The sequence below is a fragment of the Caloenas nicobarica genome, chromosome 3 (assembly GCF_036013445.1).
Source record: "Caloenas nicobarica isolate bCalNic1 chromosome 3, bCalNic1.hap1, whole genome shotgun sequence".
Taxonomy (NCBI): Eukaryota; Metazoa; Chordata; class Aves; order Columbiformes; family Columbidae; genus Caloenas; species Caloenas nicobarica.
Genome location: NC_088247.1, coordinates 54,623,595 through 54,695,683, shown reverse-complemented (window position 1 = coordinate 54,695,683; position 72,089 = coordinate 54,623,595). Strand labels below are relative to the sequence as shown.

The 72,089-nt window shown below is 40.8% G+C and overlaps 2 protein-coding genes across 2 annotated transcripts; both read right to left on the bottom strand.

Moving 5' to 3' along the window:
- Positions 1 to 45,455: 45,455 nt before the first annotated feature.
- SMPDL3A (sphingomyelin phosphodiesterase acid like 3A) lies at positions 45,456 to 58,468 on the bottom strand. Its single transcript, XM_065631326.1, has 8 exons — positions 58,243 to 58,468; positions 56,504 to 56,717; positions 54,867 to 55,011; positions 51,721 to 51,817; positions 50,497 to 50,675; positions 49,195 to 49,375; positions 47,140 to 47,264; positions 45,456 to 46,059 (listed from the first exon to the last, which is right to left on the bottom strand). The coding sequence occupies exons 1-8, from the start codon at positions 58,346 to 58,348 to the stop codon at positions 45,748 to 45,750; spliced, it is 1,359 nt and encodes a 452-aa protein (XP_065487398.1). The 5' UTR covers positions 58,349 to 58,468; the 3' UTR covers positions 45,456 to 45,747.
- Positions 58,469 to 61,394: 2,926 nt separating this feature from the next.
- On the bottom strand, positions 61,395 to 64,875 carry FABP7 (fatty acid binding protein 7). The gene is made up of 4 exons (XM_065631576.1): positions 64,745 to 64,875; positions 63,916 to 64,088; positions 63,192 to 63,293; positions 61,395 to 61,702 (listed from the first exon to the last, which is right to left on the bottom strand). Exons 1-4 carry the CDS (start codon positions 64,815 to 64,817, stop codon positions 61,652 to 61,654), a joined length of 399 nt encoding a protein of 132 aa, XP_065487648.1. The 5' UTR covers positions 64,818 to 64,875; the 3' UTR covers positions 61,395 to 61,651.
- Between the last annotated feature and the right edge of the window lie 7,214 nt (positions 64,876 to 72,089).

Below are 72,089 nucleotides of genomic sequence, written 5' to 3'. Positions count from 1 at the left end.
ATCTTTGCCTTAAGATAATATTACTTCCCATAAGTTCTCTTTCCTAAAGAGAAATACAACATTCGCTGTTCCAGTCTTGTCCTGAAAATTGAAGGGATAATCCTCAGGGGTTATTTCACCTAAGTAAACTTTAGTTAAATCTTTCAGTGAAAGTGTATCTCGTAGCTCTGTCAGAAGAGATGTAGTCAAATATATTAACAACTCCAGTATAGAACCTCCACAAAACCAAATATGAACAGGGAAGAAAGTCAGACAGTAATCAGCAATTCCACAGGATTCAGGGAAATAAAGACATTCTCTAACCCACTCCAAAATCTCATTATGTCAGGAAATCTCAGAAGATATTCAAATGTCATTATGAGTGAGACAGCTTGCTGAAATCTACAGATCATGTTCTCTCAGACACGGGTTTTATTCTTGTTCATGTGATTCTAAGAGGGAAGTGTAATTTCTACCTATGATTATTCTCGCATTGCCCAGAGACACTATTTTAGTGAGCACAATATTGAAGACATTCTTTACATAGTACTGAGAGAGCACACTTTCATTAGTTCAATCTTATTTCCCTATAGATTGCCCTCGGTCTGAATCCATCTCTCCACCCAGTGAGACCTAATATTCCAGCTATTGCAACAATGTCTAGAATTACATGACGATGACCCCACACTCTTACAGTAACCTGGTTCATTCTTTCCTATCTTCTCCTGCTCATCTGAATGGATATTTTTCTCCAGAGGAAATTAAACTTGAACATTAACTTTCCTGAAGGCAACTGCTTTTTTATACATTTTTAACTGATCACAAGGGTTGTTTTATTACTTACACATTCCAAGTATGTAATCATTGTCCCCCTCTGAGAGTCATAGCTACTGTTTCAAAGGGAAAATCAAATATTTGCAGAGACACCAGTGCTTCCCCTTCTCTCCCCAGTCTTCTTTCTATCAAGGAAAAGATACAAGCAGGTACTCCAGGCACTTTAAAGTCAAAGGAACTTGGGTTCTTAGATCAGTTGGATGCTTCTAAAAAGCCATGTCTTAGAGAGCGGAGCACACAACTGGAGACAATCACATGCCATGGTCATGGCCCTCAACCTGAAAGTTCAAAGCCCAGAACTCCATAGTTTTATGGACCATAGGTACTCCTGGTTCAGATGTTGCTTCTACCTTGCCACTTCCCTCTCCAAATCTATAACATGCCCATGGCACTACTGAAGCCTTCAGAGATGCTCTGTGAAGTACCAGTCACTGAATTAAGCTCTTGATCTATAAAATACCTCATAAATTGTATGATGCAGTATGATATGGTTGAGCGCCAGCTCTAGGACTCTTACCACACAGCTGTAAGACATCGGGACACACAGTTGTCCCAGGCCTCCACGCCTTTGTACAGACCAACCAATGTTCCTGCCTGTCAGAACAGACACTTCCACTGTGGCCTTCTGAGAGCTGGAAACCTCAGCCAAATTCCCAGCACTAGCTTGTTGCACTCCAACCATAGCTTGTTCGCTTCACAAATACCCTTTCCATGGATACTGCCTGCTTACAGTTTGACTCTTTAGAAAGCATAAACACAAGTTTTTATCAGGTCTTGCACAGCCTCCACTGGCCTTTGGTTTCTGGAAACATAGAATTGTTTAGGTTGGAAAATGGACGGTTTCTTTGTTCATTTGTCTTACCAGTTGCTTGTGATTATTCCCAACCATGACCCTATTCATCAACAAGCTTTATAGTAGCTTTCTTCTCTCCCACTACTTAATCCAGGTATGCATCTCTTGCCTCTTTACCTGATCTGATGTGCCAGCACATGACAAGGGTAAGTAAATTCGATTTCATATTGTTGCATCCCTCTCTGGTGTTCGCTGGGATAGAGTTACTTTTCTTCCTAGCAGCTGGTATAGTGCTGTATTTTGGATTCAGAGTGAGAATAATGTTGATAATACACTGATGTTTTGGTTATTGCTAAGTAATTAAGGATTTTTCAACTTCTGATGTCGTGTCAGGTACACAAGAATCTGCGAGGAGGCCCAGACAGGACAGCTGACCCAAACTGCCCAAAGGGATATTCCATACCATGTGACATCATGCTCAGTATATATTTTGGGGGAAGATGGCTGGGGGAACCACTAGTCAGGGACAGGCTGAGCATTGACCAGTGGGTGCTAAGCAATTGCATTGTGCATCACTTGCTTTACATATTCTTTTATTATCATTATTATTGTTACTGTTGTTGTATTAGTATTATTATTATTAATATTATTTCCCTTTCTGTACTATTAAACTGTTCTTATCTTAACCCACAAGGTTAAACATTTTTTTCCTGACTCTCCCATTCCACCGGGTGTGGGAGGGGTGAGTGAACATCTATGTGTGGTGTTTAGATGCCTGACAGGTTAAACCACAACAGTCCCGCATTGGGCTGCCTGCAACAGGACACCTTTCTACATACAGATTGCCTCTGATGATTGTGCCCTATTGTAGTTAATGGCAAAACCCACTCCAAGTACAACACAGTCAGCCTAAGGGAAAATCACACCTATTTAGAAAATAAACAGATGGGATTTGTTGAGAAAAGACCAAAAAAAAAAAAAAAAAAAAAAAAGGGAATACTGTTGCTGTAATGTTTTGTACCCTTTATAATGCTTGTTAAATGCCTCAAGACTTCTAGAGTCTTTGACATTATTGGAGAAGACGGCAGGAAAAAATAATGTGTTGCTTAGAAATACCAATGTTTTCTTTACCTTTATAAATAGACCTTCAGTATCTTTTGACACAAGGAAGCATAATTTGCTTGGTTCCACACATCACAATATTTCATGCCTCCTGTTAAGCTTTGATCTGCATGAAAACACACTACATAAGCAAGCTAAGAAGATAAAGATAGTTAACAATCAATATTATTTTATACTCCATCATTTTAATTTGAAGAATTGTCAAAGTTTGAGAATAGTTTTTTTTAATATTGTATAAGCAATAATATAACCAAAACACATGGCACCAGAAGTTATTATGCATGCATGACTAGGAAACACAGTAAAACATGTTCTGCTCTTTAGACAGATAGCATGGGGTTCAATTTACTTCAGTCAATCAGAAATTAAACGTCTTGCCCAGGATAGCAGTCTAACCACTGAAAAAAAAAAAAAAAAAAGGAGAGAGAGGCCTCTCTGGGACAATTCACCCACTCCATCCTGAGATGGATGTCTAAGGTATGTAGGAGAGACCATCTTCTGGAGAATGTTCTCTCTCTTGCTGCCTTTCCTTCTGACAAGGAGCCCAGACAGCAACCTTAGGTCAGATACTGGCCTTTTAGATCAGCTAGCATTAGGTGAAATTAATCCCCCTTCCACAAGGTCTCAACTTTCCCGGGGTTTTCACATTGCTCCCTGTGACAGTCATTGTGCATATAAGTACAATATGAAGGCCAAATGGAAACATCTTTTTCTGTGATATTCCTCCCAGAAATTGACTTGGATTTCCATCAGAGTCAGTGGAAAGAGGCCACTGACTCTGAATATAGTCCTATTCATTGCTCAGCTCCCCCAAGAGCAGCAGCCTCAGGCTCTGAACCTTACCACTGCACATCTGTCCAGGTTCACTTCATGTCCTTTGCCTTCCATGACTATCAAAATAGCTGTCAGGATCTTCCTCTCCAGGTTAGGAATATTGCATACTGCCTCAAGAGAAGCCAAACACAAATATTCTAAAATCAAAATATTTGTTGATTCTTTTAGATATGAGAATAGTAATGATTTTTTTCCTTGCAAGTGCATTTTTGATCACCACAGAAAAAAATATGGTACTCGTAAATATGAACAAGTAAGTTCCCTCTACTTGACAAAATCTACTTCTCCATATCTCAGAAAAGGGGAGCTGATTGAGCTGCCTTTATAGCAGCAAAATTAATAATGCTTCTCTGACATTGCAGCCAAATTAGAATACGTTCAGCAAAAGTGGATCTGTCCAGCCTTGCTTGAGGTAAAGCTGGACCCTGAAAACGATGTTCAGGCTTTAAGTGCTAGTCCTTAAGCTTGAGGAGGTCCTAGGAAAGATAAGCGTCCTTTATTAGAAGCACATGCTTTTTGTCACAGCTAGTGCTTGTTAGTACTGCAAGTTGTTAAATGAGGCCCTCTGAGCTTGAGGGTGATTCAGCCTGGCCAGCCTGCAGGTCAGTATGCTGGCAGCATGTTCTGTTTTGAATTCTGCAGATTTCAGTGAAAACTTAACACATCCAACAGCCTGGCTTTGAAAGCAGTGCTCCAAGGTATTTCCCCTTGGCCCTTTCAGTCTGATCCAGTACATTCACCAACATTTGCTCTTACAGTAATTTTGTGTTTCATTTGTAAAGACAGTCACTTTGCTCTGTCACTGATTTTTGTTCGTCATCATCAGCCTGGCTGAAGTTCTGAGCTTCTCGAAGACATTCAACATTTAAATGCAAAGGTCAATGGAAAAAGCAGGGCCCTCAGACTGGCAGTGGCTTAACCATTCTTGTAGGCTTTCGTAGTCACCACTTGCAAAGCAGAGCCTGAAAATGAACAATGAAGATGCTTTGCGGACAGATCTGGAAAAAAATAATTTAAAAAAAATCTTGATATATTCTAAATACACAAAAAATGTACCATTGCAAGAAAAAGCGCAGAACAAGATACTTGTAAGTAAATTTAAAAACAAGTTATGGAGGCTGTAACTGGTAGATTAGTGGAAGCAGTTTTTGACCTTGTCAATCCAAATCAGAGATGACAAATAGGTTACACTTTTAAGGGACTGGCTGTGAAGATGAATAGTGTAAATCTGATACACAAGAAGTAGTACAGCACATGGTTTTGTCTAGAGCAAAAATTAAATACACAAAATATTGTGGTGATATGGTGGATAGTTGTTTCCTTCCACCTCATTTATTGGTGGATATTCTATCGTATGGAAAAGAATTTTCAAGAACTTAAAGAATAACAGACAAGTTAAAAAGTTAAGACATTCATGGATATGGCATACACAAATGTATCACAATATCACTTGTATTTCAGCATTTCTTGTAGTTTCAGTAACATGCAAAACAGTAATTAGAAGGCTGCTTCATTGTTTTTACTTCTACCGTATAAAAATACAAGTGATTTTTAAATGGAAATTACAAATTAATATTTGGCCTTTTTCTTTTATCACGAAGTCCACAAATCCTGAAAATGATGAATGCCGAAAGTAATATACTACAAAAGGAAAACATTTTCCTGCAGTATTTGAACTTTCTTTTTTCACAATGCTGCGTATGAACCAGGAGAGTTTGGAATTGCTCCTGTAGAGAAAACAGAGAAATAGCTTATGAATCATTTCTTTAATCTAGAAAAAGCTTCGTGTTCATCCGTGTCTTAATTCAGCATTCCAAATCAAAATCATTACACTGAAGACATTCAGATCTGTGGACATAAATTTCCTTCTAAAACAAATATTAAACCTGGAAATGATGGCATTGATGCTGCACTTGTCTTTTTTCCCACTAGGACAGATAGAGGGAGAAAGCACGGAATTTAAGAGCATATCAAATTACAGTGGATCTCTTTGTCTGAATCCAATGACATATTATGAAAAAAACCATGTCTTCCATTTGTAATTTGATTACAGGAAAACAGAGACCTGGAGAAAGCAGTGTGTTAGAAGGGATAGCTGATACTCTGCAACTAAAAGCTTGGTGGACTGATATTTTTTTAGGTTACAAATGCCTCTTTTAGACTTTTTTTCATTAAAAAATGGAATCCAAAATATTTAGACAAAGTCTATATTTATAATGTATTTCATGAATGTTAGTGTGCATTTCTATTAGGAAAAGTAGCTTCTACAAATTACTCAGTCACTTGTTAATAATTTTGAAAATGTTACACACAGTGTCCACTGTAATGCTATCAATGTAAGTGCATTATTTTGTCTGCGTGAGTGATTCTATATAACATGATTTTTTTGAAAATCATAAATTATATTTAGGATTTCATTTGAAATGTGCTTTTCCTGAACAATTTTATATATTATTATCTTAGGCAGTGTTTTGTTTTTACTTAGGGAAGCCTTTCTCACATATCTGTGGTTTTGCAGCTCACAAAGATAACAATGGGAGATGTTCTTTTACATACATAAGGATCAAAATACAGGTATTTTCTGGAAAGCCTCTGCAAGATTATAAAGTGAAATGAGCGCTGTGAGATGTTCAGGTTGCATCCCTCTTTTGCATTTCCTAAAGAACAATGAGTGTTTGACATCTTCTTATCCTTATTTTATCCAGCCATAGAGCTTCAGTTAAATTATAGTTTGAGATGTTAGCATTAATATGTTAATTGCTTGAACATCAGTTTTTAAATATACTATGACAGCTACTGAATAGCACAAACTATGCATGTATATTAATGCACTTTTTCTCAGATTCCTGTATTCTTCTAATGTTGTCAATATCTTTGAACAAGAAAAGGTTTATTTTTAGAGAGAACAGGTTCTTCTACAGGTTCTGCTTGTTTAGGAAGATATTGATATAATGGAACTTGAAGTCCTTTCAGTTTCAAAGAGGCTTTATCAGAGAGATTTTAGAAATCGTATTTGCTGCTCCACAGGTTAAAGATATATTCATTACAAAATAAACGTCTATGCACTTATTGACAAAGCTCTTGGCAAACTCAGGCAACCTGTACATGGGTTTAATCGAACTTTGCTTTTATACTTGCACTGAATAGCTGCTAACCTATCAATGCTCTGTGTATTCTACACCATATGTTGGTATTTTTTGTGGACACTTTACCAAAGCATTGTTGCGGTTAACTGCCTTCTCTTGTCCTCATTGTCATCTTCCTCTCTGTGAACATACTACTTCTCTCCATCTCTTGCACTCATATAAATCCTCCACTGTTCTCTTCCGCTTTCTGATATTATAACTGCTGATGAATGCAGGAAGCTGTTTCACACAGAGAAGGAATATAGAAAATAAGAATTCTTGCCCATCCAGAAATCCCGTGGCTTTCACCCTTGGATGAAGGCAAGAATTACCCTTTTGAAACCCACCATCTCCATGTAACCTTAGCTTTGGAGGAAGAAAGAAAAACTTTTTTCCTTGTACTTCATGGGAGAGAAGAAAGAGAGTTCTCTCTCTCTGCTGCACATGTACAGATATTAGACTAGGACAGAGGATAACCTGTTTTCAACATCTAGTGCTCAAAGTAAGAGACTGGGACAAAACAACCACACCAATACAAATAATACGGTTTACTACAACTATGTAGGTAAGAGATCCTGGGTCACACTATAGAATTATGGACATGTAATCTCTGCTCAGCAGTAGTCAAAAAAATCCACAAAAAGCATTAGATTTCATGACAGCCTCACGTCTTGAGTAGTGAGTGCACCCTGGCTAAAACCTCTTAAAAATACATAGTTGACTTGAAGAAGGGGACAAAGAAAGGCAACAAAGATAACAAGATGTGTGGGATGGTAGGGGAAGAGTCTGAGAGAAGAGACCACATAGACCATGACTATACAGCTTGGAAAACAGGCAAGTGAAATAAAGCCTAAATTCAAGGTCTGTGCAACTGGAAAGACAATTATTGTATCTTTCAACATAACAGCCAAGAACACACAATCTACTGATTAGACAGGAGTTGCACTCCATGCATAACTAAACTGGGAAAATCACTCCCAATGTCAAAATTATTGATGAGCTTAAAAGTAGATTACTAATGGAGGGCTAATTTGATTTGTAGTTGTTAAACATAATGGCCTTAAGAAAGCCTTGAGAAAACCCTATGCCACAAACTGCTGGGAAGCAGGGGAAGACCAAGAGAAGGAACACTGTGCATTTGCCCAGCACCACAGCATTTGCTTCACGGCATTGAAGGAAACAGGATTTGCAGCTGGATAGAGCTTTGATCTAAAGGAGCAGGACAAATATCACACTCCTACGATAACCCATTACTGACGAAGTGCTTCTGCTGAGGCTTGTTTAAATTCAAAAGGGTATGTAAAGCAGCCACCTGCTTCCCTTTTCACCATAATGGTTCTGGTGACAATTGGAAGACTCAAAATGAGCCAGATTATGTTTCATGCCTTTCCCCAGAGGCCCTTTCTTTGCCGTGCAATAGTACTCTGCAGCCTATTATGATGTTCCCATCTGTCTTTGTCACCGTGCAGCCAAGCTATATGTATTTAGCTCCTTAACCTTTCCTCATGAATTAATTTCTTTAACTCGGTAATCAAGACTGTCTGACAGGGACAGAAAGTAAATCTTGCATTTGGAAATAGGGCTTCAGACAGCAACTCCTGCAACAAGAGATGTAGAAATTCTCTAGGTCCCTTATACTACCTTTGTTTGGATAAAACAGCTTGAAAATCCTAAAAGCAAATTGCAGGATTAAGATGTGTTTTGTTCTTTCCTGATGGGTTTTGAAAAAACATCTACCCATCCGTCCATTCCTCCATCCTCCTGTCCCTTCTTCCTTCCTCTGTGCCTTCCTTCCTTCATCTCTCTCCTCCCTCACCCCTCCTTGTTTGTGCTATGGCTAATCTATGGCTTTGAGATCTTTCAGGAGCACTCTAGAGGTTCATGCCCTAATTGGCAAATGTGGTGAGGCAGAAACTGCAAACCTTTGGTTATTCAAAAGAAACTACCTATGTTCAAATGTCTTTATCAAAACAGTTTTTCACAGTTTTCTTGACTATTCCATTGAAGTTGTATTTTAGTACTGATTTCTGAATGAAATCAGTTAAAAAAATATATTTCACTTGAAGTAATGTAAATCAACCTCTGCCCCATCTTTGGAAAAGTTGTTCTGGTCAGTGAAATGGATTTTTTCTTGCTGATTCAAACTAGACTTTCACAGCTGCTGAGACAGAGAATTTCCATGGAACATAGCCCACACAAACTGCGTTTTGTGATGAAGAAGAACCTCTACATACTGCATTGTCAGCATTTGAAGTGCGTTCACAAGCATCTTTGATAGCTCTCATTTTCATGCTCTGTAGATTACTGACTGTTTAATGATAAAGAATTAGAAACAGTATCAATTGTTTTGTTCAAGCTATGGAGGTGCCGATTATTATACCATATACTTTTTTAGAAAGGGATGCATACTGTATACCTGGTATTATATTTTGCCAGTTAATTTTGTCTTTTTAATTCATTGATTAAATTATCTTACATTATCCAAGGAAGTTTTCAGTTGCAGAAAACCACAAATCCTTATCTGAACCTATTTCCCATATATTTTAGGAAGCTAAAATGAAACAAAAACTTTTTAATTGGGAAGAACATACTGTTACTAACTTTGATATTGGCTTTGATCTAACCAAAAGTATATTTGGGTTATTCAAATTAATGTTCACTCAGTGAATGTGTACAGTCTAGTCAGTTATAAGCGTTATCCGATACAGGCTCTTGTTTAGCACTGTGCTGCCTAAAAATATGAGTCACAGTTTTCAAGAAAATTGTTTAAAGCCACAGACTTCTCCTGCAAACAAACTAACAAGTATCTGTCATTTCCTGGTAGTGACAGTAGTCATTAATGAAGAATTAATTAAGCTAACTAGATAACTGTTATAGTTGCTTCTAACTTTGCCGAGTTTTAACTGTCCACATTCACTTGCTTAGTGCTTGTCTGCTTGAAGGTTAGTCTTATAAAACTTCAATTAAAAAACCTCACCCTATTCAGTTCCAAAAACAAAAAATAAGGAAAAATTTATCTGGAGCAGTTAATTGGGTTTGAAGAAAGACCTCTTCACAGCTGCCTCTCCATGGACTGTTTGCCTACGTTATGTTCATGATTGTCTCAACAGCCTTTTGTTTCAAAATAGCTGTAGGTGCCCCAGAGAACAGGGTAACTGAGCCTCCCTAGCCCAAACAGTTAATGTCAAAGTGGGAGACTAATGTAACAAGACTCAGCATGAGACTTTATGGAAGAAGTGATATTCTCTCTCAGGTTGCACTTGCTTATCTTCTCAAACCAACATGCTCACAGGCAGCAGGTTACATGTGTCCAAGCTGTCTCTCCAGAATTTCTTGTGTGCAACCCTGAGGCCAAGGGATAACAGTTGCTGAGTCCTCGCTGTATCTTCTGCATTCCTCTTGCACAGCAATGACAGGTTGTTATTTCTGCAGGCCTTTTAAGTCTCCCTTTAGGAGCCAAGAAATCTTTCAACTCGGAACATTGCTTACTTCATCCTCCTTAAATCTTAGACAAAGTTTCCAGGTACCACCTTTGGTTGCTTCTTCTGGGTATCTTTGTGGCTACCATCTGCCTTTTGGTTTAGAAGAGAAGAGCACGTGCGATGTGACCTACAGCTTATGTGAAAAACTTGTTCACTGAACAAGTTCAGCTGAAAATCATTACAGAAACATCTCAGCAGAATGAAGACTAAACAGCATAAGCTCGTGTGGGATCTTCTCAGTTTATATAAATTGATCATCACATTACTAGGACTGAGGGATTTTAAAGAAAAGCTTACAAGGTACCCTGCAAAGTTTCTTACCCCCAAGCAGGACAGGTATGCAAGAGACTTCATGCCTTGTTTTACTGTCTCTCAGAAGTTCACACTCAGAAAGAGACAAGAGACAATGAACTGATTACGTTAAAGACAAAATTTTAAAAAGTTTATCTCAACAGGAAACCATCTTTATTTATGGACTCTCTCACCTCCTTTAAAATAGAAATAATCCACAAATCTTAAGGATTTGATCCCACCTCATCTAGATTTCTCATTTTTTGGAACAGGCAAAATTTCCAGCATTCTGAAACGAAAGAATCTTTTATTCTTAAACCTTTTATTCTCTGAAGAAATCAAAGGGGTGTCTTGAATCACCAAGACACAAAATCCCTTTCAGTGCTGGAATTGGTTGGGTTTGGGGCTATGAAAACTGGCCTTTCTCTACAACATGCTATGCTGAAGAGAAATTTAGCATCTGCACATAAATCAATGCTGATGCTGCTGGTCTGTACTGCCTCCCTCTCTTCTAATAGCATGATCACTGCCATAATCTTGGCAATCTTACTTGGATATTACTGGCATAATTAGTTCTTCTTTAATGCACACAATGTAGGAAGGAAGCATATTGTGGACAGGGTTGATTTAGTTTAATGCAGCCTTCCTGGACTGTATTTTCTATCCATTTCATGTGACATAAAATGCTCAATAGCTGAAAATCCCTTTATTTTAATATTAGGAAATATTATCCTTGGTAATAGGTAAGTCTGATGCGAAAAAAATACAGTTATATGAAGGCCGGGAGTGAAAGAGTAATATCTTCTTGATGATAAAACCAAAATTTAAAGAGTAAGAAACTTTGATGACATTTTGTGCATAACACAGGAGGGGAAAAATGTATATCATACTCCAGTATGCAAGGGAGTAAGAGGAATTATAATAAATATGGTTTTATAAAATAACATGTTACTAATTCAACTTGTGACAAATTACAGCTTTAAAAAATCTTTTAATATTCTGCCACACTTGCATTATTTAAACTTTACCTTTGCCACTGAGCAAACAATACTGTAGTAATGGACACATAAATCTTTTTTCAGAATTATTTCAAGACACAAGGATTGGAAAAATCATTAAATATTTGATGACAAGCGCAATATCTGCCTGATTTAGAAGCAGATCTATTCCCAAGAAAATACAGAGAGAATGATAAAAAGGAGATCAATAAAATTCTGCTTATAAGTATCATGTGAAGGAAATAAAATGAAGATACAGTAGATGCAATTGATTCACAAATGAAACTGCATATGGGGTAAAATTTGTTTGTTTCCCTCATATTTTTGTTCCACTGAAAGAACAAAACCAAAACAAATTCATTAAAAATATTCTAACATAAAATTTTTACTCCGCTAAAGTCAAAGGGCATTTTATCACTACCTTCAGCTGGGATGGATCATCAGTTATGCTTAGCTCTTGCTATAACTGGATCTTTATCTCTGTGGATGTAAAAAATTTTCACACAATATAATTCATCTACTGATCTCTCAACAGTTTTCAATCGCTTAACCCATGTTCAGAATAGAAAGTACTGTAGCATATTTCACCTCCTTTGCAGTGGCATAGCTGCAGACAATAAAGTTGTACTGTAGATAAGATGAAGGCATGTCTGTTCTTGTTTCATCTTATGCTACTGATGTACCTGAAATTAAAATTATTTTAGTCAAGACATGCATGTTCTCTGCTAACATTAAGCCTTACACATTATTTATTCCACTTGCAGTGACAGTAAGACATGAGGTAGGAAAGCAAAGTGCCACTGAGCAAATTAGACCTGGGAAAGACTCAGAAGTTGCTTTATGCTTCTATGGTAAACCCAGACTACTCATCTCTCTCATACATCAAGGCCCCAAGATATAATTTTTGGAGTGATGCTGGTTTGTAGTTTTGATTTGGTTTGGGATTTTGTTGTTGTTGTTTTTTAGCTTTTTTTTGCATAAGGAAACATGCTTGTAGTACATGGCTTGACATGCTACACAATAATTAACCTAGGAAATGTTTCAGTTGTGTATTTTCTTCCTCTCTGCTTCCATTTCTCTTTATCTATAATAACTGACTTTTCTTCACCACAGTATCTGAGCATCTTCTTATGAATAACCAGAAACACAAAATAAATTTGTCTCCTACCTCTTAAAAATAGCAAGATTGTCTTCTTTCTTAAGTATCAAGCAATTCAATTTCACTTTCAACTTCAGAGCAATTTCATTTGGCTGCTTTGGTTCTCAGATAATTCATAATTGACTTGGAAAAAAATCAAACTCAGCTTGGATCTAATCCATATCACAAGAAACAAAATCACAGCTGACACTCTTGTTAGCACAGTCAGCAGAGAAACCCAGAGTCTGCTCCTATAAACGTTACTCAAGCAGAACTCCTATTCTGAAGAATTTGTTGTTAAGAATTTAGCTAGCATGAGGACACTAGATACTGAGGCATCCCTGCCTTGAACGAGACCCTGTTTGTTCCCAAAATTGCACCAGTTTAACCAAAAGAGTGCTTTTTAAACAATTTTTCTTCAATGCTTATCTAGGAGCTGGGGTCTTTTTGGTGAAGCATTACTTCTTTTACTTAGAAATAAACAGAAATTAAATACTTGAAATAGCCTACTTTCCATCCAAGTAAGAATATTCACAGTAGCTCTTGCACTGATTTTAATTCAGTTGCAAACAAAAGCAACCCACTTAGGTAAACTAAAGCAGGACCACTTCCTCAGTAGAAAGGTTAATTCTGCCAGGAAAAGGTTGATGCTCAGCCTTGTATCTAATCAAGGCGCTGATAAGCTCTCGTTAGTTTTACTTAACCTGTAGGACAAACTGGAAAGCCACAGTTTGTGGCATGCCCAGCTGATAAATGGTTTGCTTTCCTTCTCCTGGCTGGTGCCTGGGTCTGCTGTGCAGTTATACAAGCTCAGCTACATCAGATGTCATGGGAGCATATGCACAGCACCAGTTGGTGCTAATGCAGTGGGCTTAAGCTCCTTATCTCCCTTCAATCCCTAACCTTAAATCCATGCTGCATTTTTTTATCAATCATGTTCACCCCTTTTAAAAAACAGAATAAAAAGCTTTTTTTTTTTTTTCAGTAATAGTTCTTCTTTACTGCCCTCCTCTTTGGTTTTAGTACTGTGTTCCTTAATTGCTGTCTTTTGTTGAAAGTTTCCAGACTTCATCATGCCAGTAAATAAATTATTTTCATTCATAACTCCAAATAGTCTGTTCATAGCTGTCAATAGTTAATGTATTCATTTGAATTCTGAAAGGGCCCCAGACTGCAAAACCTAATTAACATTTATTAGGCAGCAGAAAATTGTATGGAAGAAAGCATTTCTCTCTGGCATGTATAATGTATACTTGTTCATTCTGCCTTTCCTTTTTCTCTGTTGTTTACCTATATTTGAGTGGATTTGTCATGACTTCTTTTTCTTTAGACATGGCACATACAGACCCCTTATTCCCCTGCAGATGCCACTGAGTAGACATCCTGCTGAAAGCCATGAGTATACTTGCGGCATGGATCTCAAAGTTCAGTGTCAGCAGACATGAAGCGCCATGGCCCAAGCTGCATTCCCATACTGCTCCTGCTGGTCTTGCAGCAATTTGTCAGAGGGGCTCATTTAGGAGACCAAATTTAGTAGTGCAAGTTAAGATCTCATTTAGCAGAAGCAGCCATTCTCCGGTGGTCAAGACCATTTGAAACTGTGTTAATTCCATTCTGGGGGGCACCACCCTGTCTCATTGCAACAGGGATTTTTTTTTTCTCCTCTAGCAGTGAACAGTAAACAACCTAACATCCTATTCCAAACGTTGGAGATATACAAGTTAAGTGCACTGCATCCCATGGTGTAAATGCATCCATCACAGATCTACATGCCCCCTAATATTCAGCTGGGACCTATCCCATCTGCACAGTTCCTCTGCTTGAGCCCTGGCAGCTGGAAACTTGTCCACCCCCCACACCCACTCTGCTCAATCTAATCCTAATAGACAAATTCTCTTTGTATTCAATATGGGAATGATGCAGACAGGCCTTCAATAATTTGGCACTAATTTAATAGCATCTCTCTTTGTTGGAGGCGCCTGGAATTTCTGTTGTGATAAAAGCTTTCCCAGACTGAACTTTGTTCTCCTGCCAGGTTTTTTTTTTTGTTTGGTTTTCCTTTTTGAGAGTGGCTTAGCCAGAAGAATTAATATGTACACACACCTACTCTGCTCTTCCACAGGCAGAATTTACCCGCATAAGTGTGAGAAAATTCACTGATCTCTATTCTGTTTCCAGCACCTGTACCACCTTGTCTGAAAGCTGTGGTGGCACAGCCTATAGGAGAACCTGCTCACTGTCATCAGGGGTTTTTTTTAAAAAAAGACAAAATAAAGCATTTAGAAAATTAAAGAGAGGTTTCCTTTTTACAGCATGGTCTGGTAAAATGGTTTTGCAAGACATAATCCTCCAAGTGCAAAACATAAGTAACTGCTTTCCTAGGTCCAAGCCCTGGAAACCGATCTGGTGTTACCTACAGAGGTTTGTTCCAGACACTGTGGTGGGCAGATAATTAGACAGGAGTCCAGTAAATTGAGGTAGGGAACCTACAAATACTTTATGAAGAAATTAAGCTCTTTCTGTGAGTTTCAAAGCTGAATGTGGTATGCACAAGAGAAAGCAAACATTTTTACTGAAGTGAGTTAGTGCCTTTGTCCATTGGAATATGATAATTATGATATATTTTTAATTCTGGAATAAGAACCTGTATTAACAAAGGAATTTATCTATTATTTAAATATTTCATCATCTTCTCTTGCTTAAGCTGGAAGTTCACAACCCATTAGACAGCAAACCGCAGCTGAAAAGTCCTTACTTGCTTTTCAGTGAGACTGATCATGGAATTGTCATAAATCTCTGAAATGCAGTTCTACTTTCTTACGAACCTTGTTCCTATAGCACAATTATGATTTAGGTTTTCATTTGTACATAAAAATATACATTTAACAAAAATGCTTGCATCTGAATTTTGTCCTTCATTGGTCTAATCCCAGAACGGTTCTGTTTGTAAGTGTTTAGAAATTAACTGCTTGCCTATTTTTAAGATGCAAGATTAAAGAAACTACTATTTTTATCAACATAATTTTTTTTTTCAGATGCTTTGTTCTAAAATAATATAATAAAAACCCAAATGTTATAGGCCATTTTTGTTACTGATTTTATTACTGCTATGTAGCGGAAGGTTTCCGTTCAGAAAGATAACTTAAAAACAAATATAAAACCCAATCAAACAGACAAACGATTCTCATGATGCATCTTATCCCCCTAAGGCCTGAATTATCAGTCTACACACCACAGGGCTGGCCATCAGGCGCACCCTGTCTCTGTGGGGCTGTTGTGACAGGTGCAACTGAGGTAAATTGTTGATTTAATTTGTAATCTTGAGCACCCTTTTCTTAATAATCCCTATGTATACCATGAGCAGAAAGGCACTCTCTCAGAGAAATGTGGCAATACCCTAGAAACAAAAGTTCAGTGTATGAAGCATTGAGGAGTCAACAAAAACTTATTTTAAAATTAATTCAATTTTTATGCAGGTGTTTGCAATAACAATTTCTATATTTTCTCAAAGACCTAAATTTTAGTGGCACACTTCATAGAGAAAATAGTATCAAATGGATTCCAGGAGGGAGGATAAGGTACAGAGAAAAAAGATTCTGAAGCAGAATGGAAATCTAGTACTTGGGAAAACTCTGGGCAAACTGATTAAAACTGGTATTAATTTTACCTACTTTGTAAGGCACCAGCCAAACTAGTTGTGTAGACTCCATGTGTGTGGAAAGAATACTCAGAGGGCAATTCATCTCAATTAATTTTCATAACTATCTTAGACTGGGATGAAACAAATGTGCTCGGAAGGTATCCTTTCTTTCCACTAACTACAACGGGAACTTAAGCACCTGGTTCAGACCAGACATTTACCTCTTAGACAGCAAAGTTAGATGAGATGCAAAGTGAAAATGGGAGCAACATCAACAGCTGATAAATAAAAGAGAGGTGAACTGCAATGGGCCTTTGGGGTAACAGGAAAGAATATGAAAGATGGGAAATAATATAATTAGTTAACCAAGTGAGTCCACACTAAAGGATTTGAAGAGCAGGACAAAATGATTTTGCAGCAACCAGGTAAATCTGGTCGCACTTTCATATGGTATAGAAGAAAATAGAAAAGGTGGCTAGGGGAAAGGTTTGCAATAGTCAGTGCAAAAGTTGCTTAATGCATGAATACAAGAGTCTCCTGTAGGGATACAAAAGAATAGCCAATCTTTGGGATATTGTGAAAATACAAAGGGTATTAACTACAGTTTCTTCGAAAGATGAGAAAAGCACTGAAGGTGAAAATAGGTTGTATTTTTTCTGTAGTGGAGATAAAAGATATGAGATGCAAAATGCAGTAAGAAAAGATATTTTTTCTTTTTGAACTGGATCTAGATCTCACAATGAGAAATAGTCTACCGCATGTTAGTATGGATTTTCTCTGGTTGCCTATTGTGGCAGAATTGCTGACTGAGATACTAGAAACATTTAAGTGGGAAATCTTTATTCATACACTATCAAAGGGAATCTATTTTATTGATGGAATAAATCAAATTGACATGATCAAATAAAGAAACCTGCTCCCTGATTATGCATTATAACACCTAGTCTTAACAGACTGACTACACATTTAATACTATCAGTATGTAATATAACAATAAATATTACATAATCCAGACTAAGAAAGAGCAGAAGATTTGACTCAAGTGAATCTTAATTATGAACTGATAAATATCAAGTGACTGCAGTGGCTTCCAAGGCTGGCTCATGTGGATGTTTTGGGAAATTATGCTAAAGTACTATAAAAGCCTGCGGTGATCATCAATACCCTGTGTTATTTGAAACCAATGACAGGGTAATTCAAGGCACTATCAAAGCAAATTGCTGGGTTTTGACTCTTATTTAACTAAAATTTTTTTGTGTTTTTCTTGCCCATCCTCTCAGCTCAAAATCCAAGCTGTACTTCTTGTGTTTCTCTAGGAATTCATCTAGGATTCCTATTTTTCTCTGGGATGTTTTGACTGTATTTTAACCATAAATATTATGAATCCTTTCCTGTCAACTTTTGATTTACCAAGCATTTGGCCAAGTCAATGAACAGATTAAGCTCACTACAGAATACCAGATGGCTTTATGGTTTTGTGTCCTCTCCTGGGCAAGTCCTGCTGTCATCTCTGAGCATCTGCACAGAGCCACGAGGGATGTGTGCACATTTCATTCATTCAGGGGGTCACTCATCATTAATATTCGGAGGAAGAAAGGAGGTGTCAGACAAGAGAATTGGTTCTGGCTTCTGTTAGCACATTGACATGTCAATCATTTACCCTAGAGGCTGCCAGGCCCGATTTAGAACAAAAGTAACTGCTGGGCTGAGCACATCACAAAAGGAGATGAGATTTCTTTGTGTTAACCAGTCCCTTCACAGGGTAGAAACGTAATTAGAGTCTTCCTCACAACCAATAACATATGAAACCCAGTGATTAGCGGGACCTACTTTGAGATAAGATCGCTGACCTCAGTCACATTATGATTCTGTTGCAATCGTAGAGTGTTCTTAAAATGAAATTGTTTTTAAAGCACCTCGCTTAGGAAAGTGGTCCAATCCAGCACAGTGGCAGCTTGAATATGTTAAGTTCCCTGCAATTTCTTACATGACAGCGTTGATCATTCATAAAAGGTACTGTTGTTTTCCAAATTAATATAGTCACCTTTAAAAGAAAAAAAAAAACAAAAACACAGTAGAAAACAAATTAATCCTGCAGTCGTTTGATCTCGGTGCAATTTACCAGCAGCTGCATGTGCGATGGCCTCTTAGTGCACCCTGCTGGGCTCCCTACAGAACTCCTCCTGCTCCCACCGGGGGGGAAAAGGTGGTTACGGGGGCAAAGCCCAAATGGGCTCAGCTGCTCAGGCTAGAAAATGGGAAATCCTGCCCCATAGACCTTTCAGTCTTGACCTGCAACATTCTGATCATTTTTGGCACCTTGAGTTAATCTGAAACAAATGTAAGCATCGGCAATAAGAGCATTTGCTATCACAGTCCATATCTGTTCACCATCAAGGGACAGAAGTTTCATTTTGCTCTGGTAGGCAGCTTCTCTTATCTGCCATGATAACAGCAGATTCAAACCTCTCAGACCACGATCTGAGTGTTATAAACTAGCTTATTCTCTGACATAAGATGAACCAACATCCAGGCTGCAAATATTCTGAAGAAGGTTAAATATTTATTCTATTGATCAGCTCCATCTCTGTGTGTAAAAACTTCTACCACTCAGTGATAATCAAAGAAACATTTTCTCAGGACAAGCCACATGTAAACCAGTGAATCTCTATTAGAATCAATAGACAGACAACTTTCTACATCAGCTGAAAAACTGGTCTATTTAGTTTTAATGTAAAGTTGTCAAATATGTTTTCTTACATTATGCTTGCAGTTATCTGCTGTATACTAGATGTGACACAAGCAATCCACCCTGAATTTCTGTTCTGAAGGAACAGGAAGGTTGGAAACCTTTCACCTCCAGCATTTCTCATAACAGATAGTAGTTGTTTCATATATTTAATTTCTTTCCTCAAGAAAAGAAAAAAGGATTTCAATATCTTTAATTCATTTACCTCCTTTAGCCCCACTGTCTACATCTGACCGCATCATGAAAGATGTATTCTTACTGTAGCCTGATTTTATAATAAAGTTTTGTGGCCAGCTAAATTTAATCCAAAGTATGAACCATATATCTCGGTTTCAGATCCTGCAGAAAAACACATAACATCTTCAGCCAAAGGCTGTAGCTAAACTGCAGGAGTAAGAAACAACGACAGTGGGAAATAATAAACCACTTCTCTTTTAGGTCTCACAGGTATATATTACTAATGCTGTTTAGTGATAAATTTATTTGAACAGCTGCAACTTTTGGGCAGGTGAGAGGAAAGCTAGATCTCCCTTGTCACATAGTCATCCTGGGTACAAGGAGTGAAATGCCACAAAATATTTAGCTTTGGCTGTAATTTATACTGCTACTTTATTGATACAGTTATTTTAGTATTCAAGTACCTAAAGACTGATTTTACAGCAGACTAGACCAACTATTCTGCATCTCATAATTCTGGCACCATGCCCACAAAAAGACAACTACAAAGACAGCAGTTTGATGAACTTTTAAGATGTGTTGTGCTCACTAGCATAAAATCGTTTCCCATTTGTTCTCTCAGAGACTAAATAGGCAACACTGGCATTTTTACATGCCTTAGTGAATGTTACTATTAGGGAAATCATATTGTTCCAATTAATAATACCACCTTCAAATAACACGTTCTTGCCTATTCTAGGCAGGGCTGTAAGTTTGTTGAAAGGATACAGCACACAAACTCTGGCCTAAATATCTGGCAACATCAGTGGAGCATATGTCATGGCTAAAGAGACACAGAGGAGCTTTTGTGCTCTCTCACAAATGGCCAGAAGTTGCTGTGTGTCAGTCCAGCATCCTTTCTGAAGTTGACTCCTCTTAATTGAGAGGCTAAGCAACTGATGTTCACCTTTTTTTTAAAGGTACTTCTTCAGCAAAATCCTGATCCTTCAGTATTTCTGACAAAAATATTGTGCAAAGAATCTATGTACAGCTCGAGTCATTCTTGAGCCCAATTTCCCCACCACCTGTCACAACATGAAGAAACAGAAGTAAGTACAGTACAGTTCTGGTTAAGTGCCATCGCTGATAACGTAATCTATTTGCATGATAAGTAACTCCAAGTGCAGTTATGTCAATATATGTCAAAACTATGCTACAAATACATGCATATTTAGATGGCAGATCAGAGAGGAAGAGCAGACTGGTGGTAACCTGTCAGGAAAGACAGCTTCAATTGTTTGCTCAACAGAGATTTTGTGTGTTCCCATTTGTCCTCTTCAGTTCCCCATCTCTAAAACTGGGATGACTGTATTTTTTACACATCACATAGATGCGTGAAGTCCTTAAACAATATTAATAGTATTACTATAAATATTTTTGATAAATTGATTTTTGGGGATTGCAATTGAAATTGTTTTTCCACAAGGAATGCTGTTGTTTCAGTATAAAACACTCCAATTTTCAACATGCTTATAGTATTTTGATTAGCAGAATTGTATTTTATTGCCCTTGTCTCCATCAGCATGATCTTCTCACTAAGATACAACTGGTCCCTCTGTAATTCATCTCCATACAATACATTTTTATAAATAATTTTTTAAAGTTCAGAGACAAATAGTTTGAGAAGGCCGTCTGCTTTCATTTGCATCATTCTCCGTGTGCTCTCTGCTCTGAAGTATGTTATGTTTAGCAGCTGCCTAAATACTAATCCCAAAACTGAATTGTCTCTGTCACTTTATAGGAGGATGAGAACTCTTTTTGTTTTGAAACATTCTATCTGTTGCAACACAGGAGAGCTGCAGATACACACAAAGTGTGGGGATGAGCTTGCATTATTGTTCATTCAAAGGTTTAGGGAGCTACTTTCATACGTAAAGAAACTGCATGTGCAAAGTGTATCAGAGTACTGAAATAAGCAAGATCTCTGAGTCGAATTTTAAAGAATGGAATATTACCTAAGGCTGTCACTTCTGCAGACTGACTTGATTTGCCTTTTCCTTCAGTGGCTTCTGCGACACGTTGTGTGAGACTCCACACAGAAGCTTCCTTCCACTTCTGATGGTGTCCCCCAAGAGAGGATCCATCGGTAAGGACAGCGTATTTCCTTTCATGTAGGGGGGCCTCTTGGCACAAGTTACTTCCTTGGACAGGGCTCCAAAACCTCTGTTTTCTGGCCAATCCACGATCTATTCCAGGACTTCTGGGTAGCTGTTGTTCTCCATCTGGTCCTGTTGCATGATCAACACCAGACATTTACTCCGCACATGTGTAGTTGAGATACTCTCTTTGAACATCCAGTGCATCACAGGCGATTGCAACTCTAAGAGGAACTGTGTTCCTACCATCTACTTCCAAAGCAGCTCAAACCCCCTCATCTGCTGCTAATATGTCCTTTTTAGACAGATGTATTTTGTATGACATTCCTATGAAATATAATTTAATTTATAGACCATTCATAATTAAATCACAGAATCACAGAATGTTAGGGATTAGAAGGGACCTCAAAAGATCATCTAGTCCAATCCCACTGCCAGAGTAGGAATATCTAGATGAGGTTACACAGGAAGGTGTCCGGGCGGGTTTTGAATGTCTCCAGAAAAGGAGAATCCACAACCTCCCTGGGCAGCCTGTTCCAGTGCTCTGTCACCCTCACTGAGAAGAAGTTTCTTCTCAAATTTAAGTGGAACCTCTTGTGTTCCAGTTTGAACCCATTACCCCTTGCCTTACCGTTGGTTGTCACCGAGAAGAGCCTGGCTCCATCCTCGTGACGCTCACCGTTTATATATTTATAAACATTAATGAGGTCACCCCTCAGTCTCCTCCAAGCTAAAGAAACCCAGCTCCCTCAGCCTTTCCTCATAAGGGAGATGCTCCACTCCCTTCATCATCTTTGTGGCCCTGCGCTGGACTCTCTCCAGCAGTTCCCTGTCCTTCTGGAACTGAGGGGCCCAGAACTGGACACAATATTCCAGATGAGGTCTCACCAGGGCAGAGTAGAGGGGGAGGAGAACCTCTCTCGACCTGCTAACCACCCCCCTTCTAATACACCCCAGGATGCCATTGGCCTTCTTGGCCACAAGGGCACAGTGCTGGCTCATGGTCATCCTGCTGTCCACCAGGACCCCCAGGTCCCTTTCCCCTACACTGCTCTCTAATAGGTCATTCCCCAACTTATACTGGAACCTGGGGTTGTTCCTACCCAGATGCAAGACTCTACACTTGCCCTTGTTATATTTCATTAAATTTTTCCCCACCCAACTCTCCAGCCTGTCCAAGTCTCACTGGATGGCAGCACAGCCCTCTGGCGTGTCAGCCACTCCTCCCAGCTTGGTGTCATCAGCAAACTTGCTGACAGTGCACTCTATTCCTTCATCGAAGTCATTGATGAATATATTGAACAATACTGGCCCCAGTACTGACCCTTGAGGCACTCCTCTAGATACAGGCCTCCAACTAGACTCCGCCCCATTGACCACGACTCTCTGGCCTCTTTCCTTCAGCCAGTTCCCAGTCCACCTCACTACCCGATCGTCCAGACCACAGTTCCTCAGTTTAGCAGCGAGGATGCTGTGGAAGACTGTGTCAAATGCTATACTGAAGTCAAGCTAGACCACATCCACCACTCTGCCATTATCTATCCACCTCGTTATGTATTCATAAAAGGCTATGAGTTTGGTCAAGCATGACTTCCCCTTGGTGAAGCCATGTTGACTGCCCCTAATGACCCTCTTATCCTTGATATGCCTTGAGATGGCACCAAGGATAAGGTGTTCCATCACTTTCCCAGGGATGGAGGTGAGGCTGACTGCTCTATAGTTACATGAGTCCTCTTTCTTGCCCTTTTTGAAGACTGGAGTGACATTTGCTTTCCTCCCGTCCTCAGGCACCTCTCCCATTTCCCAAGACTTGGCAAAGATGATGGAGAGTGGTCCAGCAATGACCTCAGCCAGCTCCCTCAACAGCCGCGGGTGCATCCCATCTGGACCCGTGGATTTATGGATGTCCAGGTTGCTTAATTGCTCCCTAACCCAGTCCTCATCAACTAAGGCAAACTCCTCCATTGCCCTGCCTTCCTCTGGGGCCTCAGGGGTACGGGGCTCCTCAGGACAGCCTCCGGCAGAGTAGACAGAGACAAAGAAGGTATTCAGTAATTCTGCCTTCTCTGTATCTTCTGTCACCAGGGCACCCACCCCATTCATCAGAGGGCCTATATTACCTCTGGTGTTAGTTTTATCTGCCATGTATTTGAAAAAGCTCTTTCTGTTGTCCTTGACCCCTCTTGCCAGGTTTAATTCTAAGGATGCCTTAGTTTTCCTAGTTGCCTCCCTACATCCTCTGACAACAGCCTTATATTCTTCCCAAGTGGCCAGCCCCTCCTTCCATGATCTGTAAACTCTCCTCTTCCACTTGAGTTTGCCCAGCAGTTCCCTGTTTAACCACGCAGGTCTCCTGGCTCCCTTCCTTGACTTCCTACATGTTGGGATGCTCTGATCTTGAGCTTGGTAGAAGCAGTCCCTGGATGCTAACCAACTATCTTGGGCCCCTTTACCTTCAAGCAGCCTTGCTCATGGGATTTCCCCCCAGCAATTGTTTGAAAAGGCCAAAGTTGGCCCTGCTGAAGTCCAGGGTTGCAATTCTGCTTGCTATTCTGTTCCTGCCACACGAGATCCTGAACTCCACCATTTCATGGTCGCTGCAACCAAGGCAGCCCTCCACCTTTACTGCTTCAGCCAGACCCCCCTTGTTAGTGAGGATGAGACCCAGCAGCGCACCTCTCCTAGTCAGCTCCTCCACCTTTTGCATCAGAAAGTTATCGTGAATATATGTTAAATGTAATGAAAATACATTTGAAATATATGTAGTGGAATTGTGCTAGTTTATGTGTGTAATAAATAGATATCTTTTCACAAGTAATTCTTACCCGTCATTAACATTTGCAGCTTGGAGGAAAATTAATCTCTCATAACTGTCATGAAGTTGGGCTGGTTTTACCTCAGTAATGCCACTTCTAATGCAGCATTAACATAATATAGAAATATGTTCAGCTTCTTTCTCAAACTAGAAGAATTAGTGGTCCTAAAACAAAAAAGCAATTATATTTAATCTAACATGTAGCTAGCTAAGACACAATCTGAAGTGAAATTTAGTTTTATAAACTGTTGGGTCAGTGAATTAGATGACTCATTGCAATGGTATTTTCTTATTATATGATTGATATTGAGTTTCAGTAAATTATTTTTTGCAGTGTGTTTAATTTTCATTTTGAAACCTTTAATTACTATATCATTCACAGCATGCTAGATATAAAATACAGCTTTTAGCTTTTGAGAAAAAATCAATCCCTCTAGTATGGGACTTTAAATAATTAAGAATAAATACTTTGGAGGTGGAGAATTCTGTGCATTTCACTGAGTGAAATATACTGCAATTCAAAGTCTCCAACATAGCCCTATGTGCTTGAACTCTTTTTTTAATCTATATTTATTTTTTTCAAGATACTATTAGTTAATAACCAAGAACAAACAGCAGTGTCATCTGAGAAAGTAAAGAGCTCTCTTTCCTAGGAAAGGAAAGGCTGAAACAAAGTTAGTGGCATTAGGCTCTGTGCTTTTGTGAGGAAGAGCAGCTGAGCAACCCCAAGAGCTGGCAGTTTCAGCTGATGTGAACCACAGACGTCGCAAGTGATGAGTGGGTAATAGACGAAATCTGAGGGCAAGCCTCGATCTGAATGTCATCAGAGATCTTTGGGCGCTTCTGCCTTGGGAAGGCAGATTGGGTTTTCCCAAGCACAGAGTTCAAAAATAATGCCTGTTTTCTAGGAAAGCAAAAATCTGGGCAAAGCAGAGAAATTTAGCAACTGATAGGGCCTCACCCTTTCACAGCCACTGCTGGAATATCATTAAATTAGATTTGTTTAAGAGCCTTGCTTCAGGCTGCAACCCAACAAGTCAAAAGCATTTCTTGCCAGAAAATAAAATAGAACTGTATTTCGCCAATATAAAACAACTACAATTTGAAAACTTGTTCATGCTAAAAATTCAAAGAGATTGTAGAAGTGAGATAACCTGTGTAAGAACCCTACAGTTGGAAACATGCCTGCTCCCAGCAGAACTGAGGAGTCTAATTTGTAAATCGTAACAGCACGATATTTACACACTTAGAAATCTACAGGATTTTCTACACCGCTTTAGAATACATCACAGTCATCTTTGGGGACATTTTGGTTAATCTTTCCTACTTTCAGCTGGAATCAGAAAGGATAATAGTGGTGATTCTGTTTTCTGTGTGCTGAGTATCTAGCGAGGAACAGACAATGGACTCGTTTGCTGTTTGCCACCCACTTAACATGTGGTATAGAAACTCACTCCAGTGCAGTAAGGAACACTCTAATACTATGCAATTCATAATATTTCATTATAGATGCAGCATTATAACAGATCTCTCTCTTTCAAAGAAAAGACAACATTACCTCTTTCTGACCTGAGAAGGTAGCCAAGAGTCTGGGGTCTTGTAAGTCATTTCAAATGGAGGTATTCTGGCAGAGTCCAGCATATTTTAGATACAAATTAGTTTACTACAAAAAGTGGTTTTAGTCACCTTTCCTGAAGGGAAGAGAAATGGTTAAATGGCAAGGGCAGGTTTCTCAGCACATAGGTCAACAACCCTTTCTGAACAAGACTTAGACCAATAATTCTCTCTCCATTTTCACCCATGCCTGTTTCTAATTGCCTCTTGTAGAGTTTTCTCTCAGCTATTTCAGTCGTTCTGCATCCCACAGATCTGAAAAAACATCATAAAGGAAAACCCATTCACGCTGTGTCTTTATTTTAGGTGAAAACTCTTTTCATTTCAGCTCTCTGAATACCTGCAGAAGCATGATCATTTCATGCCTTCGTCCCTCACAATGACCTATTGTTAAACCTAGAAGCTTTTAATGACATTTAGCCAACTATAGCAACATCTTGTTTTTGAACACTTAGCAGCAGCTACAAAATTTCTCATCGCTGCAAATAGCAGCCATAATAAGGAGTGGTTGAGGGAACTGGGGCTGTTTAGCCTGAAGAGAAGGAGGCTGAGGGGAGACCTTATCGCTGTCTGCAACTACCTGAAAGGAGGTTGTAGCCTGGAGGGTGTTGGTCTCTTCTCCCAAGTAGCAAGAGATAGGACAAGAGGAAATGGCCTCAAGTTGCACCAGGGGAGGTTCAGGTTGGATATTAGGAAAAAATTCTTCATGGAAAAGGTTGTCAGGCACTGGAACAGGCTGCCCAGGGAAGTGGTGGAGTCACCATCCCTGAAGGGGTTTAAAAAACGTATAGACGAGGTTCTTAGGGACATGGTTTAGTGCTAGAGTCAGGTTTTGGTTGGACTCAATGATCCTGAGGGTCTCTTCCAACCAAAATGATTCTATGGTTCTATAATATGTCCCTGTGTCCCAACATTTATCTTCAGTAAAAGGCAGATAAAGATAAATTATCCTGGTCTTTGGAGATTAAGAAATGACAGCATAATAGTCCTCATATGTTTTGGTGCTTCAGCTTCACGGTGATGTGGTGATAAAAAAGGAATGGACTCAGAGTGGCCACGGGTAGACAGCAGGACCAGGCAATGCGGGTGCTGGAAGAAGGCAAGCTCACTAGTAGTGATGTCTCTGGAAATCCTGTCAATGGCTGAATGTTATAAAATATACAAGAAATAACAGTATTGATTCATGCTTAGCAAAACTTTGAAACATGATGTGACTGTTTTTCACAGTGCATTGTTGGAATACTGTTTTCTTTGTTCTGTAATATAGTAAAATAACAATAATTTTTAAAAACACATGCTTTTCCTAATCAGCCTTATCTGAGACGGGAACCCACTGTTTCTTCTAGTTTTGAACTATGGGCAAACATCTGTCTAGATGTCTTGTGAGTATGTCTGCAGTGCATGTGAATATCTTCAAGCCTTAATCTTAAAGGGAACTCTGCACAGATTCACATGTAGTCAAGGCCAAAATATAAACTAGCTCCTGGTGGCTGGGTGTTCTGACAAATGCTGCAGATCTTCACTTAAGGCTTGGCACAGTCAATCCAAATACTTGGAAACAGAACATTTTCAAATCACTGCTTCAAAACATTAACTTCCAGTAGCCAATAAACAAGCTATGCATTTTCGTTGGGGGTTTTCTGTTTGTTTGTTTGTTTGTTTTAACCAAGATACATAATGTTGCAAAAATATTTTGAAATGTAAGATAAAATCCATGAGGGATTTTGAAGTAATGTTTATAATTGATTTGGATAAGCTCAGCTTTTAGGATTACTTTCTGCTTCTTTTTAGAATAACTGGATTATCTAAAGGATGAAGAAATCTTTGACCTATTTATTCTAGTTACTGTCTTTCTTTCTTCCATTTACTTGTCTTTAAAGCGTATTAAGACAAGCTAACCCATATAAATGTCTTGCAGGATTCAAGATCCAATTTTAGTCATGTAAAAAGTACCTGTGTACCAAAGGAAGACAGATGGACAGATTCTTATTTTAGAACATGTTGCATGGCAGAAGGAACCCAGTGGAAAGAAACACTTAAATTTCTCTCTACCCCAGAAAATTACAATCCCAGAATTATCCCAGAAAACTATAATGAAATAAGAAGGGACAAAAAAAAATATCTCATATCAGCTTTTGTTATAATGCTCATCAAATCTATGAACAAATCATCAAAGAGAAAAGAAAGACTGGGATTTGGCAGCTTCATTTATCAGTGAATTCCATTCCTGTAGGGAGGACGTGACAGGCAGATGAGAGAGTGGCACATGGGGAAATTGTTCTTTACTGGGAAGGAAATGAGATGGACTCTGTGTAAGTAAATATTATCGAAGCTCTTGTCCAAGGATGTGAAGTGATAATCATTTTGCAACCAAAGACTAGAGCTAGTTCAGATAATCACTCCCAAAAGTCTAAGGAAATCTGAAAATCTTCACTGTGTATCAGACCTTCTTGCCCTTGTATGGCACTGGCACTGCAGTGGCACACAAGGAGGCTACAGGGACACAGTCCCAGGGTGGACAGGCAGTGGAGATGGTGCCCTGGCTGTCCACAGTGCCAGTGAAGCCACCCTAAAGTGCCGATGAGGGGGGTCTCGTGCATCTGCAAACACAATAGCTCCTTCATCCTCCTGTATCTTGCCTCCATCACCCTTACTTCCTTCATTCTTTGATCAATGCACAACATGCACAGCACGTTCAATGCTAAATGACCCAGATGGAAGAATTTCTGACTGGCCTGGAGAGTGGTGAGCTTAACTGTTAACTTAAACTTTTTTTTCCGCTTGCCATTCTCTGACATATTTTCCTGAGAAGTCACTATCATTATGAGCACTGGGGAAAAATACCCAAAAAAAGAAAGGCGGCGCGTGCACTCTCCTTTAGTACTCTTCAATTTCTCTTCTTCCAAATGAATTAAATGCCCTGTTCCCCACTTCTGAATCAAATATATTGAATTTGGAAATAAACCAGCCAACAGCAATATTTCATTTCAGGAATAAAATCACGATTTTATTTTCTTAACCACGGATGAATAGTTTCCCTACCAGACGTAGGCATTTCCAAACTGGGACATGGGAGGGCACTAAAGAGTTACACATGGATGTGAAAGCTGAAGGAATGCTTTGTCCAGCATGTAAATTGGCTCTAAAATTATTTCAGGCTCATCATGTACACTTCTTGAATGAAAAAGAAGCTTCGCTACAGCCTGTTTTAGTTGAGTGAACCACTTCATTAATCTTTGGGAAAATATGCTGAAGCCAAGCCTTGCTTTTGTGTTTTATCATCTTTCAGCCAAATAAGGAAAAATACATCCTTGTTAACAGTTTTCTAAGAGAATGGTGGTCTCAGAGAGAAGTAGAGACATGGTGTGTACCAGACTGTAGTATGTTTAGGCATTACTTTTTTTTGTCTCTAGTTCAGTCAAATTAAATTTTAGTGTAAAAAAATACATTTCTAAGGTCCTTGCTCTAACTGGGCTAATACCATTAAAGAACTGACACGCTTAGATAACAGATTGTAACCCTCTTTGCACTACCAAGAAATCTCCTGCAAGGTTATTTGCAAATTTACTACACCTGATGAGGACTTGGTTCCTTATGGGAAGCAACGATTCATCTTCATGTGCAAAGCAAGTGTGTTTTGTCAACAGAAAGGAACACACATCTATTTACATAATTAATTACCATCAAACTCACAGTAGCCTAAGAAGCTGAGACAATTCTTCCTATTTTCTGCCTGTCAGAGTATACTATCACAACTGAGAACATGCACTGAGGTCCTTCTTTGTGAAAGCACATTTGAATGAAGACTTTGTTTTAATTATAGCAACTTTTCTTTGAAGTAGTGGATAATTCTGTAACCATGGTAACATTTGTAATGATGCAGGCTATATTCGGATCTCATGCATTAGTAGAAAAAAAAATATTGCTGCAGAGATCAGCAAGGCTTTATGAATAGATATTCAATGGATGTACAAAGTTCCATATTTCTCTGGAAACCTTTTACGATGTCTTTCACACCACACAATATGTAACAAAGATGGAGTTAACCTGGCTGTGTTGGTCAATCACAGGATAGTTATGAGGCAATGGTATGCAGTGCCTGCTAGTTTTAGGCCACATGAGGAAAAACAATTCTAACAGAGATGGAGAGGTCTGCATGCCACTTTAAAGGCCACTGGTACAGTTCTGGTCCGCCATCCTGGTCAGTGCTGGTCAAAAAGATTAGATAACAGTGGAGCAGATCAGAGGAAGTCTGAAACACTTGAGCTCCTGAATGTCTTGTATGTAATGAACACTTACATACTCCATTCTTGAGCCTGATCTTGATGTGCATTCAACTCTTCTCCACATTGTAGTTTTCTCTAAAAGGAGACCCATGTGCATAGGTGTTCTGGGTTTGGCTGGGACAGAGTTAATTTTCTTCCTAGTAGCTGGTACAGTGCTGTGTTTTGGATTTAGGATGAGAATAATGTTGATAGCACATGGATGTTTTAGTTGTTGCTGAGCAGTTCTTACACTAAGTCAAGGACTTTTCAGCTTCTCATACTACCCTGCCAGAGAGGAGACTGGGGATGCACAAGAAGCTGGGAGGAGGCACAGCCAGGCTAGCTGACAAAGGGATACTCCATACCATATGGCATCATGCTCAGCATATAAAACTGGGGGAAGTTGGTTGAAGGGGCAGCAGCCCCTGCTAGGGACTAGCTGGGCATTGGTCAGTGGGTGGTGAAGCAATTGCATTGTGCATCACTTGTTTTGTATATTCTTGTATCACTATTATTATTATTATTACTATTACTATTTCCCTTTTCTGTCCTATTAAACTGTCTTTATCTCAATCTATGAGTTTTACTTTTTTTCCAATTCTATCCCCCGTCCCATTGAGGGGATGAGTGAGCAAACAGTTGCATGGTGTTTTGCTACCTGCCAGGTTAAACCGCAAGAATAGGCTAGACAAGAACCGCATTAAATGGTGCTTCAGGAAGAGGTTAGCTTTTGGGATTTTTTGCCTTTTCTCTTCTCCAAGAGAAGCCTGGGAAGGAATGATTGCCCCTATAAATACAGTAGAAGGCTAAATATTGGAAACGGGAAAGGCTAATTTAACTTATTCAACAATGCTGTCACAAAAACATACGGTAAAAGAGGGATGATTAAAAAAATGTGGCTGCAAATTAGAAGAGAGTTTCTGATAATTCTCAGACGTGTGCAGCATGAGATCTCAATACTCAAATAAATGCTTACATTGTCACTGTCACTAGCACAACTGCATCACAGCCAAAAGAGATACCCTAGGGTAGATGGGGCTCCTCCTAGCCACCCAGATGACATCATCCTTATTGACATTTTAGAAGGAATATCACATGCAGCAGAAATGGAGCAAGGGAAGAAAGTGAGGCATGGAGGAGCATGCCTGCCTGGCGAGTCCTAGAAGACCTCAGCCTGTGCAAAGGTGTGATGTGGCACAGTCCAGCAGCACAAGCCTTCCAAGCACTCACTGCCCTACAGCCAAGCTCTGCTCTGGTTTTCAGAGGAGTACAAGGTTGCTGCCTACCTTCATGGTACAGACAGGCAAGTCTCCTGATCCCTCACAAAACTTGTTTCTCTCCATGATTGCGGTTTCCCATGACAACCATGTTTCTCCATGGGAACACTATGCCTGGCTGCCAAGAGATGGATGTTTGTGACTGCAGAAATTTCGCAGGAGCTGGACTTGCCCCTGGCAGGTGGAAATGGTCCGAGTGCTCACGGTGTGCAAAGTATATATGAAGCCTTCACTTTCCCCAGCCCATTTTTCCACTTTTGAAAGAAGCAACAACCAAGACTCATTGCAAAGAGGAAAATTAAACTTCTTTTGAATTTCAAAACAGAACAAACAAGCTATCACTTTCTCTTGAGATAACATCAGCAGCTTGCAAAAACAAGGACAAGCTGTGTGTATGTACCCATCTTGAATTTGTGGGTGGAACAGAAAACTGGAACCACAAATGCACACTCTGCATTACAAGAGAACTGGCTGCTGTGCTACTATACTGACACAGGCTCCCCAGACCAGTTGTAGGGACATCGCCCTGAGAAACAGGAACGAGGGATGCGCTCTGGCTCCTTGGTTTTCCCAGGAGCTGCCACGGGTCCTGCGGAGGAGCAGCTCCCCGGCGCGGTGGGGGACTGCGGGGTGTTTCCTCACCGCGCCACGCTGCCCTCGCCCACTCATCCCAATTACACACCCCGCTTTTGTGCCTCCCGGCTTGCGGGGGTCAGAGAGCCCTGTGAGTTTGGTGGTTTTGTTCCCTTCATTACCATGCAGACAATATTCGGCTGTTCTCAAGGAAGGTCTGGGATCCCTGCTCTTTTCCCAGGCTTTCTTCTTGCCCTTGAAAAGAGGAAAAACAACGAGCAGCCTGTTTGGCTCCGTCTGGCCGAGCTGTGGGCTGAGGGTGATGTAACGCCGAGCCCGGCGGTGACTGGCTGCAGCCAAACTGGTCATGCTCTGTCCAGGCATGGCGCGGCCCTCGCTGCCGCCCGCCTCACACCTCGGCCCCGCCGCCGCACAAAGGCTCCGAGCGGGAGCATTCAAGGGCGAACAAAGCACCAGCCAAGCGTGAAGCTTGAGGGGATCTCCCCCTCGGCACAGAGGTGGCTCCCAGCCCTCACCCCAGTGCCTGCCCGGAGCTCTCGTGCTCCCCGTCTCACCGGGGGGGCACCCGCCTGGGCCCGCAGAGACGACGATGATGCTGATGGTGACTATTAGCTGGTGGAACACGGGTTTGTGAAATTGGGACTGGTGAGAGAAATAAGCAGAGAAGGAAGAAAACTAAATTGGTTTTGTTTCAGAGGATAGAGGGACAGGTCTCAACTGATGTAAATCAGCACAGTCTCGTTGCCTTCAGTGGCAGATATATTAAAATAAATATCAGCACAAAAGTTGGTCCATGATGTCAGATTACTGAAGGGACTTTAACATTACAACTGTTGCACAGTTCCTCGTTGGACAGTTAGTAAGCTAAATGCCTACTATTTAAACAGAAACATTTATTCAGTGGGTTTTGTCATCTTTTGACATTTCATTTTGCCTAAAAATACTCACTATTCTCAAACGCAAAAAAAAAAAAAGAAAATCCTTAGTCAAAATTTGGTGACTGCTTACGATTGACTTTTCAGTTTTAATTTTGGAAATGAGTTATATTCTTATAACTAATAGATTGCCACAGAAAGACAATAGTTCTCACGCTTGTTGTGTGATCTCACCAGACACCTGACATAGAAAGGTCTTATTAAATATTTGAGGTTCCTTCACAGTAGAGGGTAGTAAATACAGGATTTGTGTTTGTTAACTAGCTTTACATTTTCAGTGTTCATTCTGCCTTCAATCAGCCCATCAAAGACTGACTCCTGGGGTGACACATCCGAACACTTTGTTGCTCACAATAGTTGCAGCCTCTTGACAGATTCAGGGGGAATGAAAAGCGACAGAAATTTGCAGCTCATTTTCAGAGGGGCAAGATGCTGAAAGCATATAACCAGACTTTTCCAAGAAAATACTAGACTTTAAGTGAAAGGAGAGAAGGAGTGGAAAGGATTAAGCACTCCATGTTATCTGAAACATCTCTCACCTTAAAACTGGATCGACTTCCAAAGTACTGGTCAACTTACCTTTCAGATGCAACTTCCCAAGACATGGTGTCATTTAAACTTGCATAAGAGGTGTCTGTCAGCATGCAGTATTATCCTTTTAAATGCCTTCCAGAGTCTGGAGTTTGAAACATGCTGTATTTAAATTCAGTCTAATTAAAGGTTGGAAATTAATTCATTAATTGTTAATTATAATGGAAATAAGTGCCCAGATACTTGATCTGCATGCCTTTATACTCACTAAAACATAGAGTGAAAGTACAAATAAACAGTAAAGCCCTACTAAGTAAACCCATGCTTATCACCCAGCAACACAGATACTCATTTAAAAAAACCTTCCCCTCAAGTTTTTCATCAGCCCTTTTAAAAGTGCTTCCAAATACATTTGTAATCTTATTCCTATTTCAGGCCATTTCCCAAGAGTACACAGCTGTTGTCTGTTTCTGCAGCTCAGAGACACAAAGTGCATGCACATGAAGTGTAATGAACATTTTCCTTCAGGAGAACAGAAGTTGCTTTCTGGGTAGTTCAGCCTAGCTGGAGAGTTCCATGAGCCTGCCACTGTATGATTTTACACAAAATGGAGCTGGGAAAAGGAAGGTTTAGGGTTGATTTTTTATTGAAAGGAAACAAAAAAAACCCCAAACACCTAGAAGATTGGTAAGTCTTCCCCCAAACAGTTTTCTTTGCTAATGAATTTGTCTTCATCATTAGGCTTTTTTATTTTCCTTTAATAACAAGCTGTGATTCTTTAATAACAAGCTGTGATTCTGTGAATTATTGAAGAATCTTGACAAAGCAGTGGATGTGGTCTACCTTGACTTCAGTAAAGCATTTGACACAGTCTCCCGCAGCATCCTTACTGCTAAACTGAGGAAGTGTGGTCTGGACAATCGGGTGGTGAGGTGGCTGTCACTTGGCTGAAGGAAAGAGGCCAGAGAGTCGTGGTCAATGGGGCAGAGTCTGGTTGGAGGCCTGTATCTAGTGGAGTGCCTCAAAGGTCTGTACTGGGGCCAGTATTATTCAATATATTCATCAATGACTTCGATGAGGGAATAGAGTGCACTGTCAGCAAGTTTGCTGATGACACCAAACTGGGAGGAGTGGCTGACACGCCAGAAGGCTGTGCTGCCATCCAGCGAGACCTGGACAGGCTGGAGAGTTGGGCGGGGAAAAATTTAATTAAATATAATGGGGGAAAGTGTAGAGTCTTGCACCTGGGTAGGAACAACCCCAAGTTCCAGTATAAGTTGGGGAAAGGGATCTGGGGGTCCTGGTGGACAGCAGGATGACCATGAGCCAGCACTGTGCCCTTGTGGCCAAGAAGGCCAATGGCATCCTGGGGTGGATTAGAAGGGGGGTGGTTAGCAGGTCGAGAGAGGTTCTCCTTCCCCTCTACTCTGCCCTGGTGAGATCTCATCTGGAATATTGTGTCCAGTTCTGGGCCCCTCAGTTCCAGAAGGACAGGGAACTGCTGGAGACAGTCCAGCACAGGGCCACAAAGATGATGAAGGGAATGGAACATCTCCCTTATGAGGAAAGGCTGAGGGAGCTGGGTCTCTTTAGCTTGGAGAAGACTGAGGGGTGACCTCATTAATGTTTATAAATATATAAATGGTGAGTGTCATGAGGATGGAGCCAGGCTCTTTTCAGTGGCAACCAATGGTAAGACAAGGGGTAATGGGTTCAAGCTGGAACACAAGAGGTTCCACTTAAACTTGAGAAGAAATTTCTTCATGGTGAGGGTAACAGAGCACTGGAACAGGCTGCCCAGGGAGGTTGTGGATTCTCCTTCTCTGGAGACATTCAAAACCCACCTGGACACCTTCCTCTGTAGCCTCATCTGGGTGTTCCTGCTCCAGCGGGGGGATTGGACTAGATGATCTTTTGAGGTCCCTTCCAATCCCTGACATTCTGTGATTCTGTGAAGACCTCTCTTAGTCCTTTTAATCTCAGGGCTTTGCTCTTCACTGCTGCTAGCTGGAAAAGACTACAACTAGCATAAGGTATTACCTGCAGCCCTATGCTGTCAGGATTCTCATTGAGATTTAGCAAGTCACGCTTCAGCTTGATTTTACCTCACTGCCAGAAACTCCTTGCCAAAACCACTGTCCAGCCATGAAATACCCGAAAACTTAACAACAGTGACTTCTTCACGGCTTGAACCTCTAGTCCTGTTCTGGGGGTTATCCAAAGCAATGGCATCTAATATATGTATTCCTTCATCCCCAGTTTTTCACCAGGTCCCGTATTTACTAAGTCAAGAATTGCTTGAGCTATGTTTTTTAAAATTAAACACTTCAAGCAACATACAAAAACTATGTCCAGAGAGGAGGAAGATGAAGCCTGTGCGCTGCCACATGGCCTTTGTTTTTATCTACTTTGTACAATACAATTGTCTTCTGCATTGTAACAATATTTCCTATACAAAAAATACCCAGTTTTGATTCTGATAGTGACTGAAGAGCAGCAGAGCAAACAGAAGATCTTGAGAACAGACTACATTCAAAGAAACCACAAAAGACTTAAATAGGGCACTATGTCACTTGTGAATCCTGGTTTGCCCTGGTAAAAATGTAAAGACTGTTAAAAAAAAAAAAAAAAAAAAGGAGAAAAAGTAGAACCTTCTTAGGGCTCCAGAGAAAAAAAGAGGGCATATATCTGTACTTGTATGAATATGTATTTGGTCGGTTTTGACAACAGTGGTTTCTATTGCCAGGGAATAAACATTTCCAGTTCCAGAGGGGAAACCTTCACACTTCAGAAAGGCAGAAGGAAGAAGAGGCTTTTCATTCTGCTGCGAGATGCTGGGTTTTGTGCTTGTTTTGTGTGTGGGGACCCAAGCTTTCATGCTGATGGGGAAGTAAAATAGTTCTTTATGGAGTATTTTATAAAAGACTATCAATCATTCCAGTATGAGTCTGAAGCGGAAGGGGAGGTCATGCACAAGAAAGGTTGTGCTTTAAGCCACACAAGGAATGGAGACTTGACTGTGGGAAAGGAGATTCGCATTCATGCAGACCCTGAACTTGGCCTTACAGAGCATGTAAGCGCTGCTTGTGCCTGCAGCATCCTCTCACTGAGCTCTACCACCTATAAAACAAATCCTGTAATGAAAGCAGATCACCTCATAATGCAGTCCTGGAAGAGGCTGATTCATCTAATATCTCTTGCTTACAAATGTACTGCAGGGTTACCATAGTTCAGGCAGCCTCATTAAAAGCAGTGCAAAACACGCAGAGCCTGAATGGAGATGAAATAAAAGCCCTATAGATGGCTGTTACACATAATCCATTTGTTACTATGCTTCAGGCAAACAAAGGAGCACATTGTTTATAGAGCTGCTTTCTGCCAGCAGCAGGACAAATTCTTGTATGACTAGTGAATATTTTACAACATTCAACAAAACTAAGAGTGTGCCTTCTTCATAACACCAGTAATTCATAACAGGGAGAGGAATGAAGGCAGAACAGAGAGAGCAACAGTAAAAAAGAGAGATCAGGTAATTAGTAACAGCTATACAGGGAAACTGAAATTCTTACTGATTCTAAGCACCCAGAGACATGCAATGGAAAAAGAAGGATTTTCTTCATGATTTTACATGCATTGCATATAGTACATATAAAGTTTAGAAGCTATTCTAACCACTAAATTCAAGTGGTTTATAATTTTGCATACCAGCGAATGATAATGCCTCATTAAGTTTGGACAGACAAAAATAAGAGGATATTCTTAAACAGAAATTGGCCAGACACCGAAAACCACAAGGGCAGGCACTGAATGAAGCAAGGAATATAACAAGTATAGGACCTGTCCAGTTACACAAAGAAGAAGTTTAAAATAAAATTGCTATTTCTAGTTCTACATTTGCCATTTAAAGGCTTTTTTTCACCCTAAAAAATGAACGGATAACATAGTTTGCAGTCTACGTATTACTTGTGTTCTCAAAGCCTGGTTCAAATGATGTAGAGGCAGACTTCATCCTGACCTCACTGGAGTTGCATTGAATTCTAAGCTTGTCAAGCTATATGTCCACCTAGCCAACTAGGACAAGTTAATTCACATTTTTACTATACCTTGCTTTCTTTTCCAGGAACTATGTCTTCAAGAGTACGCTCTCATCGCTCATATATGTGAACAAAACAAAATTCCTGAAGTCAGGTTTCTAAAAAGACACTAAACACTCCTTATGTTGGCATAAACTGAGAAAAGTTTTTTATAACTAAATAAAGGACATGCATGGAAATTTTTCTTCAAGCTGAACGTGTGATGCACTACACAGAGCTAAACCCTTTGCAGTTTAAGGATAGGACACTGGTTTGTCACCCTATCTACACACATACAAAGTGTTAGAAAAATGTACCACCTGAAAAGAAACCTAAGAAGAGGGGGTTCAGAGACAAAGTCAAAAAAAAAAAACCGAAACCCTATGGTGAGGTTTTGTTTAGCAGCAGTGTAATAACAGCAGCTGAAGCAAGAGATTTTCACCTCTCCTGGGCATGACATGACTTACTCCAGCTTAGAGGTGAAGGGACAGGGTTTCTCTCAAATAGCCTCAGCTCTGCTTTGGGAGGGAAAGCAAAGCAAAGAGACTCTGAATGCAGTTAGGGTACTCAAAGGAAATCAGTATATCTGCAAAGGAAATGGCACAGTGTGAGGCCCTGACTACTCATGTTATCTTTGTCGCAAAAGAGAGAGGTGGCAGAAAAACGTGGCCTGGTGCAAAACAGAGCTAGGGCAGATATGCAAATTTCTGTGGGAAAACTTATCCTCCGAGGCATTGAGAAGCACTGACATATTTTCACATAAATCATTAGGTAAGACAGGATCCTATTTTCCATCCAAACAGCGCTCCAGAAGACAAGGGCAGCTGAGGGCCACCCCTCTTCCATGCACAGCCAACCACTTTTGCGTCTACCCAGCTGATCACACAGCAATTGTTTTTCTGTACAATTATATGAAAGTAGCAAATATGATTCAGGTATAGAAATACTTTCTGTTCCAAGGCTTTTATTGTTTATGTATCTGGAGTAAGTACCGACAATCAGGATAGAGGACGAGCCACATTCAGATTTCCTAACTATTCGTTTTTCAGGACTCTCAGTTCCCAAAATTATTTGAGGCACCGTTTCTGACACAAGCGGCTGATATATTCAAGAACACAAGCTCCAGCAGGCTGGATTTCTGCTCTAGCTGGGAGGTCTTACGGACTTGCAGTGAGCAAGTGGGAACTTTTTGACGGTTTTGATGGGTCAAAGCTTAATTACCAGCATATTCTGAACCATGGACTCCACTGTAAACTTGATTTGAACTGATACCCTCCAAAAAAAGAAAAAAAAAAAAGAGGTCATAGCTGGCATTTAGCAATTACATAAAAGAGGAAATACGATTTGGTAACAGGGAAAAACATGATCCTTCTGAGGGGTAACTTAAAAACCCTGAGTAGAGACATGGGCTGAGGAGAGCGGTGGTGGCTGCTGAGAGTGGGGAGCTTGTGTGGCTGCAAGGAGCAGAGGCAGCGTGGAGCAACCGCAGGTCTCCAGCACCAGTGCCCACACTCAATGGAAAACCAGCTGGATGGACACCCAAACTAGCCCACAGGACATGTTCTGCTCTCCCCGGCTGCCCCACCACCAGCCTCCGACCCGCTCCCAGGCAAACTCCCCTTCCCCTGCTCCTCCTTCCCCTGACGGGACTGAAGGGAAAACTCCTGTCTCCTGGCAATAGGAACCCATCTGTGCATCCCTAGAGCCTCACACACGACAAATAACACACTCCCCTTCCCCCGTGGGTCTCTCTGAGGGGACTGCTTCATCCATACAAATATTCAGCAACAGTTTTCAGCAGAAAATTCCCAGAATCACATTGGATGGGACTGTGGGCTGGGGGCAATGTAAGTGATTAATGGGTCCTCTGCAGAACAAAACCTCCTCAGCTCTGTCACAAGATAGTTGCTATGGTATTCCGACACCGCTTAGCAGAAATTTGCTTTGGCCAGGGGGATTGGAGGAAGGGAGAAACACAAAATATACTATAGAAAAGTCCTTCATTGTACACTGGCAATTATTCTAAGCAAAATCCTGTGCCTGTCTAGAATTTCAAGCTCTGTATAAATACTTTCAATTAGATTTTAAAAAAAAAAAAAAAAAGGCTTTCACTTTCTTATTTCTTAAGAACAGACAGCTTGAAACACGTCTTGTCAGCTATCAACAAAGTCTGTAAGAAATGTTGGAAGGTTTCAGCTAGGTTGATGTAAAAACAACATCAAATATCCCCTCCTGTGAGACTAAGTTAAATGTCCTTTGCAGTGACTCAATTAAGGCTATGTAAAATGCACACTTCATTGCAATCAGCTGCAACAACATCAGAATCTTTTAGAGGGATACTTTACCAAAGTCTTAAGTTTCAACTGGTTTAAAAATGTTCTGTGGCAGATAGCAGTTTTCATAGGTGTAAAATATTCCAATATATGAGACAAGTTCTACCTGAAATGTCCAACAAAATACAAACGAGAAAGTGGCCAGTGGCTTTTCACAGTGTCTAAAAATGGATAATTCCCATATTATAAGGCATTAAAAAGCCAGGGCAGCACGCAAACATTGTAAGATACCTTATGTATCTGGAAGAAGAGTCTTTCTGCATGTATTTTGAGCAACACAACTACCAGCTTTTATCATCACTCCCACGATGCTGGGTTCAATGCTCATACAAGAGCCTAAAGGAACTGCCATCCTTTAACGGCCTCAGGCATTTCTAAATTGTCTTGTAAACTTCAGAATCTGCAAGATGCAGAGTGCCCCAGCCTCCCTAGAAATACTGCAGAAGGGTTGTCCATCTATAGTCCACAAACATCAAACCAGAAGGCCTGGGAGCACAGTTCATTTGGATTTGTACACCTAAGTCTGTCTGTATGTATTTACATGCCATAAATCAACACTATACAGGCAAATATCCAGGGTAGATTTGAAGGGGGAGAGAGGATGCTCGTGTTATCACACCACTCTGGGCTAGAGGGGGAATTATTTCAGGAAAAGCACGGTACTGATAAAGCTCCTCTACTGCCGCAACCCGAGTCTGCTTGTTCAGTTCCAGGTGGGAATGCATCAAGTCACACAGAAATATTTTTTAGTTATTTTTGAAAACCCATTCCTGAATCTCAGGTAGGCTTATTCATTACTTTATTAATGAATTCATCACTTTACTAATTTCAGTGCTCCAAAGTCAGTTTTTACCAACTGATCTTCTGGCCTATATGAACTATCAAAAGCCATACATTATACAGTACAAAAAGAGCTGCTACAGTGTATCCATTGGCATGTACCATGTTGGACAGGCAAAGTGTCCAATAAACTTCATAGCATGTGGGAAAAGTTCTTGAGAATGGCTTAACAGTTTTCAGTGGAAAATGCTGTGTCAATACCAGAATTTTTTATATAAATGTAACAGTTCCGATCAGAATTTTAATTTAGAATTTTTTTCAGTTCCAGGGAAGAAGGAGAAAGCCTAGTCAACACCATGACAGATGAACAGCAAGTGCTTGAAGGGGAAAGTGGCAGGCTCAGGTGTAGATCCCCAGTTCGTTTATCTCCCTGCCTAATACCTCAGCAAGGTCTTGGTTCTATTCCAGTGGGAAATATTGAGATCTCAGGATGCTTTTGAGGATGGGAAGAACTTTTTTTTTGCCCAGCTCCACACTTGAAACTCCTCCACCTCAATTATCCATGATGTCTGAGTGGTTGCTTTAAAATCCAACAAATAGTTTACAGGGTATGAGAACAGCGTGTCCAGTTTTCTTACCCAACACAAACTGGAAGACTTGATGGAGGAATATTTCTGTAATTACCTGTAACACATTTGACAGGTAGATTCAGATCACAACTTGATAGAAATGCAGATAATAGAAGGCATTTTCCAGACAGTCTTTCAATATAGCTTTACCACTGAAGGCAACATAAGTTGCACTTGAAGAGCTATAATTTGGCCACATCTGTAAGCACATCAGTGCTCTTCTCACTGCTTCACTAAGTGCTTAGGACTGGGTTTTGCCACATTTCCAGTGGGTTTGTTTTCAACATTTTTGGTTTTAAGTGATTCCCTTGTTACGATTTCAGTCATCCGCCTACTGCATGTTCCATCCTACTTGTGACCACTCTCCTGATACCTGCTTTCATAAGAATCGATGTACCGTGTTCAGTAGCACACTGGCAATGTTCATTCAGTACAGTGCTTTTGCCATTCCCACAACCATTGGAAACTAATTAAGCATATGTAGATGGCTAACATTTTCAGTTATTTTTCCTCTGTATGTTTGCTATTAATTTCTACAGCTGTGATATTTCACGCACAGTATGAAAAAAAAAACATTCATTGTACACTAGGCTTCTTTGTAGGCCAGCAAATAACAAACTGGTGGAATTCTGAGGTAGGATGTTCCTCTAGCAAAACAAGAAAGTTGTGGCTGACAGATGACAAGTGAATTATCTAAAACACTAGTTTCTTGTTGAAAGCTGTAGTGGTAAGCACCTAAAAGCTAATCTTCAGCTTTCGGAAAATAAGGAAGGAAAGCAACTAGTCTCATTTAGACAGTTACAGTCCCCTTCTTCATTGAAATTGTCATAATTCCTCTTGACTGGGCACAAGAGAGACTTCCAAGAAGTTTTATTCTTAGACTGATGTGACGACTCACCTTCTTGAGACTGGTGTTTCCACAGAGGCAACTTACATGACAGTGTTAAACTAGATACTTATCCTTGAAGATGCTATGTGCTCATCATTTGTCCGTTCCGGAAATGGACCACAAGGGACTACATGTACTTAGTTACCTATTTCTGTCTTTAGACAACTTAAATTCAACACTTGAATTTTACTAACAATATGTTCAGTCACTGGCCATCTCCTCCAGTCATTTCAATTTCTTCAGGCTGGCAAGTGACAAACAATAGAAATGATAAGATCACATCCCGATACTACTGAGTGCCCCAAACTAAAGCAATTAACATAGGCCTTTGGGCACACCTTCACCTGAGTTTGGATGGGGAGCACACCTCTGAACAGAGTTTACTGATCACCCCCACTTAATGTGCTTTTATTCATGTTGCAGAGTGCTCTTGGACAATGCTCTTTCAGATGCAACGCAGTTGGCAGCTGCATTTCAAGAGTACATCTAACATCCTCCAATTGCTAATGAAATGTGCAGCGGTCACATCAGTTCCTCAGCACCAACTCTCCTGTTAAAGAAGGCACCCCTATTAGGCTGCAGTGCCTGTTCATGTAGACATAAGCTCAGACAGTTAACTCCGGGAGAGAATTAAAGCACAGAAACTAACTGGAAGGAGACACCAGCCTGCTTAAGGACAGATCTTTGGCTTCCATCACATCCCTTTTCTGCTGGCTAGCTGAGCTAGACTCTGAAGATTCCTTCCATAGGCTCCAGTCATTCCCTGGATGTGGGCTGAGACCTGCATCTACCACAGGGTTCACGGTCCATCAGGTGACATGACCTCTAAGAGCCAGTCACCATTTAATACCCAGAGAAGATGTGCTACATGGCAGTACTGCTATGAAGAAGTAGGAGTACTTCCTCTGAAAACTACTTACCTTCAAAAACTGGAAGTTAAATCCTAAAGTATTTGAGAAATTACTCTCCTTGTTTATTTTTCACAAGTTTAATTGTAGATAAATTAAAAGCTTTTTACCCCACTAGGGGGTATAATTTGTCTTTCTGTCAAATGTGGCCTTAAAAATATTCCCCCTAATCCTTCATGCAAAATGGGGCCACAAAATATCACGCAAAAAGTGAAACGGGAATCTGGTTTACTGGAGTCAGCAACTTCATCATGTCATGCCTCTGTGGCATTTTCTACGATTCTTTACAAAAAGCTTCTGCCAGGGAAGAATAACTTACCATTAGAACATTCCTGGATAAATGAAGAAATGAAGATACATGAAGTTGGAACCTGAAATAAAAATATTATGGTCTCCTTCTACTTCTCCTTACACCCAGGTGCCATCTAAACTGTTCATGTGATTTACCTCGTTTTTTTACAGTGTAAGATTCCTAGAAGCCTTCTCCTTGGTTTATGTCTGTGTTACAAGATCATGCAGTCAAATACATTCCTGGATCTTTCTTGGCCAGCTAGGCTTGCATTTGCATGAGTATAGTCACATAGAGAAGAAGCAGAGAATGCCAGCCTGCACAACCAGGTGCATCTTGGAGGATATACCCCGGGCAAATGTAACCCTGGTGGACATATCTCTCTGGCTAAAATAAACAAACAAAAAAACCTCCTTGGCTGATGCCATCCAACTCCTGGCTTCAACTGAAGTTCAGATTAAAAAACAGTATGTCTGGATCATAGTTTGCTATTTAGACATTTGTAGGCATTTATTTGTTCATGCTCAATAAATAATATCTACTGACACACACACACACACAAAGAAATCTAGGAAGCAAGATGCCCAACAACTCCTCAGCAGCATATGACTTTTCCTAGGGTTCTGCAGCTACCAATCTGCTCTGTGCTTCAGCTTTCCCTAAAGTTCAGCAATAAAGAAGTCCTTAATGGAAAAATACAACCAGATAATTTTTATAGAGTTTCCATGATGTCTCGTAGGTATTAAATTTACACAGAAGTCACAGAACTCACAGGAACAAGCCAGTATGAGGAAAGAGACAGTTGTTCAAAGCACTAGACTGATCTGAACAAAACCCATCTGGTAAATTGTAGGAAGAACAGCAATCCGATCAGCTGCAATTGCCCTTATGCTATCCGCCCACAACTTTCCTTGCTTGCCCTTGGAGAACAGATACTGGTAACACAGGGATTTTGTAATGAACAAACCCATGAGAAAACGAATGAAGAAACACATCCAACACAGAGAGAGTCATCAGCTTTCAGAGCTGAAACTTCCTGGTACATCCTCACAGTCACAGTCTGCACAGAACTCACTTGAACTCAGGTTATTTACATATCCAGATACATTCAAGATTAGCCAGAGCAGATAGCTCTGAAGAGTTTACGTGCCCACCATACCCTCTCCAAGCTCAGAATTCAAAATACAGGACTGCCTACTGTGCATTATTAATGGCATTTCTAAGCATTACTGCCACTAGAGGATTTGTTTCTGAATGCAAATTCAGCAGACCAACTATTTCCTCTGTGGATGACTGATGCATGACAAATCTAAGGCATCTGCCTCTACAGTTGTGAATACTACAGACTTAGAAGTTTGTCAGGAAATATTCTGCTAAGTATTTCAACCTTGAGTGAAAACAAAACCAGAAAATTCTTCAACAGCTACAGTAAAGGCTTTAGTCTCACAAAAATAAACAGTTAGCAATCGGATTTGTCTCATAACCACTTCTACAGCTCCAGTTACCCTGGAATAATATTATCTAGCGAAGGGTCTGTATGGCAATACATTGACCACAGGTTCCAAAAGTATAGCTCTTGATGTGACAGAAAAATGGGTAAAGGTCCTTCTTGGTTATACACACTAGATAAAAGCCCTACTTATATATTCTCATCTTGTGCACACATTTAACCACAAGAAGAATAAAAAGAGGTCTGTGCAATTGTAAATTCATACCTGTGATAATCTTCAGATTAAGTATTAGACTGCTCTGTGAAAAAAGAAACGTGAGAAACGACACGACAAGTCTATGTTTACCTGTGCTGCACGGAGAACATACATGATATGTCTAGTGATGTTGATCAATTTAAACCTGATTTATGGCCTGCTGCAAAATCTTACACCAGAAGACTGCTTGATAGCAGTACCAATGTACATAGCCCTATCATAAGAAAAAAACACTTTGTGCTGGGCAAACACACGCTTTTGAAAAAAATGCATTTAGTATTTACAGGATGGACGTTTGTGTTCCATTAAGTTACTTTTATGCTGTTGTTAGAAAATGCCCCTCAACAGAGGTGGCTTTAAGGGTTAAGAAGGAAACTTGGCACAGGGAGGTGCCCAATACTGGCATCGCATCAACAACGTAACTGCACTGCAGTCTCCACAAATGCGGGTTTTGCAGATTTCAGTTTGCAAATTGTGACAGCAGATGGTTGAAGCCTGCCCCCATACAAACCCCTGCCTGAAATGGCATTGCCTATGCTTACACACCCTGAGAAAAGAGATTTGGATTTCCAAAGAACACCTGAAACAATAGCAAAGTATCTGGCCACTATTACACAGCAAATAATTTTTTATTTAGATGTGGAAGGAAAATGTGTTTACAAGAAGAAAGATCTAGGGAGATTTATTGCACCCTTGAAATTCAGAAAAGTCCCACAGGCTCCCTCTCAGCATGTCCCTGCTTGAGGCAAAGGATGAGCAGGTTCTTTAAATCACAGGCTAAAGTCACTATCAGCATAAATTGCATGGAGATTTCATCTCCATGTTGCTTCCCGATTGATACAATCTGTGTATGAGGAGTAATCCAAATATTGGATGGCACATATCTGGCTGGTCTTGCACCCCTCTTCACAGACAAGGGTTTTGTCATAACTCACAATGAAGTTACTGTAATACCGCTCAAACAGTGTGCTGTGTGGCAGAGACAACTGCTTGGCCATTTCATATAGGCTTTCTGGCTTCAAGTCTTCAATGCCGTAAGCTTTAGTCAAGATGTATTCTAATTTCCAGTTCGATTCATTTTTCTTGTTGGCGTCTCTGAGGTCCAAGTAAAACTGCCAAAGATCCTACAGTTAAAAAAAAAAAAAAACAGGAAACAAAAAATAGGCATGGCTGTATTGCTTTCTTCCCTGCTTCATTAAGTCTCTAGAGTGATCTATTGATTAGGAAGCTGTCACTCCTCATTATTCACAACTGAATAGAAGGTCACGTCCCACCCCAAGAGCTGGGCTTACACGCAAAGCTGGTACTTGCAGTGTGGTAATGGGGGCGGGGGGATTGCGAGGAGAACAAAAAGGAGCCGCAAAAGGCAGCAGTGGCAGTGTTAGGGGTCTTTCCTGTCCCAACTGGAAACCAACCTCCACCATGCTCATGTCTGCTTTAGGAATGGGGCAAAAGGGTGAGAACCAGAAGTTTCTTTTCTGCCAGCACTGCTTGAGGGGTGGAATGGACAGAAAAATAATGGCCCAGGGAGAATTTAAGGGAAAGGGAGAAACGGAGATGCAGGAGTGAAATGTGCAGAAGAAAGGAGCAGCCTGTATTAGCACAGGTCTCCAGAAAGAAACCAGTCAAGCTGCAGGATGTGTTGTCACTGAACTCAGCGAGGTCAAGAATTTACCCTGAATTACAGAGAGAATATCCGAGTCATTCAGAGCCAAAATAACTATACATGATTTAATTGATCTCCAAAAATCAAGTGAGACTACAGAATATTCTACTTTTTTGCTTCTAAATTTATCTTTAAAAAGTATAAACTCTATATAGGAAGGTGCATGATTACAAAAGACATCACAGGGTTAAAAGCGATTCACTAGCAAACATTGGTATGTAAACAAGGCCAGGATTTAGGTGAATCTTTTTCACTGTTGCAGAGCTCCCTGTAAATAGTTCAGGATTCTGCCCAGAAAATTTCTGACTCTTTGATTCTATGATGTAAGAATATTTCATAGAGAACAGGAAGTATTGGGTAGTCCTGCAGGCAGAGAAAGACTGACCAAGGTTTCCTTTCCTTTGCCCAAGAAGAAAAATAGAGAGTAAGCACCGAAGTTCCACCAATGGACATAATACTAAAAAGACCGACATCTTGCTGTAATTTTTAATGACATTATATTTGAAGTCTTAAACAATGCTTCAAAATCTTTTCTTACCAGCAAGCTATAATCAAGAAGATCGTATTGATACAATCTGACACCAGGGTTATTGGACTCCAGTTGCCACACATTCTTCACTGGGGTTACAGCAGGTGCCACAAACAAGGAATTTACTGGCTTTTCTGCAGGAAGAGGGAAGGTGAGGAAACTGTTCCCTTCTAATCACTTCTTTCTCAAACAAATGTTTTTGTAGAGAACCAACACGCAAGAACCAGAGCAACTGGCTTAAGTACATTAGCACTTTTTTTCCTGGATTAACTATATCACTGTGTTTCACTGGATAGACCAAAATCTGTGTAAAATACCACAGTACACATTCCAGTGTACACCATTTAAATTTGTCTATACTAGAGGCTTCCCACCAATTCGACTAGCTGTGCAAAATGGTCTTGCCTATAAGTGAGGTCTCCGTATTTTGCGAATTTCTACTGAAGAAATGTTCAAAACGTTTAGTTGCTGTCTCCATGCTATACTTCACATGTTGTTGGGTTTTTTTTCCTTTCTGTATTTATGATGTTATTGGAAACACCAGGGTATCATCGCCTGACCCTGAGTTCACTCATCTTGACTAGCCCAGCCCCTAATATGTGAAAATAGAACTTTACAGCAACCAAAACATGAGGATGTACACAGGCTTTAACTAGACAAGATAGTATATTGAGAGGTTCTCTGTGGAACAAAAAAAGAAGCCCTAACTATTCCTTTCTCTGACAACATCACAGCAGTGAGATCACAAGGTCAGTCTCCAAATATGAGCAGAAGCTTTGAAAGCTTGGAAATCCACAGATTCTTCTGGAGAAGATAAAACTGAGCTCTGTATCTCAGTACACTGCTGTTGGCTACAGTGTTACATTTATCTTGAATTCTCTGGAATTTTGTCAAGAGGAAAATGGCATGAATAGAAGACAGCCTAAAACGGTACAGATAAACATAAACTGTATTTAGTTACATGCAAGTTCACTGTTTAAATTTTGTCAAAAGTTGAAAAATTATTAAAATAATTTGCAAATAGTTACTTGCACATGCAAACTGTAATGACAGGGCACCAAGATCAGTCTGTCCTCAGTGAAATTTGCAGTAGAGATGCTGGTTTCATGTGCAAATGGGCAAAGGTACAAAAATTCATAGGTATAAGACTACCTTGAACACCATTTAAAAAAAATATAAAAACAACCCAGTTCTTTCACTAGGGCTGGATTCCTTTTTACTGGAGATTAATTCCATGATAAAGCCATGTAAGAAGGTAAATTATTTAGAATACTGTTACCCCAGTCTGCATTTTGTGTATTGCTTTTATGAGTTCATAAAAAAACACAGAGAGCCAATTAATACTTGAGTATTTTACTTAAACCAAAGCAACACACCTCGCACTGTTCTATGGTACAGACACAAATATTTAACCAGCTACTTGTTAAGAGTTCTTCTGTTAGAGGAGTTCTCCATACGGCCATGCCCATGCTTAACACTAAGGGATTTCAAAGCAATAAACAGAAGTTTCAAACCTGGGTGCTTTTCTTGAAGGGAAATTAGCTGATCTGAGATGCAACAGGCAGAGACTTTTTTTTTTCCCCTGCCTCCTGCTTACCCTTATCTTAATTAACTTTGAAGCAGCAGGGAACTCAGCAGAGAGGCACAGTAATGATGCAGGAAACACAAGAACATAGAGCATGTCTAGCTGGCCTGAGAACATTCCCTTTGACACATTACACAATAGCAACTGGCCAGTATAATTTGCCCATGTCACTGAGGGAGCAGACAGGAAAGACTAGAAATTCTTGTCTAGCCATAAGCATTCATTTTAAAAAAGTAAGAAGCTTGGAGAATCTCTTCTGACTTCAACAGAAAAGGACAGTCTGCCTTGCAAGGTTCTCTTTGGGGAAAAATTGGGAGTGTGTGAGGCTTGAACTCCTGTAGATAAGATAAATAGCAGTATTTCCCACTTTCCGTTTTCAATTATTTGTAACAGAGGCTGACCAGTAAGAACATGCAAGGAAGTATTAATTTGCTTTTAATCAAGAAGAAAAAGATGAAGGATTCAAGTAGCATCATTACCTTCTTCATCCAGCAGGACCATGATACTATCTCTATGTGTATGTCCAAAAAACTGCCCCGCAATAACACTACTGTATTTGCGAAAAATCTTTACCAGTCTCTCATTGTAATGCTCCCTGATAGCTGTAGTATTCCTTGCATACGGCAAGTATCCTATTGGTACATGTCCTATTATGTATACCTAAGGAATTAGACACAGAAAGCACAATTAGCACCTTCATTTGAAATTTATACTTTTATCTATAACTTGGAAATGGTTACCACAATTTCATAATAATGATGTCTTAGAAATGGCATTCTGAAAGCTATAAATCATGACAGTTTTCATATACAAAATAAAAACAGTAAGAATGTTTAAAATCATACTGTGAATAAAGTAGATTTTTTGTGTGTATGAATTCAGTATATTATTGGGGAAAAAAGTTCTGATAAATCTACGTGTGATTTTAGGCCAAAGAAAAATTTGATCAATTATTTCAAATGAAAAAAAAAAGTTATTAGGGCAAGACTTCTGATTTGGCATCTCAAGGGGACAGTAAGAAAACCTTATGTTAGAATATTACAAAGCCTGCATGGCCAGAGAGTCACAGAATTGTGGAAGAACAGGTCAAAACCCCTCTGTCTAAGGTAGATGCTCGGTTCCAACTGTACATACCAAATAATACACTGCAGGGTTTTATGAGGAGGGAAAAATCTCTCCTTTCTTCTGATTGTAATATTTTTAAAATTACAACACCATAGCAAAATGTAAACATGTCTCAAATCACTTTTTCTGGTCAGATGATGATCCAATCCTCACACCAATCAGTCAAACATGAGTCAACAATTTATAACCTCACTTCAAAACCTGAGTATTATAAGACAACTTATTATAACACTCAAATCATGGCAATTGCTGCAGCCTGGCTAAGTTTTGTGGTTGACAATACGCTAGCTTTTGTCTCAGGCCAAGGGTGCACACTTTAAAATTAAAGGCTATGGGTAAAAAGACTCTAAACCAAAAGTGAAAGTATTAAGTATTCTCATCCTGGCTTCTGTAGTATTTTACACAGTCAGAAAGAAAAGGTATTTTACTGTATAATTTGAGAAACTGCAACTATTTTATTAATTGTTATAGTACGATGTGCATATTCATGGAAGAATTATTTTTAAAAATGAAATTTTGATTTTGCAGTATCTTTGGCAGCATTAATATTCTTCTAGAATAATGTTTATATTTCCATTGCCTCTACTTACTTCTCTTCTTTTTTCTTTTCAAGGTTTAAACAGATAATGCTGATGGGTTCTGTTCACAGCCCTTACCTTTTCCTTCTTTTGTGAAGATGTTTCTAGTATTCCCTCCAGCCAGGCAAACTGGTTGGCTGGGTCAGTGATATTCACAGTTACACTGTTGGGGCCATAATATAAATTTGTGTTCAGACTGATTATCCTGAGTGGTTGAGAGCTATCACTGGATTCAAACAGCTGTGTGTAGAAGCCACCTGTGAAAATGAGACAAACATCATCTGAAAAATGAAAAGACTTCAAAGCATGACTTTAGCATCAAAGTCCAGCACTGACAAAATACCCATCCTTACCTTTCTAATAAAATAGAAAACGGCATGTTTGTTCAAGCCATGCAGCACCTTATCACAACAGAACATCTCAAGGATTTGGTTTCAGCAACATTTTAGTAGGAGAAGTTGACACTAAATTTTTTTATGAATTCTTGCCTGTAATTGCCTTCGTGTTTATTTGACAATTTTCAGATGCAGTTATCCAATTGACACTCAAGAAGTGCCCTTTAACATTTCTTCCGCACTGAGAGATGCAGTTAATTGTTAAAAAGTCCACATTTCTTGAAATACTGCAAACATATAGGTTCCTCCAGGAAGAACTGTTTGAGTTTAGTAGCCTTGTACTTTGAAAGTCATTTAACTTCAGACTGGAATATGATGAAAAGTAAAGATCACGTTTTTCAGTCCAAGCCCATAAAACCCTCCATGGCATGCAGAGCTTCTTCAATGGCTGCAATTTCATAAATCACGGACTTCAGTGTAGCCATGGCAACAGAGCTATAACAATATACCTTAACTTAAGGACTCCCCCTTTGAGTTTTATTGCTCCTACTAGAGTTTCTACTTCCACTCTTACCCAAAGTTCATTCTCATTCATGACACAAAAAACACAAATTAAACTTTCAAATCCGTGATGTTTGAGTGGAATGGAAATTGCACTGAACTTCTCAGTCCTTTGCTAAAAAGATATAAGATAATAAATAAAAAAATATTTCACATGCATTGGTACAAAGCAAATAATACTGTACATGTTACAAGAAGCAATAATTATTGCATCGGAAGAGAATAAATGTACCATGAAGATTAGTATTGCTATTCAAAAAGACAAGTGACCTCTTCCAGGAGAAGCATTACAATAATCCATTGTGCCAATTCATCCTACGAGACTTAGCTAAACAAACGGGATAATCAACAGAAACTTCAGTACTCTAAGTCCTAGCTTTATAATGCATTACTGGTATATTTTTACCTTTTCTGAAGGTATTGATCGCTTCACCCGTTAGCCAAGGTTTCCAGAAATCTGCTACAGCATTGTAAACTTCACTGGTTGTTACAGGAAGCTGATCCTGTCAGAGAGCAGAACCTGCCTAAGTTTTAGCATTCAGACACACAGACAAAAAAAAATCACTAAATTATCCCACCTGTGCTCTCCATAACACATAAGTGTATCCAGTCATCACCAGGAGGAACTCAGGAAAGGAAAAAAAACCTTTTCAACATCCAGTATTGCTGATCAGGAACAAATGCCTGAACTTGGTCAGAACTGATGGCATGGCCTTGTTAATGCATTGATATACTAATGCCAGAAATATTTGAAGCTTTAGGAGCCCAGTAGAGTAGAAAATCATACATTCTGCAAAATTAATAAATATATAAACTGAAGATTCAAAGTCTAAAAATAAAGAGTCTTGGCAGAAAAGCTTGAACATAAGCTTCTTTATAGCAGGTGAATTTTTCAAGCAAATTGGGTTTCATAGCAGCTCCTCAAAACTCCACTTCAGCCCTCGGAAACATTCTGGTGAAATTCACAACTATTTCCGTGATAACCCATAGTTCTAATAACACAGCATTTAAAACACAAAAGTTCTGTCAATGTTTTCTCCCATGGGCTCTAATTAGGACTATAGCACTCTTCAACCTGAGCCAAGCAATGTCAAAGCGCCACAGCCTGAGAAGAGCCATGCTCTCGTCTAACCCTGACAGGAAGATTCCAGCCTGTCTTTGCCTTTCTTAAAATACCTGCTTGGATTTGTAGTGCTAGAAGGAGGAAAAAAAAAACAAACAAAAAAACCACCAAACAAAAACCCCAAACAAACAAAAAACCAGAAACAAACAAACAAAAACAAACAAAAAAAACCAAACACCACCAAAAAACCCCACAGAGGTAAAAAAATCGGCACAGTACTACAGTGCATGTTTCCCTAAACATAAAATTTGACCTTTAAAACTAAACCTATGTTATTAGAGGCTTAGGCACTAAGCCTCTGTCCAGGAGTAGTGCAATCAGAAGTCTGTTCAGACATTTCTTGCTTGCAGTGCAGAGATACCACTTATTCAGAAAGCTTCAAGCCATACCAATTCAGCCAGAGCTAATAGTCGCTAACAGGTAGAGCAAAACCTGATCTTAGATAAGATGTTGTGTTATGGACTGAAGGTGGTTTGGACCCAGGCAAGTCAGTGCTCTGTGAACTTGGAGATTAGAAAGCAGTTTGACAATTTGTTTTAAGCAGAGGCAAGCATGTGGAACAAATAAGACTATGGAGAAAGACCGAGGTCACAATATACAATCTGAAAGGTACACCAATGCTTGATTAACCTGAGTAGTACTTTCAATGGGCTCTGCAAGAAAAATCACCCGAGACTGCTAAATTTTTAAGACTGACAGGTTAGAACACAATAGAGAGCAATAAAATTCTCCAGTGCATGGCGAGCGCGCAGCTTTCACACTTGCTCTGGAACAGCCTCCAGCATGTGGCTTGCTCCACATCGCTTCCAGTCCACGGGACATTTGCCAACTATGTCCATATGAGAAACAGAAATGTTGTCAACAGCCAAAAAAAAAATCCAACAACCTGAAATGACCCCATAGAGGGGAAATTCTGATACCAGGGTCCTTTTCAAACAGTAACAGAAAAGTGTCAGTTCTGCACATGGGTGAAACCTGCCATTTCAAAGCCAAGTATCACAAAAACACGCCTGTGTGGCTTTGTGCAGAGAGAACTATAACAGCTATTCCAATCAGGAGCCTGTCTCAAAACAATATTTGCTGCCCATCTGCCTCTCTTGACCATCTTTTTTCTATCTCCAGATTCAATTTTACAAATGCAACTCGTATTTGTTGGAAAAGTCACTACATTCTTTGTCTACGAGGTTACTGTATACGGTTTCTTCTTCTATATCAAACTATCGTCTGTTAAGACTTCCTAAAAACAAAACAAAATTAAAACAAAACACTGAAAGAGACTTCAGTTAAGGTGTTATTTACCAAAATACCAGTGGTTTCTGGTGAACCAACCTGGCCCCTTGTCAGGGTATACGACAAGCAGAAGCTATGCTGCCAGAGTAACAAATGCAAAGAGACTCAAGTCCCAGCGTGGTTTGTGCACTCACGTTTCCAAGGTATATTCAGCTCTTATTTTGTCTCTCACATTTCCCTTTGCCCTGTTTGAGCACATCCCCGATCCAGGAGTCACTAACTCCAGCAATGATACAATCACCTACTACACCAGTGTATACCCTGATAGGCCTAATGAATAACACAGAAAACTGGAATAAAAGTCCTTGGGGGTGTGAAGGGGTGTTACTGAATTCCCATTACACATTTCAAACAAAATATTTTAGTTGACCTGCTCCACATCCCTTCCGATCCTCTCAGATCCAATGACAGAATTTGCTTCTCAGTTCTGTGTGCTGACAGACCAACCCACAGTATGTTTTAAAGGACACATGAAGCAATTGTTTACTTTTGAGCTATGCCAAGAAAAATAATTCGCAGAACACTGAAAGTAAAAAAACCACTGTCCTCAGCTGCAATGGCACACATATCCAGTAAATCACCAATGCAAATATTTCTAAGTGTCCAATAACGAAAGAAAAAAAGATGTGCTTTTAATAATAGTGGCAAAACTATGTGCACATTACAAAAATTCTGCCATTAGTCTGATAAAAAAAACTTCAGTGATTTAAATAGATAGATTTTCAGTAGGCCTTTAATCTTAACACATGTTCTTGGATCCATTAAGGAAGTCATTCCTGTTAGATTAAGTTATTGTACACATATGCATGACTTACATAGCAAGAAATAAAGTGTATATTAACTATGATGAGACCTGGTGGTTCTAATCCATTGGGAATGATTAGCAGTAAATGTGCATGACGTCAGGCAATGTGCAGATCTTACCTGGCATCAAGGTTTGCTTAGGTAACTTACCACAGAGAGGTACTTTCTGTTCTAGATTGGAACTATTTATAGTTTTAAATACTAACTGGAGAATTGTAGAATACTGTTTCCAGAATAACAGTTACACAGACTTAACTCTTATTTTTCACACCTGCTTTCTGAGGGTTAGGAACACACTCAATATGATATATACAAAAATTTCTAACATGTTTTACCTGTGGCCAATAGTCATGATTGCCCAAGGCCGGGAAAACCTGAAGATCTGGAAAGAAATTACGAATTGTAGAGCTCATATTGCCAATGATGCTAATGACCAATTTTGTGGAGAGTTCTTTTACAGGAACATGAGGAGGGCTATCTCTGAAAAAGGAAAAGGCTTTATTAACAAAGGTTTACTAGCAACATAAGGCAGAAAATTCTGCAAATACATCTACTTTCTAGCACGTAATACTACTAACTATAGCCTTGTTAATTAAAATCATAGAATTGCCTGAAAAGCGCTCTAAAAAGGCTTTAAAACAAACAAAAAAACCCCAAGTAGATTAATGTTTATCCTATGATTCACATTTATCATAACTAAGATTTCTTAGAAATTAATTTAATTCAACTCCATCATTTGGAGCTACTGTGCAGTTTGGGTTATACATCTTCTGTCATCTGCACAACCTTCTAAGTTTTTTTTTTCCCCTTTTAACAACATCCTGTTGAAAATGAAATATAATAATGTAAGTGAAATAAATTAATCACTTGTCTTCATGTACCTGTATTTCTTAACACCCTTCCCCCAGCAAAATTGACACAACATACATAAACTTCCCAGCAAAGAAGACCCTGTCATTGATAAACAAACTAGTTCTCACAAACACTCAAAGATACTAATCTCTTTGATAAATTATCCATTGATGTATTAAAAAATCATGTGACGGTAGAATGGAGACTTTTGCTAAGGCAGAAGGGTAAATTAATGCTATCTTTCATGACTACCTAGAAATAACAGGGCATGGCACTATCAAGCTACTCACATGCCTCCCTTTCACACTTCTTTCTCCAGTCGCACTGTTAAGGCACACAAAGCCTCACAGACAACACCACTGTGAGAATTATTGTGCCTATTTTCTAATAAGGAACATGGGCACAGAAAAGGTAAACATTTTACTCAAGAAGGGACTACACACATCCAAAACACTGCAATGAGGGTCTGTGAAACCACACTTTCTTTAGAAGCACATGCAGCTATGAGTGATAGTAATGGAGACAGCATCTATGACACTGTTATCCTTCCACCACTAGCCCCTGACCTAGAATTCATTCAGGCACCGAACCTGAAGGGTAACTTCATACACTTTTAAAAAAAATATGTAAGCTACCTATAGTATTGTTTGATTCTAGCTACCTCACAGAACCAAATAAAAGATAGTTAAATGGTATCTTCTAAAAAGGGATGCGCTTTAGATTTAACGAGCTTAAGACCTACAAAATCCAATACCTCCCACAATAATTCATTCCAGTCAGCGATTCCTCTGACCTTTCTTTTTGCTTTTCCTATGTTCCACTCTCCCAGTACCATTTCTATCAACTTATGCTAATACAATCATGTGGTAAATGCCCCAGTGAACAGTCCAACAATGTTCAGAGATTATTACAGAGACCAAAATCTGTTCCTGAGGCCTTATATTCTCACTCGGTCTTCCACTTATTAGCCATTTGGACAGCTAAAGGGACTATTTTAAAAGTAGCATTTGTGAGATACTGAAGTCAGATCTGTTGATGTAAATGCAACCTTGTGAATTACTGCACTGTATGGTTGTCCAGCTGTTAAAAACTTTAACTGCAGAGTCACCTGAACGCTTACCCCGTCCAAATCATGAATGAAACCTGCTGTTTTGAATCCTTCAAGAATGCAAATGCTGACAAAATAAGTTGATATGGAGAATCACACAAAAAGTCTCCAAAAGGGCCTGGGTCGGTGGCATTGGCTCCTTTGGAAGAGGAACAAACTTTGGTGCGATCAGGGGTAATGTGGTAAGTCGGATCTAAATGTAGGTCAGATACATGCCAGAACTGCCCTGTTTTCAGAAAACAAAGATTAAATAAAATGCATTATTTGCATTTGAAGTGGATATACATGGGTAATGCCAAGTTTGCTCCAGTTTGTCTAGCACTATTCCTCTTTCGAGTTTTGTAAAGGAGAATAAATTCAACAAATTGATGATTAGCCTGTCTGATAAGTGTGGGCGAGTTCTGCTTTCCTGATGAGAGTCAATCCACATATTCTACTTAGAAAAACTGAAAACAGAAGCAGAGGCATAGGTTTAAGCTATTCAGCAGAAAAAAAAAAAATGACAGTTGGTAGGGACTGGAAAATCAGCTCCTTTTCATTAATGCCAATCTGGAAACCAAAGAGCAGAGGAGGTGACAGAAGGATTTCTCCACTCCACCTGAAAAGAGAGGTAATTGCATTTTAATTATTTTTCCAGACATTCCCTGGCTGGAAGCTAAAAGATCACAGTCTAGAAAGAAAGGCAAGAAACGACACACGTGCAAACATTTCAAAGCTGTTTTTCTCCCCAGCAGCCACAGTAGCAGAGACCAGACAGAAGTGTGTCAGACTTACCTACTCACTACTTTCTAGGCTGACACATTCTCAGCCACTGGTACATAGCACTACAGGGAAAAAGCAGCTGAGAAGTATAGGAATATGGTGAACAAAATGAATTAAGCTTGTATTAGACTACCAGCCCTCAGGTTTCATGTAAAATAAGATTGATTTCTTTCTGTCAGTTTCAAAGCACTTGGGAAAGGCACACCTATCTGAAGCAGTGGTTGTGAAACTGGGACAGACATAAATTGATTTTTCCCAAGGTCACATGCCCACCCTGTGGCAGAGCACGCAGCTGGACCCCGTGGAGTTTTATTTCAGGAAGCAAAGGCCAGCAGCAATCTTCGAAAACAGGCGACAGAGAAACGCCTAGACTCCGTGGCGTGTTTGTTCTGGGGCATATATGAGTCACAGGGAATGAAAATCCTGTGGAAACCATTTCGGAGCTCTCACCTGTGTACACTACAGTACGGGGGATCATGCCAGGCAGAGCATGTGTTTGCTGACAGCACAGAAGCCACCTTGATTGTTTGCAGTGCGGACACTGTGCCCAGGGCAGGGCAGGGCAGGGCTCACCCCATCTGCCACCGGCCGGAGCGCCAGGTCTACCCTAGCTAACCAAATTACACCCCATGGCACCCCCCCACACCTCAACAGCGATGGCTTTAGTTATCTAAAAGTCACAGGAAGCCGAAGCCAGTTGGGACGGGGAACACGGCGGTACCAGTTTATGTGCGGGCGACAGTGAGAAGCGGAAGGAACGGAGGCGCCGGAGGGGAGCAGGTACCCCGGGGCTCCCCCGCCGCCGGGTCCCCGCGCTGGCAGCACGGACGGGCGGGCGGCGACCGGGGAAGCACCGCGGGTGCCGCCCGGGGCCGGGCTGTCCTTCACCCGCCTCCCACCTCCTCCACGGGCGGCCCCGGCCGGGCCCTTGCCCGCCGTCACCCCGTGCGGGGGCGGCCCCGCTCAGCCGCTGCCCCCGGCGGACTCACCCCCAGCGGAGCGGGGCCGCGGGCCGGCCGGCGCCGCCTCCAGCGCGGAGCACAGCAGCGCCAGGCCGAGGGCCAGGCGGGCGGCGCGTCCCCCCCGCAGCTCCATGTTGGCCGTGCCGGGAGCGCCCTGTCCGCCGACGGCTGCTCATGTGACCGTCCCAGCGCGGAGGAAAGCGGCCAGCCCGGGGCGGCTTGTGCAAGCCCCGGCCCTTCGCTGCCTCGCCGGGGCTGCCGGAAACCGCCACCGCGCCCCGCCCGCACGACCGGGGGCCAAAAGCCACTTTTGGCCGGGGCCCCTCGCTTGCTGCCGGGCAGCGGCGCCTGAGCGGGGCGGCGGGGGCAGCTGCTGCCCCGTCAGCCGGCCGTGCCGGGAGTCGGGGTGGCCTTTAGGAGGTGCCAGCCCCGGGTCAGCGCTGAGGAGGCAGCCTGGCCGCGGGCAGGGCTGAATTCACGGCACCGGCAGCTTTGAGGCCGGTGGCCTGGTGCACCCGGCGGGCCTGTCCCTTCGAGCCCTGGGCTCCCAGCAAGGGCTTGCGGCTCTCCGAAGAGGCCGGGACCTGTGGCTGAAAAATCCTTCCCACCAGAGCCAGCCGTGGCCCCGCCGCCGCTCCCGACCGGCAGAGCCGGAGCGTGAAGCGCCTCCGAGGGCAGCGCCGCTCCCGCCCCGGCCGGGCCGTGCCCGCAGCCGCGGGGCGCGCACAGCCCGACCCTGCCCCGAGCAGCCTGCGCTCGGCCGCCTCCGCAGGAGTCTCAAGCTTCTTCAGGAAGGAAGGTTTCTCACAGTATACCTGCAAAAATGGGTGCTGGATACTTAACACGCTTTAAAATTTAAAAACAAACAAACAAAAAAAAACCAACAAAAAAACCACCACACATAAAAAGGAACACACACCTGGTGAAATATGCCATCAAGTACACCTTTAATACAGCTTAAGGAAAATGCTGAGGTGTGTTGTAAATACCAGTCACCATTGCTAAAGGCTTTATGGTCACGGAGCTGCTGTTTGTTGCTGAAGTCAGGGTAGTTTCCAGTGAAGGAAGAGGACTCGGTGTCAGATTTAGGAGCAGACCAGAAATAATGATGTGGATCCCGTTGCTGCCCCTGAACATCCCGCTGCTCACTGTGCTGTTCTGTTCAGATCTACTTTCCAGGGCTTTGCAAAGCTGTTTTACCAGCAGCTGGAAGTCCCATGTGTCAGTAGTTTCTTCACTTTTCCAGTCCTCTGAGCTGCGCCACAGGCACTTCGGAGGTACCACATCACTTTTTCTCTCCCTTATTTAATTTGACATCAATATTGTTTATCTTTAGAATAGCAAAAGACTTCACCAATAAGCTTCATGATGGTTTCATGTGACTTACAGAACAACCGTATGTAGGGAAAAGTAACCCTTGTCTAAAAGTTACTGTCATGTAAAATATTTACCATTTAAGGTTTATTTGTAAATCAAGTCTTAACAATCTGTCTCTAAGTTCCTTTCCTCATATTTAATAAAAACCTTTTTTTTTTTTTAATTCATGACCCTACAAATCAATGCTCATGAAGATGAATGCCAGTACTGGGGACCCAAGTCTATTTTCCTCAGTGATAAAGGAAAAGCAGCTGCTCTCATGTTTCCGAGAAGAGGTGGCTGGGAAGGACAGTCGTGTGGCGAATGCACCCATGGGCAAACAGGCAGCAAGTGAGGGGAGACAGAGGAAAGCAGTGTTAGGTACTGAAGCTGAAGATTAAATAAGCTGATGAAACTGAAGGGTAGAAAACGCTGTTTAAACATCACTTGCATGATAGCAGCTGAAGCAGCCCCAAACAGAGACTGCAGCTCCCCATACCACTGGAACACGTTCCACTTTTCATTCCTCTGATGAAAAAAGTTAAGCCCCTGGTTTCAAAAACTATGAATAGCCACCAAATACAACGTATTTGTAATGGCTTATAGTTAAGAAAACTGACTTGGATGTTCCTTTCAGGCAGCTTCTTTGTGAAAAAGTAAAGCTGACAACGTTACATTTTGTGTTTGTTTTGGTTAGGTGCCATACTTGTGCCTGAACTTTCATCAGATAGGTGAGGTGAGCCACCCGTGTTATTCTAGCTATCCAGGGAAGCAAGAAGCCACTGCCTGTGATCCCACGTAGCAGATCTGAAGGATGGCACAGTGCAGTGTTAGGCCTGGGAAGTTGGGCAGGACACCCTTCTTGCACCAACCACCCTCTGCAGCCACACACGCCACAGACCAACAAAAGCAACAGCTCAGCTCTGCCTTTGTTTGAAAGGTTGTTCGCAGATGCACCTCCATGTGCTCTACTGAGTCAGTGTGTCAGAAAACATGGACTTTCCAAACAATCTCCTTCATGCTGCCAGCAACTTGGTTCAATTTTCCTAATTATCTGAAGACAGTTTTTCCCCAGTCTGGTCTTTTAAGGAATATTCTTCAGGAATAATGTTTTAACTTCTCTCTTTTAGGCAGCATTTTATTTTAAATTGCTCACAATGCAAACTGTATACATACTAGCTACAAAACTACAGCTCAGGGAGGGGAATCTCAGAAGGTTTGTCTTGTACTGTTTTCCCTTTGTTTTCCTCCCACCCCTGTGGAGACTGATGAAAGATAAGTTTTGTACTTTAGGTTCCCCCAGCCCTGCCCTTTTTCGTGTTGGTCCTTTCTTCCCATCCCGTGAAACACTTCAACCTCTACACTTTGTTTTTTACTTCAATCTTTTGTGTATTAGCAAAAAAAACCCCAACAAAACAAATTAAAAACTCTCATAACTATTAAAACCAAAACTAGAGGTCACCCCCAACAAAGGCTGTCTATCTATTAGCTTTAGCATGCACTGGATAACAAGTTCCCAGTGAACAGAGGAACTGAAATTGGTTTAAGCCTCTGTCTTCTCTGTCTATATATATATGAAGACAGGGGCTTCAGATTTCTCCAGCAAAAAGAAGCCACTGAAGTAGAGTGAAGGCAATTTTTCATTTCCCATGTACTCTGCATCACAGAGAGAGGCTGCTGCAGCATTGTGTACCAGATGCTTTTCTGTTAACTCAGAAAAAGGAACTTTCAACAATTCCCTCCAGAATACTGTAATATTAGCCGATTAAATGCAAAAGGAGCAGAGGTTTAAAAAACTTTTTAATTTCTGTTTTATCTGCATTCCAAAACAATTCAAATATGCTCCATTTACTGTAAAAAAAGAGGCAAGTGTTTCAGAAATTTAATGCCAAGTTTAACCTGTTTCACTATACAGCACAACCTTGCCAATTTAATGGCATAAAGTTTTTTTAAAAACACACTCCCTCCAAAATTCTTTATTAACTTTTCATGCCAGAAATGTGCACTTTAGCTACGTTCGATTATGGACGGTCCATTAATCCATCCAGCAGAAGTAACGAGTGGACAGAGGTCAGGTAAACTATGCTTTCTCATAGTGACGAACAGCAACCACATCACCAAAAGTGAGAGTCTGCAAGTCCAAGGAAAAGACAGACACATTAGATGCTGGACCATTTTCTGTAACAACACATATTCCAAAGTCCATGCTAGAGCAAGGATGGTTTATGTTATGAAATCTAAATAAAAACAAGTAGGTCTTGATTATTGCTGTTTGAAATGAACAAGACGCAAAACCTTGAAGTCATGGAGCCCATAATAAACATAACTTTCTTCTTCCTTCTTTCGGACCCAAGAAGCACAAAATGCCCATGTACAAGGCAACTAAAGTGAGACTAGAAATGAAAGTTTAATTTTTCTAATTTTAAGAAAGTAATTTCTTAAATACAGCATTTTAAAAATACAGATTTAACACTTTTTTCCCAAAGCTGGTCGCATTGCAAAATGTGCAAAGTCCAAGTCCTCTATACCCTTATTCTATACTATAACATTATGCATAGACATATACTTAAGAACCTTGTATTAAAATAAATGCATTCTGTGCACTTACATAGCTAGAACTACCAAATATTTTAATTAACTGCAGTTGTGCAGAACAGTTACTACAGTGTGTGAGCTTTGGAGGTATTTCCTGAAGTGAAACAGGGCCATCTCACTGTGTTCAAATTCCAAAGGAAAAGGTTTTGTGTATATGTGTGTTGCTGCTCCCAAAAACAAAGCACGTATTTTCCCTTGAATCACTTGTCACATTGTGTTGCGCTGACCGTGTACTTCAAGGTTTTAATTATTTGGAAGCCTCCATCCGTACAGATACTCTCTAAAGTATTTAGAAAACAAGCTAACTAGTTTTCTCCCGCAGCCAAGTCACATAAATTAGTATAGCTGGAGAAGTTTTATTTTTTAAAGTTACACCTCTGTGCCAAAAACAAGCATGAGAAGGGCCACCCTAGACATCACATATAGTAACCCACACCATCTATTCACCCCATACTCCTGTTCCTGAAAAGTCAGGAAAAGAATTTAAAACAGGACTTTTCTTCACACAATTGCCATTTATTGTAGTTTTTAACAAGATAGGAGGAATAAACCCTTTATTATTAAATATGAAAATGCTATTACCTCCCACTGTATTGTAATTTTATTTTCCTATGGAAATAATTTTTCTGTGTAACTAAATATTACTTATGCTTGCATATATAAAACAAGTTTTTAAAGACATCTAAATTAGCACCAGTAATAGATCATTGACTATATAATCAAGAACTTTGTGGCTTTTCCAGCTCACCGGGACTTTTTACATTTTGCTTGGGCATTTAGATGAACTCTAGAAAGAACATCTACACTCTGGGAATCCACAAGCTGGGCTCCCTGAAACTACTAGCAACTTTTTAGCTGTCAGTAAAACAAGATACAAAACAAAACAAATATTTGAAGAATCTCTGCTAGCTTTCCCCACCAATTACTGTGAGGGTCCGTGTATAAATAACACCGTTGATAAAGCCTGAGATAAATGTGAGGAGTATTAACAGTGTATGTGAATGCTCAGTGAGCTTTATACTTACCATTACCATTTTGCCATCCTTTATTTCTCTCACAAAGTTTGTCTCTTTGCCATCCCACTTCTGTACGTGCACTAGCTTGCCTCCATCCAGGGTCACAACTGACTGTGAGATACCAAGAAACACAAAGACATGCATTTATTTGAGGTATTTGGGATTCTGCTCACACATTCAGCATGCACTATTCTATTGAATTCTCTTCAATAGATGGATGTGGATCTGGAATGATAAAGTAGTCCCTGCCATTTTAAAGCCAAGCCCATGAATCATCCTTATTTTAAGTATGAACTCCATACAATTCTTGTTCATGTCCAAGGATTAAAAAAGTAGTTTCCTTTGAGTTCTACCCTTACAAGAACCACTGTTTCAGATATGCTTTGGGGTAACATTTATGTTAAGCCCCTAAAGATGCAGGGAAGAAGGCACTTCCCCATTTCGGCTGGAAACAAAGTTATGCCAAATGATATTTAGCTTGAAAGAAAAGCTGGCAGCTAACACAATTCTTTGACACTGGAAGGCAGACATGGGGCTTCAGACAAGACATGGTGTAAGTGTGCAAGTAAGACGCAATCTTTTTTTTTTTTTTTCCTCCTGTCCTTCACAGTGCTACAATTGGCAGTAGCAGAAGTTACATTTTTTTCCTTTGACCCTACCAATGATATAGCCGTGGGGGTGGGGTGGAAGAGGAGAAAAAAAAGATAGCATTGCAGCCCAAGACTTCACTTACTTTGCAGTTTCTGTCATCGGGGCTAATTTCATCAAATTCCTCTCCAAGTTTAAAGCAGATTTCTGTGTTTTTGAAAGTGCTTTGAGTCTTGATCACTACTTTGTCCCCCTCGCTGCTGATGATCACAGTGGGTTTAGTCACATTCCCCACCTGTCGTGTTGCAAACCCCACTCCTAGACCATCAAGGGAAAAAAGAAACCCATTAGACATTCGGGTTTTTACATCCTTTTCCCCACACATCGAGGTACAGAAATCTCTTCCCCCGCTCTACAGCTTTAAGCTATCAGAGTGAAATGCTACTTTCTGCTTCGCTTGTGCCCTTACACCTAAAGTATCCACAGGTACTCTCCCCAGAGAGATGTAGCTCCGTGTCCTCTCTTACCTCCGAGGACCGTGACACGGAACCTGATTGAGCAGCCCGGGCAAGCCCAAGCAGCGCCGCGGGACGGGTGACAATCGCTTCTGCGATTCCTCGTCATTCCAGGATAATGATTTCTCGTTTGTTTATTTCCAGTTTATCTGCAGGCAGCATCTGCCCTTCTTTCATACGCTTTCCCTAACCCAGGGGCATCTCCCAGAGCCTCTCCCCAGCAGGACGGCTATCATAAAAACACACCCCGGCTCCCCCGGCCGAATGACCCCCATCAAATTAACTCTGTTGATAGACACAGCCGCCCAAACCTCCACCACTACCGCGAATGCTTTACCTACACCTCTGGCAGAGGGAGGGTGCTTTTACAAATTTTTTTTTTTTTTTTTTTTTTTTTTTTAAGGCGAGTGCAAAATTCCGGATCTCCTAAGCGTGCCGCTGCCGCCCGGCCGTACCTACCCAGAGCCTTCATATACTCGTCGAAGTTCTGGCTGTCCACCAGCTTCCAGGTGGCGCAGAAAGCCTCGACCATGGCGGCCGGCTGCGGGTGCCGAGGCCGGTGCCGGAGGGTGACAGGGAGCCCCGCTGCCGCTCCGCCGCCCCGCATTTAAAGCCGGCGCCCGGCGGGAGGTCGGGAGGCGGGGGTAGCCGCGGTCCGCCCCCGCCAGCCTGGCCGGCAGCGGCGGGACGGCGTCTCCCCGCCCCGCCGGGGGAGGGCGCTCCCCGCCCACGCCGCCGGGGAAGGGGCACGGGGGGACCCCGGCCGGGGGGGACCACGGCCGGGACCGCGGCCAGGGCCGGGGCGCAGAGCGGGACATTGAGGGGGGAAGGGAGAGGGCAGCCTCCGGCACGGCACGGCACGGCGCGGCGGCGTGTGCGGCACCTCTGCTCACCTGAGCCGCCCCCGGGGCAGCCCAGCGGCAGCCCGCGTTGTTAAAGTAGCGCGGGTAAGAAAAGAAGCGGGCACCAAACGTGAAATGCTCCACTGAATAAAAATGCAGGATCGCTACTGCAGAACACCTTATCTGAAAGCTTTCCGGTGAAGATTTTCAAGCCCAGTTTGGTATTGGCCAAGTACAGATTCCTTTCCCCCACCACCACATGGCATCTACAGGGATGCTGTTTGAAACTGGCATTTGCTGTTGCTGGAAACAGCATCTCGCCTCCACAACCGTCAGCATTTGGAAACAAGAATGAAGAAAGAAAGAAGGAAAAGAGCTTAAAACTGCTTCATCTAATACTATTTCTTTTTTTTCTTTTTCTGCTAGAGGGGGAATGTCTTCTTCTAGTTGTTCTTTGAAATTTATCAACAGCGCAACAGTGTCGTCTCTTGAGTTTTTCGGAGAGCAGCTTGTCTCCACAGGATAAGCCATGGAGTCGGCTTTTCCAGACCTACAGCTTGGATCAATTCCAAAGTTGTGAATCTAGCTCTTCAGCTCTCGCAACAAAACTTGAGGACTAAGTGAAAGAGATTTGCAGTGATTTAGGAACAAAACTTCAACAATTTTCTACCTGGTCCAGCCATGTGAAATATAATTATTAATATTTTCCTAATATTTTAAAATTTGGTTTTGACTGCCATTTGCATTTCTTTCAGGCTCTTGTAATATGGCACATTCTTTGGGTGTAGGGCAAGTGATGCTTCTGATGGGGTTTTAATTTATAATCCTAAATCCTTTTGCCACAGAACACAATTTTCATCAGTCTTGATAACCTAAAGGTATGAAGTAGCACATCTATTTCTCTTTAACCTTCCGTCCACATACTTCGAAGCACAGAGAGATGCAAAGTGCCCTCCTGCAGCTGCTCAGTTTATGTCTGACCTGCACTTCTGAGACTTTTCAGCTGGTGCTCAGAAGGCCAAGGACAGTAAGAGCAACACTTCAAATAACAGACCACCAGTTGTTGTTCATGAGGCTGAAAGGAATCGAGTCTCTTCTTTGTCTAAGTTCAATAATGCTGGTGTCTCTAAAGTTTGCACAGAATACCAGCCTTACTGGTGCATCTTACATGGATGTCCACTAACCTAATGTCTGTAGTCAGTCAAACCCTCTATAATGAATGAGGAATATGCTTTGTGATTGGCACAGCCATGGCATGGGGCACACGGGGTTGATGTTGTGAATGGGTATCATCTGTTACTCCAGTTAACTCTGTGAATTGTGTTTCCCCAATACAGTAACATTATCAAATATTTAGTAGCGTTCACCACCCCTAGCCAAACTCTGCAGCCACAGTCTCACAGAGCTTCATTGCTGGCACCCAGGCAGCTGATGTGCGAGTACATGCAAACTGACCTCGCCACTCACCTACTTCATCTAAGATGCATCATATTAGATCCTAAATGATTCTACCAATATCGTCAAGAACTGACAGTCTCTCCTCTCCCAGTACGGACAAGATGGAGTTATCTGCTCACATAGTTTCTGTTTGCAGAAGCCCTGGAGCCTCTGCTGATCCTTCTGGTGCAGATGTGTGCACAGAGCCCTGGGAGAGCTCCTTGCTCTCTATGAGCACTGGGGCTTGTTGTGTAGAACCAGCCTCACGGACTCTGTGTGATATAAAACTCCTGAAAGTGATTCAGTGCCAGTGCTGGTAGCTGGCCTCCTCAAGGACACTTCTTTCTTGCCCCTTCTTCCAGACAGTGCTGCAACTGGCCCTTGGGAGGTAGCCACTTCAGGATCCTTCATAATTTAAGCAATCATACCTACACTGATGGCTCAGTTCTACCAGGATTTCTCAACACACTTAGCTAAGACAACTACCTAGTCATAAGAAAAATACATTCTTTAACACTTTGCACCATGCTTCAGATGTAAAACAGGGTCTGCTAAAATGTTCATATTCCTTCTGCTGCTTAGATAGCTTGCCAGTCACACCAGGTTTTATGATGGTGAGATCCCACCTGCCTGTGTTAGTGGTGATTTGGGAGCAGGATAAATCAACAGTAGGAAATGTTACATTATTGACACCTCGTTGGGTGACAAGCCAGAGCCAAAAATGTTTTCCACGGCATTTTATGCTCTATATTTGCTTGTGGATCCTTATGTGAGAGTTGTGTCAATGTCAACAGCTAGTACAACTCATCCTGACCAATACAAATGCTTTGCTATGGCTGGAATGGAGATAGTGTGAAATACACTGACCTGATGTGCATTTTAGGTTGCTGCACAAGAAATCAGCTTGGAGTTTCTTTTACACTGCCAGCAGAGTTTGAAGGTTTTAACAGACTGTGTACTCCTCTGTAAAAAGCCTGTGTGACAGAAGATGTCTCTGGAGATTTCTTTCTGAATGCCCAGGGTCTCATTCTCATTTACACTAAACTCTTTACACCCCCTGAGCAGTGTAAGTAGGCACATTTGCATTCTCTGTGCAAGGCCTGCTTGGAAGATGAAAATGATGTGGCATGACATCCCTGTGTAATAAGTAATCTTTGCTTCCAAAGGCCATCCAGGGTGAACATGGGACTGCTCTAACCTTCAGCCTTTGTGTACAGGACACAAAAACTGCTTTTGGCTGCCTTTCCGCCCTGTTATATCCCTGCTTCACATGCCCTCAGGCGTTCAGAGAATGAGGCGCTCAGCCTAATTCTGCCTTCATTAGGTCCTTGAAAAAAAAATTCACTTGTTCAGAACAAAAAAAAAGGCACCACAGGATGGCCATCAAGCTTCTGTGGTAGAAAAGTCTGACCAAGTGGTTCTCTCCTCTGTGATTCCTCATAACTGATGTCAGAGACTGCTGAGCATCTAATCACTGCAGCCAGTCACTAAGGGCTTAGTACTCTGGTTATGGAAATGCAGTGAAATTGGTGCAGCCAAAGTTTGAAGTCAGGTTTATATATCCTTCTGCTGTGTCCCTCTGTGGATCTAACACAGGAGGGGCACTCTTGCTACACCAATTCAATTAAGTCTATCCTTTCACCATCCTTGCAGTAAAATAGCCAGGAATAACGTATTACTCTGTAGAGACTGATCAGCAGTTAAGGGGATACTACCTTGTGAGACCTTCAGATAATCTAGCGATGACTGCATTATTCAAACATTTCTGTGTTTGGAGCAATGAAGACCCTGGAACTGCAGAGCATCTTGTACTCATGTGTGCAACAAAGGGCAGCGGTGACACCAGGGCCTAACTCCCCTGGTATGAATGCAGATGTAGGCATTCAAAGGCCTTTTAAGTATTTAATCCCATTGAAAACCAACATGATTCAGGGTCCTAAGTCACTTAGGCATTTTGGTAATCTCTTAGCATTCTGAAACATATAGAAACATATAGCATTCTGAAACATATTCCTTTTGTATTAAGGAATAGAAAATAATGTGTAGCTGAAAGTAAAAGAGATTTCCTCCATTTATGGACAGCAGACTAGGGTATTCCCAGCACATTTTAACCTTGTTTTAAGCCCAGCTGTGAATCTCTGTGCAACTTTGAACTCAGTGAAATACAGAAATGACCAGATTTTAGCAGCTATTGTGTCAGACGGGATGATGTTGCTTCAGGCCTGAGTGTGATTTGACTTTTGGTGCTGCAGAAAAACCTAGTGCCAAACAGGGCAGTAGAATGTCCTTAACTAAAATTATCTCACGTGTCCTCTAACTGTCTAAGAGATTTGCTGATCCCCCTAATAAAAATAAACTATCTTAGTGCTGCTGGTGAGTCACAGAAAATCACTAGGTTTACTTTATTGATGGACAGCTCTTTAGAAATCCCAGTTTCAACAAAAGAGATAAATGCCTTACGGAGAAGACACCCAATTGTGCAGCTGCACAAGCCAGTGGTCACAGAATGGCCCCAGGTACAAAGGAGCAGTATGAGTCCAGTCTGGAGCTGCATAAATGCCATGGGAAGGGCTTTGCTGGGATTGCGGACCAGATGACAGGCAAGGTGCAAGGTAATGCAGGCAGGAGCGGGGAAGATGCATTTATACCGTATGCCTTCTAAGAGCACGGCATACCTTAAGCAAAATTTAGAATCATGTTCCACAGGCTTTCTGCCATTGTAAAAGCTCAACTAAAATAATGCCAGGACAGGCTAACATTAGAGCACGAGTCATGTTAAGGTCTAACTCTGGTGTCTCTTGCTAATTGGTGAAAACGAACTGGTCTGTGATGATGCATTTCATTCTTGTAGGCTCTCTCTTAGATTACAAATTGGTGTGACATGAGATTAGGAGAGTCCTGGAAAGTAAATACCCGCTAATACCTCATTATGAACTATTAGACATTTATTCGGATTGATTTAAGCTGAGAGGACAGCTGGCCTACAATGGTATAAAGAAGGAAGCAAATACTACTAAATATCTCCAGGGTCTTCTCTGCTGCTTAAAGGCATTTGGGGAGTTGTTACCTGTTGTCTAATATTACTAAATCTACCATTTAGAGGACTCAAGTCAGAGGCTCTCCTTGAAGAATTAGCCAGTTCTAAAGCCAGCCATCTCCCTAGATCCCGTTCTATTTATTGAAGATGCCGTTATTTTAACTTAGTACCATTAGGCCTTTGGCTATTTTACTATTTGTCTTTGCATTCTTTTGTGTTTAAGAGTAGAAAAACTATTTAAAAGCCTCTAAAATGTAACAGAAATGTCTGATGCTGGGTGTCACTTACAATAGCTGTCTACTTATTTTGAAATCAGTACAAGAAATCAGCTTTCCAGACTTACAATTTCAGCATGGCCAAATGTAAGGTTGTACACTGAGGAAGAAAGAAATACAGTCTTATAAATAAGCAACTGACTATTGCATGGGTAATTATGACTCAGAAATTTAGAAGGCATATGAATAAGCTGAACACACTACATTAAAATAATCCTTATGTGCGTGAACAGAGAAATAGCACATAGGTTTAAGGAGATTGGATTATTTGCTTTTGACTTATTGCAACAGATTCTGGAAGACTTGAGTTATTTGGTGCTCAGAGCAGCCCAGTGAGAATATTAGTGGATCAGAAACACAACCTGTATTAAGTTCCAAGGATTCTGTATTATAACAATGGTAGGGAATTATTTTTATCATCATCAACACAAATTTTACAGTATTAAAGGTACAGGTGATCTCTAAATGTCATATTCTCTTTCTGTAGCCCTAGTATATGCCATGGAGGCTGTCCAACACTTAATATTAATAAGTGAGACTATTTGGAATTCAGTATAATCGATCTCAAGCTAACTCCTTGCAGCATAACAAAAGACAACATTGCAGTCTGCAGGGCTGGATTTAAGAAACTTTTGGAATAGCTCAATGTACCTTCGTTCTGTTTGTCCATACTGAAGCACTCCATTTGCTGTGATAACCTGAAATCACTCTCAATACCAGCTGAGATTTAGATAAAAAGTAAAATCAGTTTTATTTGACCGAATTACTAAGAAAATAACTACTGAATTTGGAAAACAGACACAAAATAATAATTCAGCTCATTTACTACCTGCATTTGGATATTCCCAAGATCCTCCTCTGTTCTGCTTAGCTATGGACTACAGGACAGAGTCACAGCCTGCTGGAACCCGAAGTGATCCCTCAGATGCAGGTGGAGCCACACTCCTCTGGGTTTGTCTCCTCTAAATCAGAATCTCCCACTTGGGGCAAGCTGTTTCCTCTGAAATTCTAAACTAGCAGTGGTTCTAGACAGTGTTAATGCTCCCCTAATAAATGTCTGAATTCCACTGTCTTGATAAATTATTTAATTAGGTTATCCATTTATGGTCATGTCACTGATGAAAAAATGCCTGACAAATCAGGCAGAGGTGCTTTGGAAATGAAACCTCATGTTGAGTGACCTCAATAGAATTACACACCTAACTCGATTCATTCAAGACTGCAACTATATCCCTGCTTTACATATTATTTTATGACCAAGCGCTGAGTCATTTCTGAGTTTTCATGAGTCTAAATATGTAAACTTCCTGGAACATTAAATTCTAGAGCAACTTGAAGCATTGCAGGGTTAAGATAGCTTACTACGAGCTTTAAATAGAGACTACTACCAAGACAAACTTGAACTTGTTTGGAGACAATCCCAGAGAAACAGAAATAAACTTGTCTCTTCAGTCTGCTATACAAAACTCCAGTCACTGAAAGTTAAGCCTACAGAAATTCGTATTAAAAATGAAATGCATATTAGCTGTGACCAACTTTCAAACTGCCTTACTAGAATTTTCATCCCTGCAAGCGGTAAACTGTGCTAACAACCACAGCTATTAGACATGATGAAGGAAGTAATTCAGAGAAGTTCTATATCCTGGATTATGCAAGAAATCACGAGACGTTCACAATGGGCAAGTCTAAACTGGGAAACTTAAAAGCACATCCCACTTGCTAAGTGTGGGTTTGTACTTTGCCAAATCCAGACTCTACATGAGAAAAGATACAAATATGCACAGAAAGGAAAACAGGCATATAGTCCCTGCCTCCACAACCATGGGACTCACTTTCTGGTCTGCACTGCACCAAGTGTCGGTGGGGAAGCATTAATATATCCACTGGTCCTTTAATTCTATACATCCACGTGTACATGTTTCAAAAGATTTACTCCTCAGAGTGGCTGTGGTAAACATAACCCAGACTTTCTATGTATCACAAAATCCTTAACTAATCTTGTAATAGTTAAACAAGGCTTCTAATAGCATCTTCCTCCAGACCTTTGAAACTTTCTTGAGCAGGTGATCAGCGCTGCAGCCAGAGCTCAGAACATCCAGAGTCCAGAGCCAGCGGAGGGTGCAGGAGCAGCCTGACTTGCACCACAGCTGGCTCAGCTGTTCTGCTGAAAGAAGGGCTATGGAGAGGAAACATGGCACAACTTTCATGCTTTT

What these genes read in the sequence shown, in the direction of transcription:
- SMPDL3A (XM_065631326.1), bottom strand. Translation starts at nt 58,348, where the DNA reads ATGGAGCTGCGGGGGGGACGCGCCGCCCGCCTGGCCCTCGGCCTGGCG. An exon ending in CTTCACAAAAGAAGGAAAAG is followed by an intron (nt 49,376 to 50,496) that starts GTAAGGGCTGTG and finishes CTAATTCCTTAG; the next exon opens with GTATACATAATAGGACATGT. An exon ending in GGTCCTGCTGGATGAAGAAG is followed by an intron (nt 47,265 to 49,194) that starts GTAATGATGCTA and finishes CTCTTCCTGCAG; the next exon opens with AAAAGCCAGTAAATTCCTTG.
- FABP7 (XM_065631576.1), bottom strand. Translation starts at nt 64,817, where the DNA reads ATGGTCGAGGCTTTCTGCGCCACCTGGAAGCTGGTGGACAGCCAGAAC. An exon ending in CGAGTATATGAAGGCTCTGG is followed by an intron (nt 64,089 to 64,744) that starts GTAGGTACGGCC and finishes TTGATGGTCTAG; the next exon opens with GAGTGGGGTTTGCAACACGA. An exon ending in AGGATGGCAAAATGGTAATG is followed by an intron (nt 61,703 to 63,191) that starts GTAAGTATAAAG and finishes TTGGACTTGCAG; the next exon opens with ACTCTCACTTTTGGTGATGT.